General features: G+C 45.4%; 11 protein-coding genes across 12 annotated transcripts; 8 read left to right on the forward strand and 3 right to left on the reverse strand.

Moving 5' to 3' along the window:
* The first annotated feature begins 21,992 nt into the window (after nt 1–21,992).
* LOC117847413 (receptor-like cytoplasmic kinase 176) lies at nt 21,993–25,248 on the forward strand. The gene is made up of 6 exons (XM_034728617.2): nt 21,993–22,593; nt 23,369–23,694; nt 23,794–23,929; nt 24,016–24,158; nt 24,241–24,364; nt 24,646–25,248. The coding sequence occupies exons 1-6, from the start codon at nt 22,527–22,529 to the stop codon at nt 25,062–25,064; spliced, it is 1,215 nt and encodes a 404-aa protein (XP_034584508.1). The 5' UTR covers nt 21,993–22,526; the 3' UTR covers nt 25,065–25,248.
* Nucleotides 25,249–25,670: 422 nt separating this feature from the next.
* On the reverse strand, nt 25,671–27,798 carry LOC117847414 (uncharacterized). Its single transcript, XM_034728619.2, is given in 8 exon segments — nt 25,671–25,912; nt 25,915–25,983; nt 26,411–26,509; nt 26,612–26,685; nt 26,769–27,003; nt 27,111–27,197; nt 27,321–27,383; nt 27,574–27,798. Coding segments are annotated over 8 exon segments (879 nt in total). The 5' UTR covers nt 27,757–27,798; the 3' UTR covers nt 25,671–25,843.
* A 1,125-nt stretch (nt 27,799–28,923) lies between these two features.
* On the forward strand, nt 28,924–32,345 carry LOC117847415 (kinetochore protein SPC25 homolog). Of its 2 annotated transcripts, none has more exons than XM_034728620.2 (8): nt 28,924–29,248; nt 29,348–29,413; nt 29,734–29,880; nt 30,026–30,142; nt 30,218–30,307; nt 30,412–30,537; nt 31,537–31,754; nt 31,912–32,345. In XM_034728620.2, exons 1-7 carry the CDS (start codon nt 29,020–29,022, stop codon nt 31,716–31,718), a joined length of 957 nt encoding a protein of 318 aa, XP_034584511.1. In that variant the 5' UTR covers nt 28,924–29,019; the 3' UTR covers nt 31,719–31,754; nt 31,912–32,345. The 2 variants fall into 2 exon arrangements, with proteins under 2 accessions (XP_034584511.1, XP_034584512.1); XM_034728621.2 differs by having other exon boundaries at nt 28,925–29,248; nt 30,415–30,537; nt 31,912–32,258.
* A 353-nt stretch (nt 32,346–32,698) lies between these two features.
* Nucleotides 32,699–34,590, forward strand: LOC117847416 (uncharacterized). The gene is made up of 4 exons (XM_034728622.2): nt 32,699–32,971; nt 33,049–33,152; nt 34,032–34,161; nt 34,245–34,590. Exons 1-4 carry the CDS (start codon nt 32,846–32,848, stop codon nt 34,281–34,283), a joined length of 399 nt encoding a protein of 132 aa, XP_034584513.1. The 5' UTR covers nt 32,699–32,845; the 3' UTR covers nt 34,284–34,590.
* A 2,233-nt stretch (nt 34,591–36,823) lies between these two features.
* On the forward strand, nt 36,824–39,444 carry LOC117850971 (scarecrow-like protein 30). The gene has a single exon (XM_034732863.2). It carries the CDS (start codon nt 37,049–37,051, stop codon nt 39,251–39,253), a length of 2,205 nt encoding a protein of 734 aa, XP_034588754.1. The 5' UTR covers nt 36,824–37,048; the 3' UTR covers nt 39,254–39,444.
* Nucleotides 39,445–41,941: 2,497 nt separating this feature from the next.
* On the forward strand, nt 41,942–42,837 carry LOC140222094 (scarecrow-like protein 33). The gene is made up of 2 exons (XM_072292274.1): nt 41,942–42,708; nt 42,828–42,837. Exons 1-2 carry the CDS (start codon nt 41,942–41,944, stop codon nt 42,835–42,837), a joined length of 777 nt encoding a protein of 258 aa, XP_072148375.1.
* Nucleotides 42,762–43,890, forward strand: LOC117850973 (scarecrow-like protein 9). Its single transcript, XM_034732865.2, has one exon. It carries the CDS (start codon nt 42,866–42,868, stop codon nt 43,829–43,831), a length of 966 nt encoding a protein of 321 aa, XP_034588756.2. The 5' UTR covers nt 42,762–42,865; the 3' UTR covers nt 43,832–43,890.
* A 2,414-nt stretch (nt 43,891–46,304) lies between these two features.
* LOC117850972 (scarecrow-like protein 9) lies at nt 46,305–49,935 on the forward strand. Its single transcript, XM_034732864.2, has one exon. It carries the CDS (start codon nt 46,305–46,307, stop codon nt 48,231–48,233), a length of 1,929 nt encoding a protein of 642 aa, XP_034588755.1. The 3' UTR covers nt 48,234–49,935.
* Nucleotides 49,936–50,596: 661 nt separating this feature from the next.
* LOC117850974 (uncharacterized protein At5g02240) lies at nt 50,597–52,762 on the reverse strand. The gene is made up of 7 exons (XM_034732866.2): nt 52,486–52,762; nt 51,984–52,255; nt 51,853–51,889; nt 51,557–51,654; nt 51,357–51,418; nt 51,154–51,277; nt 50,597–50,968 (listed from the first exon to the last, which is right to left on the reverse strand). The coding sequence occupies exons 1-7, from the start codon at nt 52,679–52,681 to the stop codon at nt 50,849–50,851; spliced, it is 909 nt and encodes a 302-aa protein (XP_034588757.1). The 5' UTR covers nt 52,682–52,762; the 3' UTR covers nt 50,597–50,848.
* A 996-nt stretch (nt 52,763–53,758) lies between these two features.
* LOC117848188 (uncharacterized) lies at nt 53,759–54,211 on the forward strand. The gene has a single exon (XM_034729519.2). The coding sequence runs from the start codon at nt 53,759–53,761 to the stop codon at nt 54,161–54,163; it is 405 nt and encodes a 134-aa protein (XP_034585410.1). The 3' UTR covers nt 54,164–54,211.
* Nucleotides 54,212–58,970: 4,759 nt separating this feature from the next.
* Nucleotides 58,971–59,826, reverse strand: LOC117847259 (uncharacterized). Its single transcript, XM_034728433.2, has 2 exons — nt 59,408–59,826; nt 58,971–59,331 (listed from the first exon to the last, which is right to left on the reverse strand). Exons 1-2 carry the CDS (start codon nt 59,623–59,625, stop codon nt 59,193–59,195), a joined length of 357 nt encoding a protein of 118 aa, XP_034584324.1. The 5' UTR covers nt 59,626–59,826; the 3' UTR covers nt 58,971–59,192.
* Nucleotides 59,827–60,948: the final 1,122 nt, after the last annotated feature.

The raw sequence follows: 60,948 nt of genomic DNA on the forward strand, positions 1-60,948 counted from the left end.
AAAAAAAATGGCGAAGATGCATCAGACCTAAACATTCTAGAGGTATAATAAGGCTAGTACATACATAGTAATAAAAAGGAAAAATGACAATATATAGCACGGAAAGAAGTTTCTATGTTGCATAGCGAGTCAAAAATCATTCTGCGACTTGTTTGGTAAAGCCGACTCTGAAGAACAAACTTCCAATGCTTTTGACTAGAACAAAATCAGAGTATGACTCAAATCCACACTGAATGACTAACCACTCCATCAGACGGTTGAAGTGAATATCACCAACCCAAATCACCACATGAGCGAATGCCCATTGATCACACACAACCTTAAAGGGAAACTTGGTCCCGGAACACAATAGGCATTGCTGGAGGCTCCTATATGAAGTACAGTGGACGTGACCATCACCAAAACAATCGATGGGCACATGGGGAGAATCTCCATAACAATGCTTCCAAGAATAACACATCATCCATGATCCAAATATGCCGCCATCATATGTTATGAACATGACTAAGTCTTCATCTGAAGAATCATCAAAGGCGAATGGGAGGAGATATGGTGAATTGGTGATGGTACCTCTAAGGAGGAAAACGGTGTTCGAGAGCATCACCATCGCCTCTAGCAGAAGTTAGGCAGAACTTTTCAGCCATTGTCATTTCCTCACAATGATCACAACCATAGACGCGACCATGAGGATACAAACCACAACAAGCACGCCACGTGTCGCCGGACGACGATCCTGATCTTAGTCATTGTCACCACCGATGTACACACATATACTATTATATGAATACTCACACAGCCACTCCTATATTAATACTCACACCCCCTGCACCTACGCTATAAAAACTTCCAGTTGACTAGATTAGTATATCTTGATATTGATAAAAGTCAAACACTGGATATCGACATACACATCACCTACTAATGAATGAATAATTAGTTAGGAATGCTAGATTTTAGTTCACCTCTCTTCCTTTTTGGATCAAAAGAGGATGAGCCCCAACAAATCTTTGAAGAAGAATAGTCGCATTTGTAGGCCATGTAACCAGCTGAGCTAAAGCAACATGAGATTGGGACTAAAAAATAAGGGGTAAAAGAAGTACTATCCGGTCAAAAAAAAATCTATTCTAGTTAATAAGTTTGACTAAATCTATAGAGAAAAGTATCAAAATTTATGACACCTCATAGTATTTGAAAATATATTTCATGATAAATCGCATACACTTATTTGGCATAATAAATATTTGTATTCTTTTTATAAATTTGGTTAAACTTTAAAATATTTGAAGTAGGAGTTAGGACAAAACGGAAGTTCAATGGATATGTCTTTGGAAAACCTACTCTCTAAGAATCGAGCCAAACAAAAGGTTGAAGCAATACTCTTGTGAAATTGTTCAATCTACATTTATGAAAGAATTGCAAAACATGTTGAAGAAAATATTGAAAAAGTATTGGATAAAATATAGAGTTAAATGCGTTATTAGTACATAAACTTGATGAGAGGGTGTGTTTAGGTACACCATCTCTCAAATTGCTCATTTAAGAACAATAACTTGGCAAGTGGGTGCGGATGGGTCACTCGGACGACATGTGGGCAAAAGAATGCCACATCGGCAGCTTATGTGATTTGGCGTTTGCGTGTAGATAGCCCGTGGTGCAGCACTATTATACATTCACACTTAATTTATTTGCTCATTTTTTAATTGGACTTATGTTTAACCTCTCTCTCCTCACGCACGCTTTTCAGAAATAGAAGGGGATCAATTTCATCCCCTCTCCTGTTCTTTTCTGTTTATCCATGGCACACATCCTTCTCACTCTTATCACTACTAATGGTGGCCGATAGCCCCTAGTGCTATCCCAACCTCTGCTCCTTGCTGTCCCTAACCCTAGCTGGTAATGGCCCCTCCCTCTCTGCTGCTGCTGTTGCAACTCCTCTCTCATGGCTGCGAAAAGAAGGGGTTGTCAGTGTGCCATCCAATTCAAGTGAGGGAGCAGCATGAGAAGAGGAGAACAAACCTAATCTGTAGCACTAGATTTTGGTAGCTCTCGAGATGAGATGAGATTCTTCTTTTCCCTTGCAATTAGGGGTATGGTGATGGCTAGAAAAACAACTTCACAATTTACGACATTTTGGTTAGAGTCAAGGACGAAATTTTGATACTTTTCAGAATTCCAGGAAAATATGAAGGACAATTTAGTATGGCTTAAATAACACACATGGCAGCAAAATAATAAATTTATCCATTACATGATTAGTTAGCTAAATCTTGGCTAGCCTGTCAAACGTGCGTGAAAAGGAGGGGAGAGACAGAGAGGATAAACGCAAGTCCAATTATAAGAGCAAATAGACTAAGGGTCAATTTGCAATAGTGATGCGCCATTGGTCATGTACATGTAAGTGCTAACTGCACACATAAGCTGTTTACGTGGCATTTTTTTTCCATGTGTCATCCCATTTACTTATGTGCATCCACCCGCCAAGTTATTGTTTTTAAATGAGCAATTTAAGAGATGGTGTACCTAAATACACCATCTTTTCAAGTTCATATACTAATTGCGCATTTAACTCTAAAATATATTGAATCAACACTTGTAAAGTTGTTGGACTAAAAAAAGATTGCTCGAAAGGGGCCATGTGAAAAGGCAAAAGAAAAATATATTACAGTTTACATTTTACAATTAGACAGACGGAAGGAAGAGAAAACATTATTAGAAAGAACACAAGAAGAAGAAAGAGAAAAGAGAGAGAAAGGAACAAATATTTTTTCTAGGAACAAAGAAATTAGTAGAGGGGCAGGAACAAATATTACCAATGGGCTGACACAAGCAGACCGGGAACCCACCCAAAGGCCGGAAAAGGAAAATAAATTGGCCAGGTTGGGCCGAAGCGCGAAACCAAGCTGATACGTTATGGGCTAGTGATAACATACAATGGACCAACAGTCTCGCCGCAAATTCTCATCTCGACCGAGATGAATGAAGAAGAAAGTAAGAGTAACTGAAGACCTACGCTCGGTGGCTGCTCGCGAGGGTGTTCGTCCAGCCTGTCTGGGTTTGATCTCTGGGATCGAAGATCCCAGGTGCTTCACCGAGATTTTCCCAATAACATTTAGGATTAGTTCTATGTTTGGGTACACACGCGTGCGACAACGGTGCTGCTCGATCGTGTCGTATTTTTTTCTCCCGTGGTGCTGGTGCATGCATATGTATCCATTCCACAGCTTCATCCATAAATTTATTCACATCTTATTGTGATGTGGACTTTAATTTTCGACTTGTCACGAGAATAATATTTCCCCCCTCATGTTTTTTCTTTATTTTTACTTGTCTTCCATTCAAGGTTCTGTAAAATATATCTACCTCGCTCGTAATCCTGCAGCGCCAAAATATTTATTTTTATTAATGAGAGAATTATGTTTATGTCACCGTGGCATTGTGGCAATCGTTGTTTTTTGTAATACTTAGACTTAATTGCTTCGAAAAGAACTAATACTTACACTTGATGACTTATGCTGTTGCTGTGCAAAATATGTTCCATTTATGCTGATGTTGCACCATTTTTCAGTGGCATGACTCAAAAGCAAGTTTTGGTAATAAAGTTTTGATTGTTTTGAAACAATCAAACAAATTTTACACAGCCTAAATATTGAAAACAATAGCAAATGTCGAAACCGTAGTTGCCACGATGACATAGACCTAAAATTTTTCCATCTTTAGTTTGTCACGTGATTTCTTTGACCCAGCTACGCGCGCGCGTGATTCATCCCATCCCACTTGCTTATAGCTACAACGTACGTCAACCAACTAGCAGCTAGTGTTTGGAAAAGCTTATATATATGCCGTGCCGACATACCCCAACGTACGGGTGCTGACAGCAACGTATATCAAACAGAGATGCCAACAAAACATGCGTACGTGTCACCATGCATCCGCCAGATCGAAAATTAAAGATTAACCAAACACTCCTTTCATCAGTGAAACGGCCGGCCGGATTGAAAAGTGTCTTCTTTTTTGGAAATTAACATAGTGTATATGCTAAAGCTCGTATAAATGCACGTATACTCATATAAATGCGCACATCTTTGTTCCTATAAACACATATAAGACGTTGAGCCGGCACATTTTAAGACGAAACAAAGTCATCACAGTCCATATATCACTAAAAAAACTATTTTAATCTGTCATGGATAGTTGAAAAATCGTCATAAAGCAGTGTCTGTAACGATTTCAGATAATATCATGTATTGAGCGTCATAGATTAAATCGATCGATATTTCTTCATAATCGTCACATATTACAATCTACGATGTTTCTTAACCGTCATAAAATGCTCTTAGGTCCGCGCAGCTCAGCCCAAGTCCAGTATCAATGATGAAAATAAACGTCACATATAGTTGCCACGTAGACACCCATAAAGGACATAGACGTTGACGTGGCGGCTGACATGGCTAGTGATTTGGATAATGATGATAACGTGGCTGCTGACATGGCTGGTATTGATGACGTGGGCAATGATATGGTTACTGACGTGGTTGATGACGTGGCAGGCACTGATGACGTGGACAATGACATGGCTGCTGACGTGTTTGCTGACTGGACGATGACGTTGCATTCCCGACCCATTTTAGAAGTGGGCTAGTAAGTTGGGCCACATTTTTTCAGACCACTATATTTAAGCAAACCCACTACACACAGCCCAGAAAAGTTTCAGCCCACCAAAAATTGCCAAGTTTTTCAACCCATTTAGCATAATAGTCATTTCAGCACAAAAAACAACCCATTTATCATAATTACAACATCAAATCAAATCAGATACAATATCTCAGGTTTACGTTCAGAAGCGCATCAAAATAGCATATTACATACATGGAGCCAATCCAGCATCGGAAACAACAACAGTGCGACATGCATCCCCTAGACCTTGTCGTCAATGAACTGTAACAACCAAAATAGAATATGCATCAGCACCAATATATAAGTACTCTAGTTGCCGTAAAAAGAGAACTAAAAAAGGTAGCATAGAAGACAAGAACTAACTGGACACTGTTTTGGATTCCATTAGCATCTTATTTATAGCGCACACACAGTTCATCTAATTATCCCACATTGTCATCGTATTGCAGTTCCATTAAAAAGTGCATAGCAAACAGATGGACACAGCAGCACTAACTAGGCAGTACCAGTCCAAATTGACAGTGAAATCTCAAGGAATAAATAATAAGTCGTGACCGATCACAACAGGAACACTAGCTGCTGCTCTCCACCGAAAGAACTGCAGGAATGGAAATACAAGCAGCTACAGAGCTAGGCAATTATCGAGTCAAAGTTCCTATGGACCAACGAGCTATAGCAGGGGAATTATAAAGCTACTGCAACACTTATCCTCACCAGATGCTGCTGCTCATCGGGTCAATCGATTTCTGAACAAACCTGACGGGCTGAGACTTGCAAAGCTTAAGAGGTGCCTGCTATGACAGAACACAGAACACAAATAAAACTGATGCGAGATCGAGCAGCAAGCTGCTACTACCGCACGCCTGAAGTTTCAGAATATATTGACTACAGATTAAATATCACGGTGGCTGTTACTACTCAACTTGAGTCTTGCTTAAAGTTCTAGAAGAACAAAATAGAAAAGGACTGCTTGTGCAGCAGGTACCCACAATGGCAAACTAATCTAATATCTTATTTCTCCCACATTCTTGTTCCAAGAACATTCAGTCAAATTATATAGATTAGTAAATAAAATGTTGCCAATCCCCACTAACTGCCATCATCCTCTCATCAAAACCATGCATCAGTGATGACTGGAACAAACAGGAATAGCACAGCACAATCTCCGTGCACATCATACCTTGTCAATAGGTGCCAGAGTTGGAGAAGGGGCTGCCAACAATAGAGTGGCAGTAGTAGCCCGACGATGATTGGTAAGTGACACCAGCAATATTTCAACTGTTAAACAATTGAGTATCACCATGAGACTGTTGTGTGTAGTCAGTATTGGCAGGTAACATCTATCTTGAAAAAGCTTTGTCAGGTAGCTATAAATTTACTAATTCATTTGGTTGTACATAACAGATAGCAAATCCTACCGTATGAATGCTCATCCTGATCAGATAGCTAAGGCACAAATAACAGCATATTGCATACCAGGGATCACAAAATTTCTGAGTACATAAATGAATGTTAATTTTAGAAGTTCAGACTTTGTTAAAAGTAAAACTACCTTGCCGACAATCATGCTTAAAGCTTAATAGAGCAACATATGCAGAAAAGCAACAAAATGTAACACAGTAATAGTTACGGTAGAGAGGCATACTAGTTGTTGAGCATCAAGGCATTTAATCAAACAGGTTATGTGCATGCATATCATACTTCATAGGATATGCTCTGGTCAGAAAGCAAACGAAATTTCCTGTATAAGTAGAAATGACTGCAGGGTGCTTTGCTCCATCTGCTTTGTTCTGTTACTTAAGTGCTATCCTTATCGTAGTAGTACTGGTTGCAGGATGGTTGAAAGGGATTGGAGCTAAATTTGCACATGCAAGCACATATATGCAAGAAAAAGAGAGGAGAAACACTACTATGTGGCTTTAGTGTGTTACCGTGCAAGATTTAGCCTGCAGTGTTAGTTTTGATCTCATCCGACTTGGTCCAACGACCGAGTCGTACTCTCGATCGCGCCCTGATCGGGGGCACCCAACCAAACATGGTTAGCGGGTTCCTGTCGCGCAACGCTATAAAGACAAAGGTGGGGGTCAGGGGCATACACACCAAGGTTCGCCGTGCCCACCGAACCCATCTGACAAAACCCTAGACCCTGGTCCGATCAATCTAGCGCTGTAAGCGGCGGAAAGCATCGCCGCCGAATAGTGGTATTTGAAGTTTGATGAACAATAAGAAAATTTGGGTTTAATGAGAATAAGGAGGACAATTGCGCTTATGCAAAGTTCAAGAATGGAAAATTCATTTTCCTCATCCTATACGTAGATGACATCTTAATCGCTAGTAGTGATGTTAATCTGCTATTGGAGACGAAGAAGTTTTTATCCTCGAATTTTGATATGAAAGATCTTGGTGAAGCTTCGTTTGTTTTAGGAATTGAAATTCACCGAGATAAAAGAAAAATAGTTTTAGGATTACCATAAAAGTCATACTTGGAAAAGATTTTAGGGACATATATTATGCATGCGAGTAAACCTACGCCTGCTCCCATAGTCAAGGGCGATTGATTTGGGAAATTTCAGTGTCACAGGAAACAATACGAGATTGGTCAAATGAAAGCGGTTCCATATGCTTCAGCTGTTGGAAGCTTAATGTTTGCTGAAGCATGTACATACCCTGACTTAACTTTTGTGACCGGGATACTTAGCATAATCTAGGAATAGATCACTGAAGAATGGTAAAGAAGGCATTGCGTTATACGCAAGTGAAGCGTCCCCACATAAGTAGAGACTAAATGTGATACAAATATCAGTCCCAGGAGGCTGATAACACATTTATTCGACAGGTAATTCAGTTACCGTACAACTCCCGAGGGAGTGGGCGTGAAAGTCACGCAGCGATAAGAAGTAAATAAACAACAACGGCTAACCAAGCGACTGCCAAAAGACAGCACTCGGGACTACACGGCAGCAGCAGCATCTTGGTAAGGCCAACACCACAGGCAGCGTTGGGTGCGGACACAACCTCTACTCAAGTTCTTCGGCGATGAAGTCAGGGTCTTCCTCTGTAGCAACGAAGCAAGGGTGAGTACTAACGTACTCAACAAGTCCAACCCCATCCACGGAGGGGGATACAAGCAAATATATGCATAGGATGAAACAAGGGTAGGCTAGAGTTTATTTGTAGTAAAGCTAGATTTTCAACACATGCATAGGCTTGTTTTCAAAACAAATTTTTGTAAAGCTTTTCTTTGGCAACCGAACAAGAAGTGGGGTTGATCCTACACAAAGGATCCAAGTTTTTATCGCTATCGGACTCCCCGTCCGCCATAGCGCACGGCACGACTGCCGGACTCTTCCAAAATCCAACACACACGCACGCACACACACCATCCATGCCCAAGTGCTAGTTATGTGACCAAGCCGTAACTCATCCAATGCCGTGGACACGGCTACCCGGATAGGTTTTAACTCTGCAGAGGTTGTACACTTTTCCCACAAGTAGGGTACCGCAGCACAATCACCTTAGTGTCGGTGCGGATCCTAACAAAGCCATTACCCACCTTAGCTAAGACTGGCTAGCCCTCACGGAAGCACCCAAGGGGTTCACGGCTCGCTCACGAGACCGTAACCGGGACCTAAGTCACCAAGATCTTATTCCTTTTCCATGGGCTCCCGTTGCTTACCAGCACCCCTGAAGACTAACAGTTCAGCTAGTGGGATTTATGCTAAGCCGTTGCCCATACAACGGTCGAGTGGTTGCACGATGGTTGAATTAGGCAAGATGACACATCAACTCGGTCCTTAACCATGACAAGATGGATATCTCCCGACATTGCTCAACCACCAAGGTACGAGCACAACACCCTGGCATCCCACACAAGGAATACCCATCCATCCTGTCTACACATCCTTTTCCCTTGAACCCAGAAAGTCATTTTCCTTATTTGCACACACACACATGTTTATTTTCCGAAAACATAATTGTAGTGGTGATTGTACTTGAGTAGTAATTTCCTAAGCATTCTAGCGGTGGCTATCGACCAAATAGAGCGAATCATATTTAGAGACAACTATAGGATAACAAGGAATGTTCATAACAATCAAGGGGTGGCTATCCAACCATGTCTTGCAATGAAATAATATGCATTTTGTAAAACAGGCCAATAGGTTGTGTTTGAAAAACTAGGTATTAAATATGCATCAAAAGGGTGAGATTGGACTTGCCGTCTTCAAAGCCTTTCGGGAGCTCCGGCTTGTGCTGCTGGTCCTCGGGCTCGGGCTCGCGGTCAAACTCCTCCTCGGGCAATCCGTGATCTACGGCACACACAAACGGACACACAAATAAATAAAAGAAAGATCGATTTTTAACCATGAGCTCCGAACAGAAAACGTGAGCGGAAAATAGGTAGAAAGATTATTTTTGGGGAATTTGGGTATGGATCGGCGAAAGTATTCTGGAGGATGAAGTGGTGAAATTTGGGATCATTCGGAGGGAGTTTGGCGCATGAAATGACGGATTAGACATGAATTAGGGGCTTAAACGGAGGTTTAGGATTGATTTATAATAAACCAGGGACCTATTTGTAAATACTTTTGGAGGTGGAGGGGCTTATCCGCGAATAAGTTTATGAGAGTGGTGGAAGGACTGTTTCGTGAATAATAGATTCCTTGGGGTTAGATCGGAAAGGAGGGGTTTCTTCTTCCCTTCTCTCTGTACCGGAACAGAGGAGATGGGAGGGAGGGGCGGCCGGCTTGGGGCGGCGGCCCAGGCTCGCCGGCGGCAAGGGGAGGCGGCGGGAGAGGCTAGAGCAGGCCGTGGGGGCTCCATTTTGCCCGATACCTTGGAGCTTCGGATAGGGAAGGGGTGGCTGGCGGTGCTTCGGTGGAGGCGGCGGCGGTTGGCGCTCGGGCGGCGGAGGTACTGGTGGCGGCGGCGCTTAGCGAGTGGTGTAGGTTGGGGTGGCGAGCTGGGCGGTGGTGGAGTGGCAACGGAGGCCAGGCGAGCGGCTCTTTTTATAGGCCGGCGAGGGGCGGCCGGCGGTGGGGGACCGGGCGGTCGGCGGTGTGCGGCGTGGGGGTGGGGGCCGGGCAGGCCGGGCCGGCGGTAGGGGCTCGGGCGCCGGAGGAGGGCGTCGTGGGGAGGGCGGCACGGCAACGGTGGCGTGCGATGGGCGGCACCGGAAGAGAGGTAGGGGCCGGCGGCGGGCGGCGTGGAGCGGGGCCAGAGGCGGGGTCGTCGGGGTCGGTCGGCGCGGAGCGCGGCCGGAGGCGGGGTCGGTCGGTGCGGAGCGGGGCCGGAGGCGGGGTCGGCGGGGTCGGCCGAGCGGCGGGTCCCGGCCCGAGGCGGCCGGGCGGCGTGGCGCTAGGGAGACGTGGGTGCTGGGAGGAGTAAATGCGCTGGTGGGAGGGCGTCCAAAGGAAATGGCGCTAGGAACCGGGAGGAGTGGCGCCAGGAAGAAGAAGAGAGGAGGAGAGAGAAGGAGGAGGAGGAAGAAGAAAATGAAAGGAGAAGGAAGAGGAAAAAGAAAGAAAGAGGGAGGAAATAGAGAAAGACAGAGGGGGAACCGGCGGCGATTGCGGCACGCGGTCGGAGCACGCGCGCGGCGGTCCGACGACGGCACGCGGCGAGATTTACGGGCACGGGTAAAGATGGTGGCTGTCGGCTTAGGTGCCGGGACGGTGAAATCGCCGGGGAAAGTTTTCGATATCCGGGAGCTCAGCGGTAAAAAGATTTTGAAAGCGATTTTTAACGGGTGATTTTAGTTGGTGATTTCCGTGGATGTTACAGCAAGGCACGAAAGGCCTAATGTTAACATACAGAAGAACTGATTCCCTAGAAATAGAAGGGTACTCAAATTCAGATTTTGCAGAAGATGTAGACGATAGAAAGTCCACGTCAGGTTATGTATTCACTCTCGCAGGCGGAGCCATATCGTGGAAAAGCTCCAAGAAAATCGTCATTGCATTGTCCATGATGTATGCCGAATTTGTAGCATGTTATGATGCTACGAGACAGGCAAAATGGCTAAAGAAATTTGTACCTGGGTTGAAAGTGGTAGACAACATTCAAAAGCCACTCAAGATGTACTGCGACAATGAGCGAGTAGTGTTTTATGCTCACAACAATAAGTCAAGTGGTGCTGCCAAATACATTGATATCAAATTTTATGTTGTGAAAGAGAAAATCCAGGATCATACCATTAGTCTAGAGCATATAAGAACAAAGGAAATGTTCGCGGATCCGTTCATGAAAGGCTTACTGCCCAATGTGTTAAGAGAACACTTAGCCGGCATGGGTTTATGGGAAAGCCTATGATCCGTGGATACTAAGGGTCCAAAATAAGAATCTGTTTCAAAATAGAAAGGTGTATTATACCAGTTGAATCTGATAGTACGTAACAAACTATTATGACGAGGCATGCCCTATACACTGATCTGTGATGAAATGGGTGCTAAGTTATGTAACATCCATAAAATTCACCAACCAAAATCACTCGCTAAAAATCGTTTTCAAAAATCTTTCACCGTGTTGAGCTTCCAAATCCCGTCTTCTCGGCGATTTCGCCATCTCGCCACTGAAGCCGACCACCGTCCATCTATTTTCCCCTTTTCCCTCTCCACGAGTCACACCGCGTGCCGGACAGAAGCCCGTCGCGCGTGCCCGCGACCGTTTTCTACAATCACCGCCATCTATCTCTTTTTCCCTTTCCTTTTCTCCCTTTTCCTTCTCTTCCTTTTCCCTTCATTTTTCTCCCTTCCTGTTTCGTTTTCCTTCCTTCTTTCCTGGCCGCACGCGTGCTCCTCCACCGCTCCCTAGCTCGCGCAAAAGCGCCCCTGGCACTACGCTGGGCTCCTACCGCATGCCACCGCGCCTGCCGCGCTCCCTCCCTAGCGCGCTCCCCACCAGCGCCCCTGTTTGGGCCCCACCTCGCGCCTACCCCCTTCTCTGTGCCACCGCACCAGCACTCGTCCCCGGCCCTGCACCAGCTCCCCAGCACGCCCCCGTGCGCCCGTGCGCACCGCGCCCTGATCCCGCCCACATGCCGCGCCAGAGCGCGCCGCGCGACCCCGCACCCGGTCCTGCCAAGCGCGCGTAGCGCCCGCCGCTTGCCCTAGCGCCGCGCGGCCCACGCCGCGCACCGCCGTGCACCTGCTCGCCAGCGCGCGTCCCGGCGCTGTGCCCTGCACGTCGCTACCTCCAGCGTCCCGCGCCTTGGCCGCGCCGCTGCATCCCAGCGCCCGCACCCGCGCTCGCGCCCAATGCCACGCCTCAGCCTCCCCGGCACGAGCGCGCTCGCCGCGGTCACCGCGCCCGGTGCGCCTCGACGCCACCGCGCCGCGCCAACACCTCACCACTCCGCGCCCCGACCATACCATCTATGCGCACTGCCGCTCGAGCACGCCACCGCGCCCTGTTCGCGTCGCCACGTGTGCCCAGCCCCGCCACGCCGCACACGCGGAGCTCCACCCCGCCACGCCACCGGCCTGTGCACCTCTTGTGCCCGAGCATACTAGCCACCATTAACTCCACCCGTTCCTGTGCCCCGCCCGTTGGCAGCCCCCTCCCCCTCACCTCCAGCCTATAAAAAGAGCCTTCGCTCCGCTCTCCACTCCACCATTGAGCTTCCTGGCCAACTCCCCCTCGCTTCCATGCTTCCAGTGCCGCTCCCGCCATCTCCCGCCCGCCGCCGCATAGCGGCCTCCATGAGCTGCCTCAGCCTGAGCTAAGGAGAGGAATGGAACCCCCTCGGCCTCCTCTCCATTTTCCCCCTCTTCCCGGCCGTCGTCATGCCCCCAATGTTGCCTCTTCGTAACCATGCCGTCCCCTCCTGTTTTTCCCGTGCTTGGTTCTGTCTCGAGGAAGAAGAAAGGGCAGCTTTGCCTTTTTGCCCCTCCGTTTAATCCTTGTTGCATCTAGACCCTCCCACCTCCAAAAATAATTACAGAAAAGTCCCTGAATCCTTACAAATAAGCCCCTGATCCTCTGTTTAGCCCCTAAAACAACCTCATCATTTTCAGCGCCAAATCCTCTCCAATGAACCCCAAATTTGAGCACATCATTCTCAAATATATTTCCACCAAGTCATCTACAAAATTCCTAAAAAATACTCCTTATTTACTATTTTTAATTCACTCCCGCCCTGCGAGCTCGACGGGTAAAACTTTATTTTCTTTTATTTATTGTGTGCTTGCTTGTGTGCGTCGTAGATCGCGCAGTGACCGTGAAGGAGCCCGAAGAGGAGCTTGAAGCCCAGTACCGCGAGCCGGAGGTCGAAGACCCGTACCGCGAGCAGGAACTCCCGGAAGGCTTTGAGGACGGCAAGTTCAATCTCACCCTTTGATGCATACTTATCCTAATTTTTCAAACACAACCTATTGGCCTGTTTTATAAAATTGCATATTGTTTTATTGTGGAAACACGGTTGGATAGCCACCCCTTGATTGTTTTGATTATTCCTTGATGTCCTAGAATTATCTCTAAATATGATTTGCTCTGTTTGGATGATAATTGCTGCTAGAATGCTTAGGATCTTGTTACTTATCACAATTCAATCATGACTACAATGTGTTTTATCAAAGAACAAAGGTGTGAGTGTTTTCAAATGAGAAAAATGGGTTTTCGGGAAATAAAGGAAAGAAAATGCTTAGATGAGATGGATGAGTGTTTCTTGTGTGAAATGCCAAGTTGGACTCGTACCTTTGTGGTTGAGCAGGTTGGGAGATATCCATTTTGTCACACATAAGGACCGAGTTGATGTGCCATCTTGCCTAACCCAATTTATCGTGCAACCACTCGACCATTGTATGCGACAACGGCTTAGCATAAATCCCACTAGCTAGTCTGTTAGCCATCAGGAGAGCTGGTGAGCAACGGGAGACCATGGAGAAGGAGTGAGATCTTTGTGACTTAGGTCCCGGTTAAGACCTCGTTGGTAGGTCGTTAACCCCTTGGTTGCTTCCGTGTTGGCTAGTCAGGTTTAGCTAAGGTGGGTAATGGCTTTGATATGATCTGCACCGACACTAAGGTGATCATGCTGCGGTACTCTACTTGTGGATAATGTGTACACCTCTGCAGAGTTAAAACCTATCCGGGTAGTTTTGTCCACGGCATTGGACGAGTTACGGCTTGGACACATAACTAGTGTTGGGAGATGGACGATTTTCATGGTGTGTGTTGGATTTTGGAAGCGTCCGGCAGTGATGCCGTGAGCTACTGCGGACAAGGAGTCCGGTAGTATTAAAACTTGTATCCTTCATGTAGGATCAACCCTACTTATTGATTCGGTTACTAAAACAAATGCTTTACGGAAATCCTTTTGAAAAAGGAACCTTGCATGTGTTAAAATCTAGCATTATTGCAAATACCTTAGCTTTATCCTTGTTATATCCTGTGCATACTCTTGTTTGTATCCCCCTTCGTGGATGGGGTTGGACTTGTTGAATACTTTTGTACTCATCCTTGTTTTGTTGCTTCAGAGGAAGACCTGGACTTCATCGCCGAGGATTTCGAGTAGGAGGTCGCTTCCGCACCTAACGCTGCTTGTGGTGTTGGCCTTTGCAGAATGCTTCCGCTACCGTGTAGTCCCGAGTGTTGTCTCTTGACAGTAGCTTGGCTCGTTGCTATTGTTTATTTGCTTATCATTTCGATGTGGCTTTCACGCCCACTCCTTCGGGAGTTGTACGGTTTATGAACCATATGTTGAATAAATGTGCTATCAGTCTCCTGGGACTGATATTTGTATCACATTTAGTCTCTACTTATGTGGGGACGCTTCAAGTTAAGTATTCCAAGTTTAAGACCAAGCTTAAGTATAAGATAAGATCAAGGGGGAGAATGTTAGTTTTGATCTCATCCGACTCGGTCCAACAACCGAGTCGGACTCCTCAATCGCGCCTTGATCGGGAGCGCCCAACCGAACATGGTTGGTGGGCCCCCATCGCGCAGCGCTATAAAGACAAAGGTGGGGGCTGGGAGTACACACGCCAAGGTTCGTCGTGCTCACCGAACCCACCTGATAAAACCCTAGATTGATCAATCTAGCACTGTAAGCGGTGGAAGCACCGCCGCCACCTCACCACGCCGCCATCACCGCCATGGCGAGCTCATCCTCCAAGCCCGATGGTCGGTGACCGTACTCTCTCTGTCTCTCTCACTCTCTCGGTTAGCCACATAACACATTGTTGTTTTTATGCTAAGACCAAGTTAATCACCCACTAGATTCACACCTAGAGATCCTAGAATTCTATCATGCAGCTCACCACCAAGATATCGATGGCGCCAGGGCTGATGCCCATCTTGGTGAGCAGGTTGTCTATGGCTGAGAAGATGTCCACCTCAACCTCCGCGTGCGACGCCTCATGTTCTGGTACTGAGGGTAGGCAGGGACGCAGGCACAAAGATGTAGGGGTAGGGCTCGCCGTGCTACGCACCACATCTGATCTGAAAAGGAAAAATGAGCAAATCCACGCAGTAGGGAAGGTGAGGGTTCAAGGAAGGGCTCGGGACGCGCATTTACCTTAGTGTACGACAGCGGCAGATAGAGGAAACGATGGCCGGATTGTTGACCCGCCGCCTTGCCCGCAAGGTATGGAGGCCATGCCAGTGCACCGGCCACGCTGGTGAGCCCCAAGGCCCGAGGAGGGAGCGGGCATGTGGCTGATCTGCGGGGAGGCACTGGGCAGGAGGCGGATCTGCAGGAAGGGAGCGAGCAGGTGTCGGATCTGAGGAGGGAGCGGCGAGGAGGAGGCATGGAGGTCGCCCTTTGCTCCAGAGGCCCAGACCCCAGGTTCCGCCCCTGCCGGATCTGCCATGGCACCTGAGGAAAGAGGAGGGTCGAGGCTGTGGGCTTGTGGCGAAGTGCATCGGGGCAGCAGGGTCTCGCCAAGTCAGGGAGGAGGAGCCTGTGGGGGCTCTGGGCGCGGGGAGGTGACGAACTCATGGGCGACGTAGAGAGGGAGGGAGATGGGGACGGCGATGTGGGCGGGGCCGGGTTGGCGAGAAGTGAGCTGCTCGTGAAAGAGAGAGGAGATTGAGATGGGATCTGGGTGTGCTGTGAGTGGCGGCTTGAGGCTGAGGACGACGAGGGAGACAGGGCGAGCTAGGGTTGCAGCTGATTTTATACTATGGGAGCATGATCAGAGCCATCGGATCGGGAATGAACGGCCAGAGATAATTGGGCCATTTGGGTTGAAACGGGCCTTGTTTGTTTAAAATTTTTCTTTTTCTTTTTCATTTTATTGCACCATTGTGAAGTAAAACACAAAAATAATTATCTTATATATACTAATATATTTTTTTATATAAAATAGACTACATATAAGTTGTCCTTTAGAAGTTTCATTAACTTTTGAACTCATTTACTATTTTCAATAGTTTAAATGAATTTCTTTGTGTCTAATGAAAATAATTACAATTTGAACTACATGTACCTCAAATAATATTTAAAAAATTATAAAAAATATATTTTAAGGATGCCTGTTCCATTATAGTTCATATCCTGAAAATAGGTAAAAAAATTCAAATGTTCGTTAGGAACAATTCAAACTTATATCTCAAATTTACACTGTAATAATTCTAATAATATCTTTTTTTGTTCCGAACATTCTATCAGTTGACATGGCAACATATTTTGGGTCCCTAAACTTGTCATACAAATTTCAAATGGTTTTAGTAAAGTAGGGATATACATTGTTTACAAATAGATACATCTCTCACATAGTTTCATATAATGTTGGTTGAACATTGAAGTTTTTCATACTTTACAACATTTTCGAACTCATATACACCTCAAATTTGGATATAACCTTTTGTTACCTTAATGTTACAAAATACAAAGTTACATTAGTAATGGTTGTGCAAAAGAAATATTTTTCTATTTTTACATAGAAGGAATAACACAAGGCATATAAATAAGATCCATGAAATAGAAATCTATATACAATAACGTCATTAAAGAAAAGATGGTGATTTTAGAAAAATTCAGAAAAAAGAACCATAAAATTTGGATTACGTATGACGGAGAAATACCAATTACAAATTTTGATTCTAGATTAAAAATAGAAATACTAACTATTCATGTGTTCTTCATTCAAAATCAGTTGTGCCAATCGGGTGCTGCCATCTCAGCAGAGGCGGCAATGGACCGAATTCTATCAAGTAAAAACAGTGCAACAGCTTGGCACAAACAGTGAAGTGGTGTGGTGGTGATGCTTGTCCCGCTTACGCCCCTGGTCTCACGCTCGGTTCCCCTCTAAGTCACTACTTTGTTGGTGTGGTGCCATGATTTTTTACGATATAATTCCAAATGACTGGACACAAATATTATTTAAAGTAAAATGCCAGAATTTGTCACAAACAACAATGTGGTGCGGTGGTGTGGATTAATTTTTTCGGCGAATTACTGACAGGTGGGCTTCTTGCTGACTGGACTGATGAGGTGGCCCTGGTGACTGGACTAATGCCAAGCTAACTGGAAGGAAGCAGTACTTGGAAGAAAATTCCCACACCCTAGCACAAACAAAGAAGTGCCGCATTGGTATTCCCAGTGAGAAAATGCGCGAGGCTTCACGTTCGATTCCCATGAGCCATAATATTTGAGTTAATACTTTTGGTGCCTTAGCTGACAGATGGGCCACGCAACAAAAACAAGAGCATTTATTAAAATAAAGGAATACCAGCAATAATCACAAGTCCAGCAGAGTAGCTTAATGGTACAAACTCTACCATCTCTTTCTAGAGGTTTGTGAGTTCGATCCCCTTGTTGTTGTGTTTTTTCTTCTTATTTTCTGTTTTTTTCTTTTTTCTTATTTTTGGTTTAAAACATTATATTTGTCCCCTTCTTATTTTTTGTTTTTTTCTTATTTTTCTTCTTATTTTCGGTTTAAAACTTTATATTTGTCCTCTTATGCTATGACGATTTTGAATTTGGCAATCGCGACGAAGTTGCTAAAATGTCACTGGGTTATGAGCCGGTTTGGGCTTGGTTAATCCACAGCTACAGATCCATGACGAAAATTGGTTAATCCACCACTACAGATCCATGACGAAAAAACAGATAATCGTCATAGATGGAGTACGGTTCGTGACGTTCTTTGAAAACGTCACGAAAAATCCGTTGCGAATTAAATAGTTTTTTGTAGTGGGTGCCTCATTGTTCCTATCTAAGTTTATTCACAGCCGGTTATTAGGAATCCACAACTAATTAAATCACCTACATAGCTCAAGAAATGTAGTATAGTAGTTTTTCTCTGTTCCAATTTTCTACATATTGTTCTATCCTTTTCTCGGAGTTTGCATAGTCTTTTTTAATGTCGTGTCTGTATTTATTGATATAGTAGAAAAATACAAACGGATCATAATAGAACGATGAGAAGGGATGCTAACTACAACTAAGCTCCGCGGCCAGCTAGGAATAATGTACGGTACATATTATGCTGGTCTAAGTTGGTTGGACCGTACGCGAGCCGCAACGCTACTGCCTGATCAGTAAGAAAATGCGTCGTCACTTTTTACCCAATTAGTCTGGTCGATTGCATCTGCAAACTTAAAAAAAATACTAGCAGTAAAAAAAACAGAGAGAGAAGAAAATATTGACGAGTGACAGCATGCAGCAGAAGTTTGTTTTGGTCGAGACGGCTGGTTTGACCGTGTGTATCGCATGAGACCATTTCTAAAATATTTTTGGATTGCTACCTAGATATTGATAGCTTCAAAAAAATCTCGGAAATGAACTTGTAGTTACATAAGGAGCATTCAGATGAATCGTTTTATTCAAAGCTGATATATTTAAATTACTTTATGTTAGTATTCAAATTAGATATCCAATCTTGATTTCGTGTACCAGTATGCATTTGGCGGAAAAACGAATAAAATAAAGACAGCGTACATTTTAGATGGACAATTATTAGATTACTTTACAGTTGCACAGCCAAAGTACTCACACAATCGAGATTGAGAAATGAAAACTGGTAGGAATCCTACTACTGCTAGAGATGGAGACGTTACGTTCACTAACCTCAGCTCACTCACGACTCCAGAGCCTAGAGGGACAATCAGCTTGGGTTTTTGAAAAAGAAAAGGAAATATTTGCATGGTAGCATGTACTAGGTGTCCCCTGGAGCCCAGACAGTCCATCTCCAGTTGTCGAGCACGTTCGCGCACGCAGCTGGGAATCACACTGGTTGGTTGATCTGACCCTGACCGTGGTGGTCTCTGGCCGTAGCATCTAGCATGCATGCAATTCCACCTATCAACCTACCGATAGGACTAGGCATCTTTTCCTGCGGACGATATCCAGCAGTCATTGGCCACGTCTCCCAGAATTTCCAGCCGTCGGATCTTGCATCTAAGGTGAAAACTGAAAAGGCCATCTTTCCATGCTTCGGGCCGCGCGGCGGCGTCGTCCTCGTCGCGACTTCTTACCTCGTGGCGCGGCCGTTCCAGTTTCTCCTCGACGAAGATAGCTGCTGGTGTTGTGGTTGCTTGGCGTCGAGGAAGCCTGCTGACGTGATGCGTGCGCATGGCTATGGTTTGATGCTGTGGCTTTGACGGAGAAGGAAGGAGCGCTGCTGATCATGTACGTTAACGCTGGCGCCGCCGCCATAGCACCTTATGCTGCCGGCAGCCGTGCGCCCATTGAGAAATGAGAAGTCACGCATAAAAAGGACACATGGTGAACATCCAGTTCCAGAAGAAGGTGCAGCACTGCAGCTGCAGGTGCTTCCTTCACTACATATGCTGTTCACATTGGCTTGTTTGATTAGCTGGGTTCGAGATAAATTCACTCTGTTTTGCGCGGCAAGCCTTCAAACCAAAGCCCATAAAGAACAAATGGGATTCTCTCTATATTTATAAGGGCCACAAAAATGTTTCCAACTCCAGCAATAGTCCACATGGATATAGGGTTCCCTAGAGACCTCCCAGGAATGGAATGTGGAGGGAGAAATTTGGAGGCCTCCCCAAAATAGGGAGTCAAGTAGAGGGTTTGCTGGAGTACGTTTTTTTGACTTGACCCTCTAAACTTAGAGTAGGGGACTGTTTAGAGGGTCTGCTGGAGTTGCGAGAGCTAACCCCTTTTGTTGACCGTGCAAAGCATGGCATCCCCTCTGCACCTCCGAAAGCTCTGATTGGGAATTCTCGGTTAAGCAGTGTTGTTAGTTGTTACACTTTGAATTGGTATGGTTATTTTCCTGACGTGCAAAATTCAGTTCTTTTCCCCAAATTGATTAAATATACATGAAAATACAAAAGTAATATCAGATGATATGCAACAGGGAAAGTTATTTTCAAGTGGATATAAAAACTGCGATCTTTAGTTATTTTAGCAAAACTTAATCCACATTATCCACATCTGACTTCAGATATTGCCCTAGGCATGACAATGACATAAGTTTGATTAATCTATTTTTCATTTCTTTTAGCTTATTCCGTACAAATGACAGTGTATCTACTTATACTGAGGATAAGCCACTCGTTCTTGCATACACCGGGATGGCCAAAATCTCTGAAGCAATCAGCCCTCTAGGAGCATATGGATGGGACATAGTTTCATAGTATAAACATAGGAGTCATCTGTTGGGAAATCAGTTCAATGCATGTAGCAGCATACTCTAATTGCATATATCCTTTAAACGGCACAATGGAGCTCATCAACTTGGACGTGCTACTAGGCCGTGTTTGGCGCGGCAACGCCGCGCCCCCTATTTCTAGTACCATTCCATTTCCATGCGTGTATAGAGTACTCCAGTAAACGATCAAGGGAGAGGCCGGAACTGATGAGGAGGTGACAACCTACTACCATTTTTTTTTCAAACGACGGATGAGATTCGAGTCTTTAATTTACCAATTTCCTGGAGTAGTTAACGCCACACAATTATATATTACCTAGGAATAATAAGAATAATCTAATAGGAGCATTACTAATCTTTATTTCTTCCGAGGCTCTTCTTCCTCGTCATGCATGTCGACCGGAGGAGGGAGCAGTTGATGATCTGATTGGTGAAATAGCTAGATATAATCTTGATTGAGCGCAATTAACATAGATTATAGATAATCTCCCCATCTCGATGTCTCAAATTCAAGTGGTTGCCCCGTCGCTATCGCAATTTGGCGCAGTTGCATCATCACATGGGGCGATTTTGCGGCCGTGCCAAAAAAGCTCTGTTTTGTCCATAGTACACACCACGCACATCTCGCTCTCTTCTTTCTCGGACGCTAATGACCCTAGGCCATGTTTAGTTCACCCCAAATTTCAACTTTGACACTATGCAAAAAGAAGATTCCACATCACATCAAACTTGCGGTACATGCATGGAGTACTGAATATAGACGAAATCAAAAACTAATTGCACAATTTTGTTGTACTTTGCGAGACGAATCTTTTGAGCCTAATTAGTCAATATTTGGACAATAATTCACAAATACAAACGAAACGCTACAGTTGCGCTATAGTAATTTTGGTTGTCCAAAGTTAGGCAAGCTTTACTCCAATTCAAACATCAGCAATGGCTAGCGCGAGGTTATCATCAGCAACGTCCAGCTATTATTATAGGTAAAATAATTCTACCATCACCTACTCCTGGTTTGATTTCGTACTCGCTCGAAACTTTGCCCACGGGAACACGGGCCGTATGGTTGTGTGTGAACATGTGCGTGGCCTTTGGGATTTGAGACGACCTTGTCCCTGCTGGCGGTTGAGAACAAACAAAACGAAACAAATTTAAATAGCACTACTACTAGTATACGGTGATAAAGACGGCGGCTGATCCCCTGATCCCTCCGATTATTCAAAAAGGCGAGATGGACGCCGGGGGGGAACCCGATTCACACGACGTCGTACGGACGTCTCTCCTCGGCGTCGCAGGCCATAAACGTCAGACCCGGTGACCCAAAAACAAATTTGAATTCAACTCGTTTTCGAATAAACAAACGCTTCGTTGAAAAACCAGCAAGTTGCGCCCCTCTGGACTCCGTAGAGCCGTACGGTGGTGCGTGCGGCCGGGGGGATTTTTAAAAGGAGACGGATCGCGTGCCCACCTTGGACAACGTCGCGTCCGTCCGATGCCGCATCGGATGGCCACGCGGCACCTGAGACCGGGCCCCGCATGCCGAGGTAGGGACCCCACCTGTCATGGGGCGTGCACGCGGAGGTGGGCGCGAATAAAAGCCGGCTCGGTTGGCTGGGCTGCAACGAGGCCAAACCGGCAACGGGTCCCGCCTGGCTGACCCAACCACTGCCCGCCCCCCCCTCGCTGCCTTTCCCCGCCCCGGCATTAATGGCTGCCTCTCTCTCTCCCTCCTCCCCTATCTCCCCTTCTAGAAGCGGAGCGGCGGCGGCGGCGGCAGGCAGTATCTGATCCCCACCCCACCCCACCCCCATCTCTACTACCTTTCTCGCCGCCTGCCTGTCTGTATCTCTCTCGCGCTCTCTCTCTCTGGAAACCGGCCGGGCGGGTGAGAAAGTTGAGCCCCCTTGGTTCGAGGCCAACGCGGGGGGCGTGAGCCGGAAAGGGATAGCCAGCTGCTGTCCATCCCCTTGCTTCGGTTGGTTGCTTCATCCATCCGCGCAAAGCCGTCGCCTTTTCTGCCGGACACCCACCTCTCTCCTCTATCCCCTCCCTCTTTCTCTCTCTTCTCCCCCTCCCTCCTCTTGCGAGCTCAGTTAGGAGAGAGGGGACTGCGACTGCGAGCTCTGATTTGGTGCCGCCGATTCTTGGAGCCCGCCTGCAGTTTCCCGTTCCTCGGAGCGGCGCTTCCTCCGGCTCCGCGGCAGCTCCATCCATTTCCGAACTCCGGGATCCGATCCGATTCCAGCCGGAAGCCGGCGCCTTCTCCACCGAGGCGATTGATTCCGCGTCGCCATGGGGAACTGCTGGGGCGCCAAGATCAGCTCCGACAGCCCTTCGCGCAGCGCCTTCTCCCCATCAGGTCAGCTCCCTCTCGACTACCTTCTCTAATCCTCCTCCTCTTCTTCTTCTTCTTCGGATCACTTATTTTTCTTCTTCAATCAATCATGGCTTCGTGTCGATCTTTTGCTCTTTCTTTTGTCCTCCACTGTTCTGTTCAATTGGAAACTAGCTAGCTACTGTCCCTGCTAGCTGATGCCGATCCCCTTCCACTAATTTTTTTTATTGTCTTAAGGCAGGAAGCAGGCTACATCGTTGTGTAGGATCGATCGATCGTGATCGCGTAGTTTGGCACCTAGCGCTGCCCCCCGCGTGCTCAAAAGAAAACCGCCAGTTTATTTTCAGCTTGGATCTTCCTCCTGGATCCTTCCACCTACAAAGGCCAAACCTTTCGTTTTCCATTTTAGGAGATGATTTTGTATCCAGTGTAAATGCTATTGCTAGTACAACCAACTTTATATGACTTGTCAAATGGTGAGCGCCAACTTCAATTTTGATGCAACTTTTTAGCTAAATCCCAGCGCCTTTTCAATGTTCTTGACTGCCGCGCTGAAAGTTCAGTTGTTCCTACGCCAAACTTAAAGGAAGTAAAGAGGAAAGCTCCCTTTTTGTGCGACCTTTGAACTGCAATTTCGCCCATGAACTTTTCTTTGCACCCTAAAACGTGGAAAGAAAACCAAATACTCCTAAATACTTAGTAATAAGATGCTTGGAACTTAATTACACACGGAAGTCTGAAACTCTTCTTCTTTTTTTTGAAAGAGGCTGAAACTCTATTCTTTCTTGATGATGAGCAGGGGCAACTTCCAAGTTTGCTAGTAGGAATGGGGTAGCCCTGAGCAGCTCCAGCAGCCATGCGTCGTCAGCATCAATGCTTCCAACCCCACGTAGCGAGGATGAAATCCTGGAGTCGGCAAACGTCAAGGCCTTCACCTTCAACGAGCTCAGGACTGCCACCAGAAACTTCAGACCGGACAGTGTGCTCGGCGAGGGTGGGTTTGGGTCGGTCTTCAAGGGATGGATCGATGAGAAGACACTCGCCCCAACTAGGCCAGGCACAGGGATGGTCATTGCTGTCAAGAGGCTGAACCAGGAAGGTTACCAGGGTCACAAGGAATGGCTGGTTAGTATCTACATTGAATTATTGTTTGGTGGGCAAAAGCCTCCTGTTGTTCCTTGCCGTTTTTGCATCCTGTATGACATGCTGTTCCTTGATGTTCAGGCTGAAGTGAATTACCTTGGAACGTTATCGGACCCGTATCTAGTAAAGCTCGTTGGCTACTGTCTAGAAGATGAACAGCGTCTCCTTGTCTATGAGTTCATGCCGCGTGGGAGTTTAGAAAATCATCTGTTCAGAAGTAAGCATGTGGCCTTTTCTTCTCCTAGCTTCAAAATGCTATTTTCCAATTCTGAAGGAATCATGCTGTAATGTCGCAATATGCAGGGAGCTCCCATTTCCAGCCGCTGTCATGGAACCTACGAATGAAAATTGCCCTTGGAGCAGCTAAAGGTCTTGCCTTTCTCCACAGTGATAAGGCTAAAGTGATCTATCGTGATTTCAAGACCTCAAATATTCTTCTAGATGCGGTATGCAATATTCAATAGTCTTATCCTTTTGGACCAACATAATAGTTTACTTGTTGAGCTCATAGTGATAAATTTTCTGCAGAACTTCAATGCAAAGCTCTCTGATTTCGGGCTGGCGAAGGATGGTCCAACTGGTGACAAGAGTCATGTCTCCACCAGAGTGATGGGGACTCATGGGTATGCAGCTCCGGAATACCTTGCGACAGGTACTGCGGTTGTTCCAGTTTCCAAATCATCATATGCAACTTGTATCATGAGTTATCAATCACACTCAAATGGTTGAAATTGTATTGCCAAAATTTAAGCACACCTATCTGAAATATAATTGAATTGTGAGGATTGTAGAACGAATTTTACGGTCTCATTTCACACTTTGTCCACCGTTATACTGCTGCCATTCCCTATGGAGTATTCTAAAGCCAATCTTAGAGTAATTTGGAATCTAATTATAGAACCTTACTAACCAATTTCGTTTAACCTTGTGAAGGTCATCTGACAACCAAGAGTGACGTCTACAGCTTTGGAGTAGTACTCCTAGAAATGCTGTCAGGACGCCGCGCACTGGACAAGAATCGCCCAAACGGGGAGCACAACTTGGTGGAGTGGGCTAGGCCATACCTGAGAAGCAAGCGGCGCATATTTCGCATCCTGGACCCCCGTCTGGGCGGCCAGTATTCCCTTGCTAGGGCCCAGAAGGCTGCAGCACTGGCACTGCAATGCCTCTCAGTGGAGTCCAGGCAAAGGCCCAGCATGGATGAGGTGGTAACAGCGTTGGAACAGCTCCAGGACACCAAGGAGGGAGGGCACCATCACCTACAGAAGAGGCCAAGCAGTCGGAGCTTGGACAGCAATGGCGTGAAAGCGGCCATGAAGGGGAAGCCTGCCCCTTCTCCAAAACCAGTTTGAGTGGCTAGAGTATTTTATTTTTCTTTTGCAGGTGTAGGTGACATAATAGGCTCATAGAGGGATTTGTAAAGAGGCAAGAGTTCTGAATGTTTTGTGTTTATCATATAGTTTTTACATCTTTTCAAGTCTTTGTAAAGTACACTATGTAAATACATAATTACATCCAGTTCGGAGTTTTATGAAATTTTGTTCAAGCCAAAAGCTCAGTCACCGTTAAAACTCTGCGAGCTGCTTTGGTTCATCTTATTAATGTCAAATTCCAGCGTAAAACAGATGCTGTTGATCAAGTAAAGTGCTATCAGGCATCAACACAGGTTCCAGATTTGTCCTGTACAAATTAAGCTGAGAGCCCAATGACTAACCCTGAAAACTTCATATATGTACTTTTATAACGCTGATTGCATCTGAACAAGTATGCGTACATGTTGCGCTATCCAGAACAGATTAATTAACACACATCTTTGGTCAAATGATTAAACATGTTTGGTGCAGAGTTTCAGCCTTTCAGTGACCCTTCGTCCTGATAGCAAGGACAACTTCGTAGCCTCCTGAGTGGTGTTTATCATTGCAAAATGGGTTCATCTAAAACAGAAAAAAAGAAAAGAATACAATGCAACATGGGTTCATCTGCAGCATTTGGAAATCTCAGAAAGGAATGTATATGCTTTACAAAAATATTTGGCTTGATCAATCTTTCAATGGATTCGTACACAATAAGCCCTTCTGATCAAGAAGAGTGGCATCTGAAAAATGATTCAATTGATCAGAAGAGTGCTATCTCACAAGTTGATCTTAACTTTCTTCAGCAGCTGCCATTGGAACTTTAGTCGTTTATCCACTTCCGTTTCCTAGGATGCCCTTGCTTCACTAGATAAACTCGGCCGTAGACCCAGGTTCTTCTAGGCCCTGACAACGATTTCTGCACAGCAACACCGCAAGGAAAACATATATATATTTGTTCTGTGATGCCAAAAAAATATAGGTCCACTAAATAGTTCAACTCCCAAACCTTAAGGAAATCTGGAACCAAAGCTCCTACACTAAGTTAAAGTTTTTCTTGTATCTTCATTAGTGATTTAGTGTACCCATTTATCCATGTTAAATGTGCCAGAGAATTAAGGACCTGAAACCTCAGTACAGGAAGTATAAAAAGGAACAACATAATTTTGTGATGCTGCAAGAACTTGGTGCAGATTTCACAGTATTGTACCCTGACAAAGAATACTGTATTGTTTTGCATGCCATTGCACCCACATAACATAAATTCGTTCCCAAAGTTTCAAATGTACACGACCATACATTTCAACACTGCAAAACGGTATGGAAATGACCAGTCTTTGACATACCTCAATTTTGGTGCGGTACTCCAATGGGCATTCACAGACATGACATTCTGCTCTATGAGGTGCTCGAATGGATTTATCTGTCTTAACAAATGCAAATACCTGACAGCAACATGCTCAAGTTTCTCAGATTGCCAGACGATTATAGATAGATGATAAGCAGAATGATAATTGATTACTATCATTACTAGAACTAAAGCTGACCTGCTCACCACAATTCGGGCAGGAGCCTTTCAGTGCAACCAAATTGTTAGACAGTAAGCCTCGCAGTGCACCAACTGAAAAAACCAATCAGATGGTTCACCCATGTGTGGAAATTAAGATATCACATATGAAAGATGCCATATATCAGCATTCTCACCGGACGCAGATGCAATGGGATAACCAACCAGATAGCCCAATCCAACTAAAGCCAAGTCGTTAACTCTTGTTATCGCATCAAGGGACTCTGCACCGTACAAGAGGTGCCTTGCTCCGAATGCATCTCCAAACGCAAGGTTCAGGGTGTAGAGACTGGGAACAAGGAAGGCTGAGGTGCCAAACAGGAGTAGCAACATCCAGATGCTTGATAATGCCATAAACATTGATTGGTCCTCCTGCCCTATACCCAAAGGCCGAGCGAAACATCAAAGTGTAAGCCAATAGCCTTAGTTCTGACGTAACGGGAACACATTTTAAGCGTCAAAAAAATGTGAAAGTTTACCTCAGCATCGGCATACGTTGACTGCCTTATGAGGCTGCAACGGGGGTACTTTACAACGGATTTGGAGCCATAAAGCCGGAGCTTCAGCTGCAGGGTTCATTGGTTTGTCAGAACATAAGCTGAAGGCTTATTCGTGGAGAGGTAGCTATCACTTTAGCACAGGTGATTCGGACGGCTAAATTGATTTAGTGAGCTGAAGGTCTGAATTACCTCAACTTTGTCAAACATGTCATCGACGATCAATGGCTGACCGCTGTAGTAGGAATCCCTGGCCTGCACAGTGTTGAAGATCTCGACATGTTAATGGAGACGGCTAATCCAATCCAATTGCGGAAGAACAATTGACATGTTGGGCTGGATGTTGTGATAATGAATGGGAAAAAAAAAATCTTCCTTTTCCTCTAGAATCCGACAGGCGAAATGACTAATCAAACGGAACAATAATAACGAAGTAGTAACGCACCTGGTGGTAGAGCGCCTCGAGCTTCTCCTGGCTGGCGGTCTCGATTGGCCCCACGTAGAGGCAGGACGGCCCCTCCGCCGCCGCCACCACCGCCCCCGCGCCGCGCAGCCCCACCCGGGTCGGGCGCGGGCGCAGGCGGCTGACGCGGCCGCTCCCGGGTGCCACCGGGGCGGCGGCGGCCATAGATCGAAGCTGAACGGCAGCGCCCGCTCTCGTCGTGGGCCTCTCCTGCTGGTGCTGGGGTGGGACGACGGGGGGAATGCGTGGGAAGGGAGCGCGGCGCAGAGTGAGCAGGAAGGCAAGCAAATCAGGCATCAACTGGCGGTCGTGTTCCGAGCAAGAAACCGAGGGAGTGGCGGTTGCGTGGAGGGCACATACCGGCCGCGCGCCGCGACGGAGAACTGGGGAAGGAACGTGTGGCTCCGCTCAACGGGGCGACAGCGTCACACGGGCCTGATCTTTTGTGCAGCAGCAGGCGGTGGATGGCTGTCACCGCACAAGCCCGGGGTAGTAGCGGCCGATACGAGATTACGGGCGGGGGAGGGATCCTGGTGTGGCGAGTAGAGTGGCTTTCGTGTCCGTTTCTACGTGAAGTGATGACTAGTTGCCTACACTGGTGGCCATCAGTGGCTATGGCTGGTGTTGCTGCTCCTTGCAAACAACTGTTCTGCTCGTCTTGCTGTGTGTTTCCACTTTCCGTCTTTCCGCTATGGAAGATCAGTCATTCGATCTTATCTCATCCAAGTTCCAGGCTTTACCATCTGTTTAGCGACGGATGTGGAAACTAGTGGTAGAAGTTGGCAGAGAAATTTCACTCGAATTTTGATTTGTAGTATCATTTTCTTGTTTGACTTAAGGAGAGAATTTTTTTTTCGAATCACAAAGTACAGAGACGCGGACGCTCCTATATACGCACACACACTTATCCCTACGAATACACGTATGCAACCTTACCTCTACGAGCACCTCCGAAAGAACGAGCCAGCAAATCCATGAGATTGACGAAATCACCACTGGCACCTCACTGTTGACGAACACATCCGCCTATTAAATTATAAAATAAATAAAAAATATAAGCATCAGTGTCAAGTTCAGCACTCGAATCCTGATAGATACATCCACTGCGAGCACTTCACCAGCCGAGATACGTTCGGCTCGCGACCTTAAGAGAGAACTCTGTGTGGTCAGTGCGGTGGCCTGGTGTATCCGGAGTTATGGACCTTAAACATGGGCCATCAGCCCATAAGTATAGGCCAACCATTGAGCCCAGCTCAATCAACTTCGGATCTCCTTGCCCCGGCCCGGCCCGACTCGCAAACCCCCAACTCCAAAACTAAACCAAGAATTCCCTCTCTCTTCGCTCGCCGCCGCAAAGGCGCAAACCCGGAGGCACCGACCGGCCGCTGTCGTCGTCGGAGTGCGGGGCCCGCTTGAGTCGAGCAGCGGATGGCGTCGTCGGCCGAGCAGCAGCTGGCAGCCTCCCGCGAGCGGGTGGCCCCCATCGCCGCCGGGCCTGGAGGAGGCGAGGCGGGAGCGCTGGATCCGCGGTGGAAGAAGATGGCGGCGGCGCTGCGGGGGCGGATGGCGGCGAACCGCGAGTGGAAGGCGGAGTCCGCTGCCGTATCGTCGGCCCTCTCGCTCGCCCTCAAGACCTTCCCGCGCCAAGGCACCCGAGGTAACTGCCGCGTCGCCCTTCCTTCCCTCCCCGCTGCCCCTCATCCCCACCTCAGGCCCGCGAAAACCCCATTTCGAGTGATTCCTTTGTATGGTGCAGAGCAGCTAAAAGGACTCAAGGATCAGTTGCGCGACCTCCAATCTCAGCTCAGCGAAACTCTCTCCAGTACGTGAAGGCTTCTAGCTCCTTTCTCCGACACATTTTGGGCAGTTGATGCCCAAATGTAGTGTATTTCAGGACTGTACAGTTCAGTTCCTTCCCCTTCGGTTGCAATACTTAATTTCACGGCTGGGGGCCTGAAAATGCATACACACAACCCCCTATGTTATTCTGATGATGCGCACTATTTATGTCTTGTGTTGACCCCAAAACTGCTCCCATTGCATCATTAATCTTCATAGATGATTGTGCAATTGGTTGGTTCATGAGACCATGCTATGAAGACTGAAATCTGGTGTTTGTAAACTCCAACTGGCCCTTTGCAGTTAAATCGTGCAAGGAATCAAAGGGCAAACTCACCACCGAGTCGATTTCAGATGCCACTGCTATGGTCGAGGGGCTCGGTAACTTGGTTGCAGATCTGAGGGACAAGAGGGATAAACGCACCGCAGTCATATCTGAGCAACTTCAAGGTACACCTTCTCTAGTCTTCCCATGCTACGTTCATCTTTTTGGTGGGGTTGTTGTGGCTGATCCTTCACAGAAGTCAACACAACTCACAAATACGTCAAGTAATATGCCAGTCCAGTGATATTCTTTATTTATGGCCTATGGCAGCACTTGAACCACTTGAAGCAAAGAGTAATGAAGATGCGGCACTGCGGGAGAAGATAGAAGAAGCTGTTCTATGGTACGGGAAGTTTCTTGGCTTCCAGATTGTTGGACGAGACGAAGGTAAGCAATAGACAAATTTCATGCTGCACTTGGCTTCCAGGATTGTATAACAAGCATCTTGTTTTCTTCCTCAAGGTGTGAAGTTTGTTTTCAACAAGATTGACCCGCAAAGTCCAGAGAAGGAATACTCATTTTGCATAAATTTTGACAAAGATAGATATAACTGTGAGTTGAAGCTCCTTATGAGATTTGGTCAAGTGCCTTTGTTGATACCCGATTCTCCATTTTTCACATTTACAGTTTTCTTAAAGTTATTTTTTCTGTCACAGCAGTGCTTGAATGTGATCCACACATCAAGGATGTTGAGGAACTGGTGAAGGATTTGAATTTGAGTGATCATGTAGTCAAGTTTCTAAGGATCATCAGAGAGAAATTCCAGTCTTCTGCCATGAATGGTAACCAATAATTTATAGGAAAAAGTCCATTTTACTCCCCTCACCTATCCACTTTGTCCGCTTAACCCCCTGAACAAAGTTTTGGCTCACTTTACTCCCCTAAACTATTTCATTTGGCCCAATCTACCCCCTAATTAGATTTCTCTTTTTTGTTTCTTCGTGTATGAGTTGAATTTTGAGTTCAAATTTGGTGAGCATATACAAAACATGATGCCTTATGTTAGAAAATTATACTAAGAATTTTCATGGTTATTTTCATAGGTTGGGAATATTTAATGCAAAATTGATCTTAGATATACAAAACTGTACGAAAAGTAATCATGAAAAAATTCTAATATATTTTTTTAACATGGAGCATCATGTTATAAGTCAACTGACAAAATCTGAAATTAAAATTCAATTTGTACGCGAAGAAACAAAAAAGAGAAATCTAATTAGGGGGTAGATTGGACCAAATGAAATAGTTTGGGGGAGTAAAATGTGCCTAAATTTTGCTTAGGGGGTTAAGTGGACAAAGTAAATAGGTGAGGGTAGTAAAATAGACTTTTTCCTAATTTATATCCTTGGTACAATAATGTGAACAAGTGTCAGATTCATAAACATCTTCTACAAGTACAATAAGTAGCATGAATTTCTGCCTTTTTTTTTTAACCAAATGCTAGTAAGGGGCAATGGGGTTAAGCAGAGCAGACCTGTTTTCTTCCCAAGTAAACATGTGACTTTGTCTCAAATACACCATTTATATGTACATAAATGGAACACTGCACTGTTAATTGCAGATATTCTATGGGTTGCTTTTTATGTAGTTTTGGTTCTGGTGGAATTTCCAAGGTATACTTTAATGTTACAAATAATACAGTGCATGATTTCCAATTTAAAAACCAGGTCTCACTTTTCTTTCCCATTATGGAATGAACTTCTGTACACCCCCAGATTAAAGTGCACGATTCTGTACTTTTTTCAAATTTATCTTTTAATTTCTGTCACTGCATTCCTCAGGGACTCTTCCTACATCTCCCATGGTGACTTCAGTTGATGGCAGAAGTGAGGATGTTCCCAATCAAAGCCATTCCCGAAGCAAGAACAAGAGGCAGTCTCTTCCCGCTAAGAGAGAAGCCACAGCCCTATCAGCAGCATCTCCTGGCAGTTTGCGCCGTTCCCTACGTTCCAGGGCAAATTGACTGTCTATCTCTAGACCGGCTAGTGAATATCCAGAGGTAAGCCAAAGCAGTATTGAGGCTTATGTTATGCGTTTGACATAAATTTCCCCAAAGGAAAAGGCATTTTGCCATTCTATTCTTGATCATTGATACTAGAGGGTAAAGGAAACCGCAGCTGTGTAGCCATGTCACGGTTTTTGCATTGTTTGTGCAGGGAGTGTGGTGAGCTGGCAAACGAAGCAGATTCTGACCTGGACAAGCTGATGAATCCTCCTCATCTTCTGCCTGTGATTTGGTACAAGCCTAGAAGGAACCAAGTGATTAGCTGATACCTGATATAGTGTGGTGATTCTGCCGTAGTGGATGAGTGGCTTGGTTGGCTGGGCAGAGTGGCTAACTCGGCCTGTAAATGTTTTCTTATACTCTGCTCTAGTGGATGAGTTCATGAGTTGTGTTCTGGTTAATGCTGTTTGTATATGGTAAATGTCATTGAGATTTACACAACCATGAGTAGAAAGCTACTCCTTGGTTTTCTGAATTTGCATGTGGGCGTTTCTTGCATCTTGGTGCGGACATTGATTGTTTGATGATACTATAATAGTGTGTCCCCAAGTACAACAGAGGGGCCTACTACTCATGCATGCCTAATTGCCCTAGTATGTGTTTGGGTGAGTATACACTTTGGCCACTCTATGTATAAGTGTGTTGCTCTAATCTACTATATTGAATGCACCAATGTGCTCTTCTTGTGCAAGGTTTATCTTGTATAAGTAAAAGGTTGGTACATTTTTTTAAAGTTAAAAAGGTTGGTACATAACATGTTCTTTTTTATGCTTTGATGATGACGTCAAACAAGCATCACCCAATGAAAAGTAAACCCAATCAGTGTCTCCACCTCCAGCTAACTGTAGTACTGATTTTCGTTTTCACTCCCTCCAGGGGCATAAATGTAAATACAAAACGTTGCGGGGGGCGCAGCCGTAGAGAAAAAGAGGGAAAGGAAGGGAGCGCCGCCGCCCACCTCCAGCTTAACTGCCCAGCCTCGATTTGGAAGGGACTGCCCCGTGCACGTGCGCCGCCGCGATCCCATCTCCCACCTCGCCTCGGGCATCCCGCCGCCGCTCCATCTGCTTCCAGCGGAGAGAGCGATGGCCAAGGCCAGGTCGTCGGCGAAGCAGTCGCGCGCGCAGGCGCAGGCGCAGCAGCAGAACGGCGGCCACGCGCTCTCCTCTAAGCTCGCCAGGTACCTCGACCCGGAGGCATCCTGGGACAAGGTACGCCCCGCCGCCCTGGCTCCCGATCTTGGCTCCTGCGTAGCTGCCCGCTGATGCTCTCGGCTCGGCTTTGCCAGGACCAACTGCTGGACGCGGTGCACTGGATCCGCCAGGCGGTGGGGCTCATCTGCGGCCTGCTCTGGGGAGCCGTCCCCCTCGTCGGCGCCGTCTGGATCGCGCTGTGAGTACCCCCCAACCTCTCCCTTATCTTCCCAAAGCTCCAGTCTTACACTGTAGATCTGTTAGCTTTCCCTCGGTTAATCTTAGATGCAATTCATGTACAATGGAGCGAACACGCGTGGATATGTGAAGTTAAGGTCTTTTACGGTAGAATTAGATATCAGGGGATGACTACCCTTGCTGGGGATTAAAATCAGATCAGTTTTAGATGTGTCAAGGACATTGCGACCGAGCACAATTAATGTTAAGCTGGCAGTGCTAAGACAATTGGAGTTTAGGAGAGTAATAATCCTCGGTTCCTCATGTTATTACTTCAGGGAGGGATGATTTCACCACCATCAGCAGTCATATGTGGGGTCAGATCTGTTGTTACCTCTTGTGTTTACTTGCCAATTGGGTTCTGATTGTCTGTACACTAGCAGAATTTGCCATTTACCTCTGTAGGATGCAGGGCCTTGGCTATTTTTCGCTTCTAATTCCTAAACGGCACTGACAAACAACCGTGTCTTTTCAGTCTGACCTTTTTTTGTACTTGGATACATATTCTTTGGCTCTTGACTATTTTCGGGTTGTAAATGCATGAGTTTTGATCAAGGGAGTCGTATGATACTTTTAATATGGCTTTAGCAACGGGAAAAGACACGCAGGACAGAGCAATGGTTGATTACCTGCTTTTAGTGTCGGATGCATGCTAAGCAATCAGAGTTGCTGATTGCCATAGCAAATGACTTTATTTCCATTACCTAAATGCAGTTATCTGTTGCTACTGTTTTTCACGCCTCTGTAAAAGTACGATGACTTTAGGGCTGATCTTTATTTGACACCAGCACGTGAGCTTTTACTATGGTTTTATCATAACATATTATGTGGCCTTTTACAGATTTATGGCTATTTCTACGGGCATTATTTATTGGTACTATGCATACGTGTTGAAGATTGATGAGGAAGAATATGGAGGCCATGGGGCACTACTTCAGGAGGGACTTTTTGCTTCTTTCACCCTTTTCCTGGTAACTATTCTACTTCATCAAAAGAAAAGGAACTAATCTCAATTTAGTCATTGACACCTCATTTTCCTTTTTGTTGCTTGCAGCTTTCATGGACTCTAGTATACAGTTTGGCTCACTTTTGAGAAGCTCCTTTGCTGCACATAGCATTCGACCTTTGCTCACCGTGCCAGCCAGAAGAGACTCACCAGAACAGTGTAGATTAAGGAGCATTTTAGAACAAGCATTGTATCAGTTCAGAGTTGTAATGTTATTTCCCAAACCCTAATTTTGGTACTATGGGTTTAGCTCAGTGCGAGGTAGAACACTGCCTATGGAATCTTTGATCGGAGGGGAAAATGAATTGATCTCTGAGTTTGCAGTAAAAAATATTCAATTGCATCAAGCTGTGAATTCGATGTACAACTTTTAATACATCACTTGTTCTGTGAACTGTCAGGCAGCTTATTTTGTCAAATGAATCATACTGTATTGCAGAAATCTAAAGACACTGTATCGATTGGTGACATGCAGAATCTATACTGACGTACGTTTGAAACAACTGTGGAGGAAGCTTGAAATCATTAACTGCATGTTTCGACTGCATCAATATGCTTTTCCACTGGAGTTGGTGATAAGAGGGCATTTTGCCTTTGCATAGGTTCCAATCTGTTTGGTCAGAAGCATCATTCCTCAAACCCAATGCAAGAGCTCTGGTCTAATACATCCTGGGCTTCTTTTCCAAAGCGATGTTGAAGACTGCTGCATGATGAATATCTCCAATAAGGTAAGAATTGTAAAAGGAAAAATCTTCCGTGGAAAAGATTGCACCAGATGATGGAGGTATGCCTGGCTATCAGAGTGGCCAGCACCAAATGAAAATGTCTTTACAAAAGCCCCGATGGAGCACCAGGTTTGAACAACCTTGCAACATGATGAACAATTGAGAAGTGAATTTGCGTAGACAATTATGTAGATAGCATATACATCTGCATCTGTTTCATCGATGCCATTTCCAGTTTTTTTTTAAACTCTTTTGCTTTAGTAAAATCGATTGATTCTTCTTTCTTTGGAAGAAAAGGATGAGATATGATTTTTTATTGGTTCAACCGTCCCAACCTGGATGCATTTGTTTCTACTCTGCTTTTGGCACCATTAGCTGTACTTGCATCTTGTACCTATTGTCGCCGACAGTCGCTGCCAGTCCATCGCTCTAGTTTTCATCATCATCGTAAGGAAAAGTTCATTTCTTCATGGTTTATGGACGCTGTTACGTAATATGTTGCGACTTCGTCTACTTTATCAAATATATATTTGTCTAGATGCCGAGTGCCTTGTAGTTTGCTACAGGTTGGTTGAAATCTGGAGGTCGCACAAAAGGTATATGCATCCGCTGTCCATCTACTGCACAGGGGAAAGTAGGCTGGTATCGTTAATCTTGGGCCATTATCTGATATTTCCTATATCCCACGAGTTGCAACTTAATTTCTACTTCTTTTTTTTTTTGGAACGGAGGGAGTACATAGTATCATTCTCAAGTATTGGGGCATTCTCAAGTCCTTCACATTTCTAAGTTCGATCTGCAAAGTTAGGAGCCATTTTTGTCATAATGCATGACTTCACCTATAGGGATAACAAGTTTTATAAGAACTAGCACGCCTATTGTCAGGATATAAACCCACGCTAGTTTGCTGGGCGGATGGTCTTGTCAAACTCCTGCAAGAGCACTGAATCCTAACCAGCTGGTCAATCGCTCTTGCTCTTTCCTCCCAATCTTCGCCTCTTGTCGATCATTCAAACTGCAGCGGCTGAATTATAAAGAGGATGAGAAGACAATTTCTGCCTAATTTTTTACGCAAAGTGGTGACAACAATCTGGAGCATTCTCTGTCTCCATCCTGAATGTCTCCATCGAGAAGAAATTAAAGCTACAAGGAAACGCCAGAGAGGAGAGGACATGACAATTTTATTTAGTTTACATCGACACCACGGACTCTGTGATCAGTGTCGCAATACCATGGGACATCTCAAGTCTCAACCATGATCTCTATAAAGCCTGACTGCCTACACAGAACAAACATATGCCCTCTTCTCCCCGCCACCTTCTACGCAAGGACTTGGACATCGGTGCTGTTGCTGATTCGCGAAGGTATGTGCTTGACTGCAGAGTACTTTCAATGCTTGTTGTTCATGTCCAAAAGTTGGCATAAATGGATTCTGCAGTTCAAATAAAATTAGAAAAATCAAGATTCATCCTTTTGATGCAAGAAGTGCTATAAGTTGAGTTCTTACATTTGCAATTCAGTAACTGATGCTAACCACAAGATCTTTAACAGGTAGAGTTACACATGTTGCCCCACCATGGCATACTAAACAATTATCCATACTAATAATTAAAAAAACACCAGTTCCTTTCCTTTCCATATTAACCAATCATAGTGTAACGGATCAGTTACATCCATTCGATCAACTGCATCCAATGGCTCCTATTCCTTTTGCATAAATCTATCCCTCCAACATATAAGAATATCAATGCTACCAATGTGGCCCATCATTACCAACACTTCAGTTAACTAATAACATCGGTACCACTAAGTGACCCCTAAGCACTATCACCTCAATTAACTAGAAGCATGCATTGGACTTACTGGTTGTGATTTAGTATAAGCAGCTGACCTAAATGACCTTTCTTGTAAAACCTTTTCTTCCCAAACCATTTAAACTACTTAGTGTTAGGTGCATGCAGTCTTCTGAGTTCTAGAAATTAGAGAAAATTCAAGTCTCATGCAAACTAGTTTTTTTTCTCTTCCCTGTTGCAGAGAAGAAGCTGGACATTAGTTGTGGGGTTCTGAACAATCATCTTTGTATAAAGGTTTGAAGGGAAAATCCTCCCTGTGTGGTGAATAAACTCTATGGTGATTGAACCTCTCTCTGATGACCTGCACACCATTACAACAACCGAACAACCATATGATGGCTCTTGCTCTTCTTCCCAACAGCAACTCATCACAACGCATAACTACAGACGGTCTGATCCCCAGTTCTTTCCCCAGCCAACCAATAATGAATCAAACACACAACTCTCCAACCTGGTCACCATCCCTGGAATGTATAATGTCAGTAGCAACCTCAGACAAAGCCAACTTCAGACTTCTGCAGGGTTTAACCCCGACTACCAAAGGATCAGATCAAACGATAACGCTCTTCACCACATAAGCCGGATGCTGATGGAGGATATCGATGAGAGGGTTGGCTTGCATGAAGGGGAGGCCGCCCTTCATGCTGCTGAGAAGACCTTCTATGATATTCTAGGGCAGGTATACCCGCCTTCATGGCCACCACTCTGTAGCAACAATGAAGTGGATGACCCAGATGAGAGTAGTAGTAGTAATTATCAAAAACGGCCTCGCAGAACTAGCTTCACTAGTGACATTTGCAGTCCTAGCATGCTACATGCATTGGCAGCCCCTTTGAGTCCATATAACTATGGCAGGAGTCTTTTTCGGCCATATCAGCCTTTGACAAGCACTGGTAGGGCCACTAGATTTGGTTTCCCTGCCTTGCAAATCATAAGAGGTCCTGAGGATGCAAAGGGGTTTGATAAATTGGTCATCTATTTGGACAGTGACAAGCTCTCCATCTGCAGACTGACTACAAAGGCAAAAGAAGTCGAGAAGAGCAAATGTGCAGTATTTCAGATCACAGACCACACGAACAATCCATGTACCCAATACTTGGGCACCAGGGAAGGGAGAAGCAGTAAACAACATGCAAATACGATTACTTGCGAAATAAGCCAAAACAGAAAGTTTGACAGACATCTGCTTTGGTATCGTCTCGATTGTTTTGACGAAACAAGAAGCCTACGAGAATTGATGGCAAAGCAAGCAAGTATGAATTCAACAAAAGGTCAAAGCAAAGGACCAACTCAACAGAAGTCGCGGGGTAAGAGGCAGATCAACAAAGAAGTGGTTGATCTCAGAACTCTCCTCATCCACTGTGCGCAGGCTGTAGCAGCTGACGACCGTCCGTTGGCCACTGAGCTAATCAAGAAGATAAGACAGCACTCCTCACCAGATGGAGATTGCATTCAGAGGCTGGCCTTTTACTTAGTGGATGGCCTTGAGGCACGCCTGGCTGGGATTGGGAGACAGGTGTACCTCAAGCTCTTGACGAAGCGAGTAACTGATGAAGAATTGTTTAAGATCTACAACCTTTCTCTTGCGGCTTTCCCTTTGCTCAGGGTATCATACACCTTCGCCAACCGAACTATTCTTGAAGCCTCCAGGGGGCAACCGAAGGTGCACATCGTCGATTTTGGCATGTGCTTTGGCTTACAATGGCCGTCACTGATCCAGAAGTTTTCTGAGCAAGGAGTGCCTCCAAAGCTTCGGATTACAGGTATAGATGTGTCTCGACCAGGTTTCGGCACCTTGGAGATCACCGAGCAGGCAGGGAAGCGGTTGGCTGATTATGCAAACATGTTTAAGGTACCTTTTCAATATCAGGGCATTTCCTCACGATATGAAAACATTCAGATTGAAGATCTCAACATTGAGGAGGGTGAAGTGCTCATAGTCAACAGTTTGTACCAGATGAAAACTCTGGGTGATGAGACAGTAGCCATGAATAGTGCAAGGGATAGGGTACTAAAAATCATGAGGAGGATGAACCCAAAGGTCTTTATTCTCGGCGTTGTGAATGGATCATACAGTTCTCCCTTCTTTATAACACGCTTCAAAGAGCTTCTGTTCCATTACTCCTCATTGTTCGACATGTTTGATACAAATATTCCACGGGATAATGAAGCAAGAAAGTTGATAGAGGGGAGATTGTTTAGGCGGGAAGCGTTAAACATCATATCATGTGAGGGCGCAGAGAGGACTGAGAGGCCAGAAACTTACAAACAGTGGCAAGCAAGGTGCCTCAAGGCCGGGTTCGAGCAGCTTCCTGTCGATCCAGCTATCTTGAATTCAATACTAGATATGACGAAAGAGATTTATCATGAGGACTTTGTTGCTGATGAAGACAGCGGCTGGCTTCTACAAGGATGGAAAGGGAGAGTGATGCACGCAATATCCAAATGGAAGCCCAATGAATCATGTACTGATCAGTAAAAGATTCAAACAGTTCCCTTGTGCATTAGCATTATCTTGTTATTCACTCCTGAACACAATGTGTCCAGAGATGTAATTCTGATTTTGATACTCTGCATGTTTTATAACAAAGGAAATCCTGGAAAATAAATGAAAGAAGGTGGCTGTGATGCTTTGTTTTTGTCATTCTTTATATGTTCTTAACGGATTGTTCTTTTAAGTTCTATGAGCCTGTTTTCCTTTTGTTGAATACATACTTCAGCTTCACAGATAAATAAGTCCAGAAGCCACAGCGAAGAACCAAAACGGTCATCTTAAAATACTCGCGTCTTATAATATGTATGCATTAGTTTTAGCTGCTAAACCTTGGAGCTTGACATTTTTACATGAAAAGTAGATCATGGCCCACTAGATGTAATTCTTCATCTATGGGAGACCCTGACTGTGAGATGTAATTTTCCATTGTGTATGCAGCAGATAAATCGTGCATAGCTGCTCACAGTGAAAGTAAACAAAGTATTAAAAACAAAATGCCATATCTGCCCTGCAAAAGTAAATATTGTGTAGAAAGAACATCCGAATTTTATTATAAATAAACAATTATCTAAATACCAAGGAAGAAAGGTGACACAATCAATCAATAGATGGAGCCAGGAGTTATATAGTTCCCATGATGTCCTTGATCTACAATTGTTCCACCTCCAACCGTCTACTACTCCCTCAGTTTCATTTTTAGTAGTTATATTAAGATTTTTGAAAGTCTGGCGGTATATTTTAACCATCAATTCTCTTACAATATATCATCAATTGCTATAAAATCAATGCCGTATTGAAACATCTTTGAAATACAAATCTTATTCAACTAAGTTTAATACACTAAGCATACATATAATTTAACTTTTTAAAATCCTAACACGCCCACTCATTTCAAATGTAGGTAGTAGTAAATTATACTGTTGATGGTAATTTCTGTATTATCGATCACTTCGTCTGCATTCCCATAAGCTTCTGGTGGAAAAGGTACACTAAGTATATTTTCTGAGGTCTTTCATGAAGGGTTACTGTTGACCACACAAATGTGACACATAATTATACAATAATTTGTTGCTTTTGATTTCTAATCATCATTCCCCAAGCTGTAAGGAATATCTTTCTGTAATCTACGACCACATTCTGAGGCATCCAGGCACAATCCCTCCCCCCCCCAGTCTGGCTGAATAATAATGCTGCCTAGGTTGTGACAGAAAGCGTTACCAGAAAACCATTTTTCTTGGATGCATATGAGAGAACAATCTTGTTACCTTCATGTCACAATCATGCTTTCTATGATCAGAAATAAGCCATGAAGAAGGTATACAAGAAATAAAAACCCTTCCATAAAACAGAAAGATGTTGAGAAAAAGGCAACAAGAAGCAAAGTCCAAGAACAGCACCACACAGTTTCCCAAATGCATCGACAAGAAAAGCTCACCCTATGCACAATGAGAAACCCAAGCCCCTTTCTTAAAGACCAGAAGACAGCCAATACTCTCCATGCCCGCAAAACATGTTTATGGTTTTTGGCCTTCCTCCATCATCGCCTTGGGGACATTGAAGAAAGCTACAGGTCCGTACTTGTGTAATTTTGCTTGTTGTTCACAGCAACCGACTAAGCAGCAGCATTTACTGTAAATGCACTTCTTTCTGATTATAGTTTGTTTGAATTTTATGTTTCTATGCGGCTTAAACATTCCATATGCTAAATTGTTGATACATCTACATTTTCCTTAACTAAGGTGCCATTCCAGAGTTCCAAGTATGTTTGCCAAAGGTATGACTTTGCATGGCAAGGAACTATAGAAGAAGATAGCCTTATTTTTGCTGGTCAGTTGATCTTGTGAAAACTATGTACACCTAGCTCCCCCACGTCCTGAGGACAGAAATTCTCGCTTAGCGCCCTGGGGAAGACTTCTAGACTGCTGTGAGAGCTCGAAGGAAGCAGAAGCAAAACCTGCTTTCTTTCTGTCCCAACCTCCATGGGTTCCTCCCTGTATGACATAGTCCATTGGATTGGGGCAATGGTACGCACCTATGTTTGGTGTCCCCTCTCTCACTTCCTCGTCAGATCCTGGTCCCAAAGGGCAATACATTGAGTTGGAAAGACGGGCTTTCGTAAATTCCATTCTGTAGCTGAACTAGCCCCTGAATCAGCTCTCATAGTGGGGGAATCAGAGTCAAGTTAGGCGCAAAAGAGGGGGTTGACATCATTCGTCGTGATTGGAATCAGCTGCCTCCAAACTTTTGGATTAGTTCTGGGATTGTTGCTCAAACATTTTTATCCTTTTTAGCAATTCATAAGGAATGCAAATTACTTTGGAACTAGCCAATTAGTGAGCATATTACGGCACCGCCTAGATCAAGGGTCCGAAAAGTAGGAGAATAAGGGCGATAGAGCAGGGCTTTCAGTTTTGTTCTGTTGACAGAAGAACTAACAGCATGGTTACACATTTATCAATTCTCAATTGCAGGTTCTACACAGGACTTCAGAAGGTACAAGTTTTGGGAAGGCAAATTTTATTTTGCTTGGTCAAGAAACATTTACAAAACATTGGGTCCATCTTTGTAAAGCACAAACTGTTAGATTCTTTTGCTTGGTCAAGAAACATTTACAAAACATTGGGTCCATCTTTGTAAAGCACAAACTGTTAGATTCAGCAAAGCTCTAGCCCAATGGACAGCTCTGAATACTGCGAGATCAACTCAAATATGACTCTCGAATATATAAATAGAATACTACTGGAGGAGGATATTGATGAGAAGCCCAGCATATACCAAGAACGTGATGCACTTCAGGCCACGGAGAAGCCCTTCTACGACATTCTTGGACAGGTATATCCATCTCCAGCAAAGGAGATAGTGCTGAATAGCGATAGTCAAGGTCCCGATGATATTAGCAACAATTATCATGAAGGGGCATGCAGTGGCAGCTTGGACAATGATTTTCTAGGGGCACAGGGTATGCACCTGATACCCAATGATTATGGTTCTGAAACTGACCATCTGTCTTTGCAATTTACAAAAGGTGCAGAGGAAGCAAATAAGTTTGTCCCCATTGTTGAGAAGTTGGTGGTTGATCTGGGTAGCAGTGAGCTCGCTGTCTCCAAACAAATGACACAGGCAACAGTTGGACAAAAGGGCAATCATGTAAACAAAATAAGGAGTCATCCACATGTGAACTTGGAGTTGCTGAACACGAAGAACAGTAAGCATTTGGCAATTTCAGGTAGTGAAACAATCCGGGATGAAACTTTTGATAGTGTTCTACTCTGCACTGGGCAACTATCACGTGATGCTGCCCACCTTAGAGAAATGAAAGCAAAAGAAGCACGTGATAGTTCACAGATTGCTCAAAGCAAAGAATATGGCAAAGGGAAAGTGAAATCACGTGCTAGGAAGCAACAGGAGGAGGCAATTGATCTCAGAGCTCTTCTCATCCAGTGTGCAGAAGCGATAGCATCAAATAACCAACCATTCGACAGAGAGCTACTGACAAAGATAAGGGATCACTCTTCACCATATGGAGATGATTCTCATAGGCTGGCAATTTATTTTGTAGATGCTCTTGAGGCACGCATAGCTGGGACTGGAAGTCAAATGTATCAGAAGCTGATGGCGAGACGAACAAGCACCACAGATATGCTCAAGGCCTACCGCCTTTTTACTGCAGCATGCCCTTTCACTAAGGTAGCATACTACTACTCCAATCAAACCATTGTTGATGTATCGGTGGAGCGACCAAGGGTGCATATCATTGATTTCGGCATCGTATTCGGCTTTCAGTGGCCATCACTAATCCAGCGCTTTGCAAATCGACAAGGTGGCCCCCCAAACCTTCGTATCACAGGCATAGATGTACCCGAGCCAGGTTTTCGCCCCTGTAAAAAGATTGAGGAGACAGGAAAGCGGTTGGCTGAGTACGCAGAAATGTTCAATGTACCTTTTCAGTATCAATGTGTTGCCTCACGATGGGAAAATATATGCATCAAGGATCTCAACATTGACAAGGACGAGGTGCTCATAATCAACTGCTTGCACCAATTGAACAATCTCAGTGATGAGACAGAAGACATAGATAGTGCAAGGGATAGGGTATTGCGTATCATGATGAGGATGAACCCAGAGGTTCTCATAATTGGTGTCACGAATGGCTTGTACAATTCCCCATTCTTCCTACCACGATTCAGAGAGGCTTTGTTTTATTACTCTTCACAGTTTGACATGCTAAATTCAACTGTCATACGGAGTCATGAGGCAAGGATACTGATAGAGAGGGATCTCCTTGGAGCAGATCTGTTCAATGTTGTAGCGTGTGAAGGTGCAGAGAGGATCGAGAAGCCAGAGACTTATAAACAGTGGCAAGTGAGAATCCTCAAAGCTGGGTTCAAGCAACTTCCTGTTAATCAAACCATTCTGAAGAGTTCAGTAGCGAGAAAGAAGGATCTTTATCATGAAGACTTCGTCGTTGACGAAGATAGTGGCTGGTTGCTGCAGGGGTGGAAAGGAAGGATACTGCATGCACTGTCTTCATGGAAACCTAAAGAATCATATACTAACCAGTAGGATCGAAGTAGATCTTTGTTTGGAAGTCAATTACACTTGTAATAATGTCGTGAGGAATTTTAGTTAATTTCAAAGCTCCAAGCTAGCTATGCAATCTTCAGCAGAAAGTCTCAAAGGAGCTCAAATTGCTTCTCCTGTTGGCTGAATTGATATGAAATGATGATATAAGACGCTGGTTTTTGCTTAAGTAGTGGCAAGTAAAATGCCTAAAATCTTTGAGCAGCTTCCTATACAATCATCTTCCATTTTTTAGTGAGTGGGTTCTCAGTTGTTGTAGGTCCTATCGGATATGAAATTGGCAGACATAACATTTCTGAAAGCAGAATTTTCTGAAAAGGTAATTCGTTGGCTACCTCTCAATATTGATGGCATGGAAGTTCAGAGCAAATGTCACCTCTGGGCTCTGGTTAGAAGATGGAGTTGGTATTAACCAAAACAACATTCCTATGCATGTAAAGTGTTAGAAATGCACTTATTTTCATCATATTCCTTTTTAAAGAACAACGGCAGGAGCTATTTTTCTTCAATTAAAAATTGTCAAAAGGCAGCGTTGCACTGCAGTTGTTGTGACGACTTCTTGGTCACTGCTTGATGTCTTCTCAGATTTGGAATAGCCCAAATGGATACCCATCTATATTCCAGTGGAAATGGCAAGGGCCTATTTTTCTTTCTTTTTTTCTTATTTATGCTCCAGCCTCTTGCTTCACAGATGAGAAGGGTCCCGAAAACATATTAAGAATCATTAAAATCCTCTTAAAATCTTTATGACTCATAAGCCATGTTTACTTGTGCATCTCTAGATGCTAGACTTTGTAATTGGGCTTTTTTACATAATTGAAAAGCAGAAGGAAAATAGATCATGGCCCACTAGATTTAATTCTTATTTATGCAGGATAGTTTCTTACAGTACAAGCCAACAAAGTCCTAACAATCAATGCCGTAGCTGAATCGCATAGATATATAATGTGTAAACATGAACATGTGAATGTAGAAGTAAAAGGAAAAAATGTAAATAACAGGGAAGGACACAACAAAACCAAAAATGCAAGCAATCAAGAGCCGGAATTTCACATTAAAAAAAGAATCAATAGCTGGAATCGTATAGTTTAATTTGATAACGCAAATGTGACACACACTTATACAGTGTTTATCCTAATTTAATTTCTAATTATCATTTCCCAAGCTATAAAGAAAATATTTCTATGACATATTTCTATATCTTCAAATTCTGAGGCATCTGGGCAAGATTTTAAAAAACAAATAGCCAGTCTGGTTCAATAACAATGTTGCCTTGTTTGTGACAGAGAACATGTACCCAGAAGACATTTGGAAAACTGTCTGTTAGCTTCATGTCACAATCATATTTTTAATACACCAGAAAGCCAAGAATATGCTTACAAGAAATGAAACCCTTCCATAACAGAAACATGTTCAGAGAAAGATGACAAGGAGCACAGTCCAAGAGCAGCACTAAACAATGTTCTCAATTGCATCAACAAGAAAAGCTCATCCTCAGTAGAAGAAACCACAGCTCCCTTCATAAGGACCGGAGGACAGACCACAGCCAATACTCTCTATGCCTGTAAAGTAGTCATGGCTTTGGACCTTTCTTCATCATCTCCTAGGGCTAAGAGACACTGAAAAGATAATCAGATGCTTTCTGAGGTAATTTTGTGCTATTCACAGCAATCAACTAAGAAGAAGTGTTCTTTATAATTACATCTTTTTCAGGCATCTTCTGTTTGAACTTTATTTTCCTATTTAACCTAAAATTTCATCCCCTAATTATAGATGTATCGACATTTTCTTCAGCAGAAGGTGCTCTTCCACAGTTCCCAGCTTATCTTTGCCAAAGTTATGACTTTACAAGCCAAGTAAGCAGGACATATTATCCTCAACATTATGTGGATCCAGATAACTACAATTTTTAGAAGAATTATTCTCCACTTCATGCAAAAGATAAAGCTCCTTTTTTGCTCGTTATTTGTCTACCTGTGAAAATTTGGGATTACATCTGGGATTGTTGCTCAAGAGCTCAAGAGGAATTTCATGGTAGCCAAATTTATATATTTTTTCAATCAAATTTCTATGGGGTACAAATAGAAAACCTTGACCAAGTTAGGAGATTGGATGGTATTGTAAATGAATAAGAAGAAATAGGGACCCAAATTTGAGTCAAAGAGGGCGCAAACTATGGGGCGCAAAGTTTCAAGCTTGCTAATGAGTGAGCAGGACTTTCCTGTTCTGTTAACAGAAGAATTAGCCACATGCTGATCACTTTTTATCCTTTTTCCACTGCAGCTACTACACAGGACACCTTAGTTATGAACTTCAGAAGGTACATTTTGGCAATTAGGTTTTGGAAGGCAAATCCCTCTTCGCTTGGCCAAGAAACACTTGTGAAAGGGTGGAGTCTATCTTTACTAAATCATAAACTTTAAAGAAAAGCTAGATCTAGTGGAGCTCTAGCGCAATGGAAAGTCCTGAGTACTGCGAGATAAACTCAAATATGACTCTCGACTACATAGACCAACTATTAATGGAGGACTCTGATGAGAAGGCCAGCATATATCAACGACATGATGCACTTCAGGCCACAGAGAAGCCTTTTTATGACATTCTTGGACAGGCATATCCATCTTCACCTAAGGATACAATGATCAGTACAGATAGTCAAATAGATTGTCTCCAAGATAGTAGCAGCAGTTATACTAAAGGGGCATGCAGTGGTAGATTTGTCAGTGATATTCTTGGGCCTCAGGGTATGCACCTGGTAGCCAATGATTGGGCTTCTGAATGTGATCATTTTTCTTCGCAATTTCAGAGAGCAGCGGAGGAAGCAAATAAGCTTGTTCCCAGTATTGAGAGGTTGATGGTTGATCTGGATAGTAATGGCCTTTCTGATTCCAATCAAATGATTGGGGAAGCAATTGGACAAAAGAGCAAGCATGTAGGCAAAATACGGAGTCATCCTCATGTGGACTTAGAGTTGTTGGAAGCGAGGAACAGTAAGCATTTGGCCATCTCGGCTAGTGAAACAACGCGGGATGAAATGTTCGATAGTGTTCTGCTCTGTGATTGGCAGCTTCATTGTGATGCTGCCCACCTTAGAGAAATGAAGGCAAAAGAAGAAAGCAACAGTCAACAGAATGTTCAAAGCAAAAGATATGGCCATGGGAAAGTGAAATCACGAAGTAAGAAGAAAGAGGAGGGGATTGACCTCAGGGCTCTTCTCATCCAGTGTGCACAAGCAATAGCAGTTAACAACCTTCCGTTTGCTGGTGAGCTACTGAAGAAGATAAGGCATCACGCTTCACCATATGGAGATGGTTCTCAGAGGCTGGCGATTTACCTTGCAGATGGTCTTGAGGCACGGTTGGCCGGGACAGGGAGTAAAATGTATCAGAAACTGATGGAGAAACGAACAAGGGCCACAGACATGTTAAAAGCCTACCGCCTTTTCATTGCAGTGTGCCCTTTCACCAGAGTAGCATACTACTTCTCCAACCAAACAATTGTTGATGTATTGAATGGACGACCAAAGGTGCATATCATTGATTTTGGCATCACACTTGGCTTTCAGTGGCCATCACTAATTCAGCGCTTTGCAAAGCAAGAAGGTGGCCCCCCTAAGCTTCGTATCACAGGCATAGATGTACCCCAGTCAGGTTTTCGCCCATGTGCAACGCTTGAATCAACAGGAAAGCGGTTGGCTGAATATGCAGAAATGTTCAATGTACCTTTTCAGTATCAAGGTATCACCTCACAATGGGAAAATATCTGCATTGACAATCTCAATATTGACAATGATGAGGTTCTTATAATCAACTGCATGTACCGAACGAAATATCTTGGTGATGAGTTAGAAGACATAGATTGCCCAAGGGATAGGGTACTGCGTATCATGAAGAGGATCAACCCAGAGGTTCTCATTCTTGGCATTTCGAATGGGTTGTACAGCTCCCCCTTCTTTCTGCCACGGTTCAGAGAGGTTTTGTTTCATTACTCTTCGCTGTTTGACATGCTCAATACAACTGTTCTCCAGAGTCACGAAGAAAGGATACGGATAGAGAGGGATCTGCTTGGGGCAGGCGCACTAAATGTTGTCGCATGTGAGGGTGAAGAAAGGATTGAGAGGCCAGAGACTTACAAACAGTGGCAAGTGAGAAGTCTAAAGGCTGGGTTCAAGCAACTTCCTATTAATCAAGCAATCCTGAAGAGATCAATAGATGAAAAAAACAAGCATTATCACAACGACTTTGTAATTGATGAAGATAGTGGCTGGCTGCTACAGGGATGGAAGGGGAGGGTAATGCATGCAGTGTCCTCATGGAAACCGAAAGAATCATATACTAATCAGAAAGATCGAAGTAGATCTTCGTGCACAAATCAGCTATACTAGTAATGTAATGATGTATGAGCAACTTTGGACAATCTTCAGCAGAAAATACCACAAAGTACTTCCTATTTTGATTGGATATTTGAGACAATCTTGGACAAAGATATTTTACATTTTTGGCCTTTGTTTATCCTGTAGATTCTCATTTGAACAACTGTAAGTGTCACACTACACAAAGTGTAAATGAGATTTAAGGAGATGATGGGTATATCTGTTGAACTACTGTAGCGAGTATGAGCACCCCGATCTATATTAGGTATATCCGAATGAACTACTATAGCAAGTATGAGCACCCTGATCTATATTGCTCCAGGTTGTCCTCACCAGCATCCCTATCTTCGTTCTGATTGCAATGCCAATGGATATCCCTAAGTGGGCAGTCTGGGCTATTGACAAGATTTCTTGAGCTTTTCATTGGAAAGGAAGGAAGGAGATCAATTAAGGTATTTGTCTTAATGCCTAGGAATTTGGAAAAAGTTGTATGTGCCACGAGAGCTCGGAGGCTTGGGTATTCATAACCATGAAAAACTTGGACGGGTTCCATGGATGCTCTGGTTGTGGCTCCAAAAAACACAACTTGATGAACCTTGGTGAGCTGCAGTTAACTATTCCTGCCTTCACTTTAGCCTTGTTTGCTTCCCAATTACCACTCAAGTGGGCAATGATCATAACGTACTGTTTTGGACTGATCATGGTCATTGCCTTGTAGAGCTGGCGCCTACCTTGGTTGCTAGATTCCGAGGAGGGCTCTCAATCAGACTGTTGTCCAAGCCCTAGAAGACTGAAGTTGGATCAGGGATATACAAGTTTGTTTATATATTGAAGTCCTGATTGAGTACCTACAAGGCTACAACTGTGGATGCCTTGGGAAAAGACATTGATTTACAACCATGTTCACAAGACCTTCACATTTGGAAACACTCAGCTTCTGGACAGTTCTCCACAAAGCCCTCTTACAAAACTTCATCAGTTCAGTTGGCTTTGAGCCATGGAAACGACTATGGAGATCATGGGATCCTTTTTTATGCTAGTTTTTCCTATGGCTTGACATCCGCAGTCCTTTCTGGACCTCGGAACGGTTAGCAACACGTGATCTTCCTCACAAAGATCGCAGTCCATTATGTGATCAAGACAACGAGATGGCCCAGTACATCCTTTCCATTTGTGTTTTCGTAAGGGAGGTATGGTCAGAGCCTCTATCACATCTTGACCTTTCTGCACTAGCTCCAAACCACGATGACGTGGTGTGTTTGCAGACTGGTGGCGCCAAGCGCATTGTAGAGTTGAGAAGAGGCACAAGGAAGGCTAATTCCCTTATAATTCTGTACACATGGTGGATCTGGAAACAATGGAATGTTTATTTCTTCAATGGAGTGCCTCAAAATGGTCAACGTGGTGGTATGGGAAATCACCGATGAGGCCAAGCTTTGGTGTCTGTTGAGAGCAAAAGGACTAAGCGCCTTATGGCTTGCTTAGTTCCTGATCATTTGGTCGTTCCTACTGTACTGTGTGGTGCGTGGTGTGTCTGAAGTAGTGTTTCTGATCATGTCTGAAGTAGGTATTTGGTCGTTCCTACTGTACTGTGTGGTGCGTGGTGCGTCTAAAGTAGTGTTTCTGATCATGTCTGAAGTAGGTCTGGACTTGGACCATCTTTTCTCTATTTGATACAAAGATACACAGCTCTCCTACGCGTTCAGGAAAAAAAGTATGGGCACGGATTTATCTTTTGAACATTTTGGATGACTCAGCAATCTGTAGTTGCTTCGCTTCTGTCTGCCATGAAATTAGCTTTAGCAGATCATTTTTTTCCTCAATGCAGTATTTGTAACAGCACTTCGTAGGTTGTGAAACTGCAGTACTTTTTCTAGCATAATTGGTGACATAAAAGTTAGGCAGATTTTACAGTAGAAACAATAATAAACAACAAGGCTTATATGGTGGAATGACCAATAATCTTATTTTATCTTGTTCTTTGTGATGGACTCTTTGTGAATGTGACCATTGAGTCACGGTCATGAATAGCTATACAAAAGGGCCTTGCGTTGCATAGCATATACCTCAGTTTATCTGAAATAACCTACTCAGTCTAAGTCAGAGAAGTAAATAAAAGCTCTCTTTGCAGCTTCAAATCAAAAGGATGCTATATTTTGGAACAAGTAAACTGGCTGACTTAGGTTATGCAGAAACCCATAAACCTGGTGGGCCCTCCTGAGAAAAAACATCCAATCTACCCACAAAAAGTAGGGCCGTACTAGAAACGTTTTAAAAGGGCAATGCTCCTAAAATCCATGGAGCAAAGTATACTACCCAAACATAATCCAGGAGCCTAATAAGTTGGCCTATAAATTTATAAATTGGCATATGGATTAACTCAAAACTAGGCCAAGTAACTTAAGAACTTCATCGCAATTTGTCCTCTAGAGCACAAAAGCCCTAAATGATAATGCCATACATTCGTATAACCCTCAATCAACTAGGTAACAGAAAGCTCTTCAGCACTATGTGCAGGATCCACTGTCTATGACAGGAAATGAAGCCAAGAATGGCTAACGGGGGGGGGGGGGGGGGGGGGGGGGGGGGGGCGGGGGGATGCTCTTGGCCAGAACAATCTTATCTTCTTAGAAGCGACTATTAACTTGTGCAAAAAGTGCCCTGAAATCTGTAGTCGGTGTTCCTTCACCTTCAGGTTTTGATGCCAGATCAAATGCCTTAAACTTTGCCTCATCAAATAGCAAGGCCTGCATAGGAAAGTCGCATGCTATTCAGCCAATAGAATTAGCACTTACCAGTTACCACAAAAGCTTCTCTACAGATAGATGCAATCATGCAAACACATGCAATGCATTATAAAGGTCAAAACTTGGCAAGATGCAAGCTTTACATTTGGAATTGGCAAAAAAACATTGAGAAATAGCTTATGTACCTGTATGCAAACTTCTGCAACATCTTCCCTGGCAATAGTTTTAGTTTCTGTTTTCAAGATCTCGTCATCCTTCCCAACAATCAACTCTCTCAAGCCACCATCTTTATCTTGTAAACCTCCAGCCCTGCAAGGAAAAGGAAAGAGTATATAATCAACACAGACATTCACAGTTGCAGCTTTAACATCTCTCTCCATGTTACAACCTTATGATTGTATAAGGCAGACCAGAGTCCGCTAGGTACTGTTCCGCCTTACGCTTCCATACCTGCGAGTTTAGATGAAAATTAATTGGGAGTTCCCAGGCAATGCAGTAATGCAGATGATATTCTTGTTCTGTTGTTCATAGGACACACAAACGTAAAGCAGAACAGAAGGGAAGAAAAGCATTGAATATGCTATGTACCAGTATATTCCCATTTCCTAATTTGTTTAATGGGTGATTGATGTCTGTTCCACCCATGGATCCCACCAAAACTATGTGCTTAACACCAATGCTCTTGGCTGCACAAAGATGGAAAAAAAAAGTTGAGAGACACAAAAGAGTAACTATGTTCACACACACAAAAACACATGCCACGGTACCAGCTTCACCGAACATTCATTTGAAATCAGTTGCCAAATGCATTAGCATAAAAACACAGGCTACATACTAACTGAACCTTTAAAGAACATATATGCAAGACGAGGGGTAACATTTACCAGCATCTATTTGATTCTTTTGGCCAATCCAATCCACCTTGAAATATTGACAAACAACACGGCACATTATTTCAAAGAGATACACAAGTTGGCAAGGCTAATGCGGTCGAGATATAAATGGTTTCAGTCACCTGCTCAGGATAACTCCCTTCTTCAAAGTAAAACTCTGGGCGCCCTCCCTTGCTAGGATCAAACCCCGGCTTCATCTTCGGCACCGCGCTGGTGAGGATGATGAGCGCGTCGATGCCCTCAATCGCAGAAGCAATGCTCTCAGGATCTCTTATATCGCCGATGAACACGTCGTCAGCGCCTCCGATTTTGCCTTTGCTCTCTTCGGTCCTGACCAGCCCTCGTCCCACAAACTGGCCTGCCCTCTCCTTCAACTTCTTGTACACAATTTGGCCTGAATTATCAAAGGGAGGCAATTTGAGGTGTGCAATCGGGAAGATCCATCAGGGTACGGTTACATAAACACAAGAATGGGTTGGATTCCAAGAAACCGCTCCGAAGGCGCGCCGCATTACAAATGCAACAAGCAAACGTGCACTGTGCGATTCTATTTACATTGAACTATTACAAGGGTTTTTACTTTTGAGAAACGCCAGATGAGTGGGGAATTGAAGGAACACCTACCTGTTCGGCCGCCGGCGCCGGTGACGAGCACGGTGGGCGGCAACCCGCCGCCGGCCGCAGCCGCAGCCGCCGCCGAGACGGCCAGCCCAGCCCTCCTGGGCCCCCGCCTCGCAGCAATGACGTGGCAAGGAGGTCGGATAGGTGCGCCCGTGAACGGAGAAGCCACCCTCACACACGCCGCCGCCGCCGTGGCCATGGTTCTCCGGCGAGAGCGGGCAGCAAGCAGCCAGTCAGTTTTACTCCTGAGTCCTTATCGCTTTTGTGCCGCGCTTGTTGTGACGAATGATGGATGATGGCCGTGTAGGCTTCTTGGGCCGCATGTGTGCGCGGGCCCCGCGCGTGAGCTTTGGACCGTTCTGAAATTGGGCCCGCTTCGTTGTAGATGCCTTCTAAAATTCACTTTTCTTTTCAAGGTGTGTGCACCATGGGGGCGTTTGGATCGATGCCAACACCAGCCCCACCAATATTTTGGTCATTGGTTGGAGACTCGAGTATGTTTGGATCGACTGGCACGCCCACACCACGCGCCTGCGCCCCAGTTATTTTTTCGCCAACGCGCGGGCGAAATACGGGTTGGCGAATCGGTCGTCAATTCTTTGGCTCACCGACGGATTGGCGATCGGCAAAATCCAAATGAACCCCATGTCCTCTTGCGCCTAAAGCAGCGCGTGCCCCTCGATATCAAATCCCGCCTAGACGGCTCAGCTCCCGTCATCATAGCCTTTTCAAGAGCAGCACGCATGGAGTTGATCGAATGACGGCGATCGATCGTACATGGTATCATCCTTTCTTGTTTGGTTCGAGGGACCACCTGCTTCTTCGATCGACAGGATGGCTTGGCTTCACAACACGCGATGGATCAGTCGATGACAGTGCATTCAAATTTCTTTTCGAATCTTGCAGCAGACAGCCAGGCACGAAGCCCTCACACTCCGGAACGGAAAGGGCGCCGGCGGTGTGTTGCCCTGCGCGGGCTTTTGTCTGCGCCCGGGCTGTTGAGTTCAGTTACTAGTCTCGCAGCATACGTCACGCAGTGCTAAGCTTTTTATACTCTCTCTAGTCTCTATAAAACCCCACACCGCCTCTCAGTCTCAGTGTCAGTCTCAGGTGTAGCCGTGTAGCTAGTGACGCGCGCGTCCCCGTGCCACTGCCAGGTGGGTCCCACCGGCCCCTCTCCGCTCCATCGTCGGTCGATCAGTCGAGATGGTCTCGTTCGTCACTCGCGACACTGAATTCGATCTCCGTCTATCTACGCAGGTGCAGCTGTACGGAGATGGAAGGAAGGGTGGAAGCATGCGAGGGGAGCGAGAAGGCGGCGGCGAAGCAGCAGCTGCTGGCGAGGAGCGGCAGCAGGAGCAGCCGGACGCCGGGCCGGAGGAGGTGGCGGTCCTCGTCGATGGACCTGGATAGCGAGGCGTCGAAGGTGGCCACGGGCGGCGGCGGCGGCGGCACCAGCGCCGCCGCTTCCGCGATGATGCTCACCCGGAGCTACTCCACCACCGCGGCCGTGGACGGCGGCGGCGGCGGCGGCGTGGGGCAGCAGCAAGCAGCGGAGGGGGAGCAGAGAAGGCTCGGGGCGGGCGCGCGGCTGGCCCGGAAGATCAAGGAGCAGCGGGCGCGCTTCTACATCGTGCGCCGCTGCGTCTCCATGCTCGTCTGCTGGCACGACGACGCCTAGCCGTCGTTCTTCATGCCTGCCTGCATGCAAGCTTCCCGACCTCCTCCGCCGGCGGCCATGGCATCTGCTTTGATTGCCCGGCCGGGACAGTAGTGTTGTTCGATCCCTTTGTTCATTCTCTCTTGTTCTTCTACTTAGTGTTCGATGAGACTGGAGTTCGATCGCGTCTTTCAATTGATCTCGCAGTTTTCGTGTTTAATTCTCGATCGAACAAGAAAGGTGGTGTTGATGAATGCAACAGCATAGTTATTGCTACTATATTGTCACTCGCATCAGAATTCAGCCACAAACAGGCCTGGCCTCGGATCCGCTCGAAAGGAATTGAAACTGATGCAGTGCCTTTCTCCTCGGATTCATGCTTTTTAATTTGGATGCATGCATTGTTGAACTGTGGGTGAATGGAAAGCAGCTGGCTTTGGCTAGCGTACGTCCATGTCCAACGGGCAGCGAGTTAGCAACTGATCGATCGATCGGCTGTATATGTGAGCACAAGTAAGTAACTGCATGCAGCTGTCTGCTGTGTGCAGTGAGTGATGTATCAGCTGGCTGCACTCAAAGTTGTGAGCACACTAGCTACAAGGTGCAGGCGGAAGAAAATTGGGTGCAAACCGGATGCAAAACGCATCCGGTGCACACCCGTCCGTACGGCCGACGCGTGGACACCGATTCGAATCCGACGGACTGGGGAAGGCAGGCGTCCAGCGGCTCATCGCGCTCGGCTCAGCTCCAGGAACTGCGTAATCGCTCGCTCGGATTAACGGCTCTACCCAACAGCCCACCTGCTTCCGCCCGTCGACGATCCACGCCATCCGGCAGCTGGGGTCGGCGTCGCCGACGGCGCGCGCGAGGAGCTTCCACACGTGCACGCACAGCGCCACGAACCGCGAGGCGTAGCGCCCGCCACTGGGCGGGACGTCGCGGCCTGGAGCGTGGCGAGTGAAAGAGATAGGGATTGTGCAGGATATATTACTTGAGCTCCTTGGACTGATTATATAGGAGTACATGGTTTTGAGTTTGGAGGGTAAGTAGCCTCTCCTAGAGATAGAGATAAGGAAGGTTATCTTGGAATTACAATCAATCCTAAACTAACCATATCCGGAGTTGCCTAATATACTCTAACATCCCCCCACAGTCACAACGGAAGCGCGTAGACGATGAGACTGGAGAATAAGCCGAAGAGATGACTCCCCCCCCCCCCTCCGCAGTCGCAACCGTTGATGCGTCGCAGATGTTGTGGCTGGAATGGGAGCCGAAAAGGCTTGTCAAGCAAATGGTAGCCCCTTAGTGCGGTCGGCCGCCACGATGTGGTACAGGCGCCGCCGGATAGCCGCGGTCAGGATAGGGTTGACCATGGTCTCCGGGGTGAAACGTGCGAACTCGACGTCCAGCGATGCGCTGTACCACGGCGGCGACCGCGGCTTGAAGAGTGAGCGGTCGAACAGGGGCTCGCGGGAGAGGTTGCCGTCGGGGACCATCTCGGCGAGTGCTCTCAGCAGGACGGTGAACGCCCTGCCGTCGGCGAGGAGGTGAGTCGTGCCAACCGTCAGTGCGAACCCCCCACAGGCGAACCGGACCAGCTGCAACGACATGGGGATGCTCACATCGAAGGGAATCTGGATCAGTCCCAGCGAGCTATCGACCTCCGTGAAGTCAACATCTGCGAGCGGCACGGAGGCGTCGACGACGATGAGCTCGGCACCGGCGTTATTGCACTGGACCTCAAGGATCTTTGTCTCCGGGTCCTGCACGATGCGACCAGCGAAGGGGAAGAAGCAAGCGATTACGCGGTTCCCAGAGCTGAGCTGAGCGCGATGAGTCGCTGGACGCCTGCCTTCCGAGTCCGTCAGATTCAAATCGATGTCCACACATCGACCATGCGGACGGGTGTGCACCGGATGCGCATTGCATCCAGGCCACACCGAATTTGCTTCCGTGCAGGCGGCTAGCTATCACGATTTTCGAAGAGGCGACACGGGCACGACGAGAGGGTGAGAAGATATGATCGATCTAGGGTTGGGAGTTGTGCAAGGATCGGTGGTCCAAGAAGGAGGGTTGAATTGAAATTTTTTTAAAAAATTTCTAGAATGAGAAAAACAAACTTTAACCTAGATAACTAGTGATGCCCAAACTAAGAGACTTATGAACTAAGCACATTATCAAGGATAAAATCTAGCAATGAACACACTAAGATATATATTGCAACCTAGGCAAGACATGAGCAAAACAAACACAACAAGAACAAGAGCAAAACAACAAGTAAATTCTAGGAAATAATGCTCAAAGGAAGTGCTGAAATATAAAGAGAGAGGACACGAGACAATCGGATTTTTTCTCGTGGTATCGAGGAGTTGACGCTCCCCCTAATCCACGTTGGAGCACCCACTAAGGGTTTTGTTCCCCTACCAAGACTTTAATGTTCACTAAGAGTGTCCCTTCTCAATCTCCAAAACGGCGAACTTCAAACCGTATACAAGATCTTCCTCTGAGGCTCCCACAATCTCCAAGAGCTCACCAAGAACCTCCAAATCATCAAGACCGTCTAGTTGACATCAACCACCAAGAGTAATAAGCCTCAATGCTTCACTTGACCAGCACTAAGCTCAGCCACGAACTAGATGCACACTTATCACTCTCAAGCACTAAGAGAAGTCCTTAATCTTGCAAATCACAAATCACTTTTGGCTCTAGCACACTCTCACTTGCTCATGGGCTGCTTGAAGTCTTCAGGGTATTAAGAGCAACTCAAATGACCCGGGGAAGGGGTATAAATAGGCTAGGCAACACTATCTAGCTGTTGGAAAAGTGTACACAGAAAAGCACACCATCGGATGATCCGATGGTTTCCATCCCCAGGGCGTCGGAACATCCGGTCACACGCAAGTCCAAATTGTGACCGTTAGAAAAGTAACAGTAAAAAGTATATCCAATAATTGCTCCTACAGTCTTGAGCTGAGAATCGGATCATCCGGTGCTGAAGAGGGTTTGGTCAAAAACCTCTCTGGAAGTTTCAATTGAAAATATGCTTGCTTCGACACATTCATTCGATGGTCATACGCAGGGCGTCGGATCAACTGGTGCTGAAGGCCCAAAACCCAAAACCTCTCTGGAAGTTGGAATTGTAAATATGCTTTGTCCGATGGTACGTACCAATTTGTTCGATGGTAGCATCGGAACAAGTGATACCTCCCTTCAGAGAGTCCAGCCTTGGAAAATTCATTCGATGCAACTAAAAAATAGGGCGTCGGAACATCCAACGGTTCCCTCATCTTTATAACTCATCCAATTCAAATTCCTTTGATTTTTTGTTGATTTCTTCGCTTCTTAAGTACTTCCATGAGTTATTTGAGCTACTAAGTGCTAGAGTATACTAAGTGTGCACCATTTTCATGGCTAGCCTTGTATAATCAAGATACTATCATTGAAACCCCTCTTAATAGTACGGTTCAAGAGCTAGAAAAATAGCAAACCCTATACTACACCAAGAAACCTTCATCTCCTTGTGACACTTGGCACTATAAAAGTCCTTAGCCTTTGTCGTATTAGCCTTTTAGTCCGCTTGATAATTCAATTAAGGGTCCGCTCCAAAACACATGGGTCAGTCACAAACATAAAGTTATCATTTATCAACAAAACACACACAAGTGCGTGTGGTGGGGCCTAGGTGCTTCAACTTGGGAGAAGATCGGCCGTTCCTTACTTGATCTTTCTTACCTAGTGGCTGTTAGGAACGGTCAGCCCATTCTATCGAGCGGCCCAAGTCACCAAAGCCCAGCTCAAGTATCTTCGTTACAAAAGGAGCAGCATAGCAGAAGGGGAGGCATCGAGGAAATTACCAAAACAAGTCTATCTCATGTTCTTCCTCATCTATACTACTCTTTCCTTCCCTGCAATCTGATCTTCTTCCTCCGGATCTCCCTGATGAATTTCTAGTCCTCTTCGATCCCCTTGCTTTTCTACCTATCCCAAACTCTATTTTCCTCATACTTGTATCAGCTACTATTGTATCAGATTGCCTGTGTTGTTTGTATTGTATTAAGGAAGGGGGTTGCTAACAGTGACCTGGCTCGGATGGGGGAGAGGATGATCGGAAAGTATTTCTACATGGCACCGGTCGGATTAGATCATCAGATCTTGATGACGGACAGCCAAAAAACGATCATTTTTTCACTAGGACATAAGCAACTGAATAGTAATTGAAGCTTTGAAATTAAAAAAATGCCAGCTTATGCATGCTTCATGCTTGATCTACTCCAGCTCTTAACAATTTATTATCAAGTGCAAGCTTATTACGTAAGTCCTGCACAACTTTTCTGAAATAAAATGCTTTGTGTGAAACCAATAAACCCATAGCATATATAGTTAGCAAAGACGGAGCTTAAATTCCATTTTGCAAGGCGGAAATAAAGGGTAATGCACGATGTTAAATTTAATCATTCCTTCCCTACAAATACATGTCACCTCATAATCGTCGGTGGCTTCACCGGGTCGGAGATCGCGCGTGATCTATGGTGATCCTGATCTGGGTTAGCACTAGACGACGCTAGGTTACGAGTAGGGAGATGTTAGCTCATAGTGGCTACCATCGTAACATTTATTGTCATCGTCATCGAGCTATACTAATGCTACTACTGCAATCAACGGTCACTATCGTCACGGGAGGAGAGTATCAACGGTGGATGATGACTCACCACATGCAACTACACACTTGCAGCGAGAGATTGATCATTAGAACAGAGGAACAGGTACTATAGCACATACAACACCGGGAGCAATAATTGTATACGCTAACGTCTCCTGACAGAAAACATTACATACCAAAGCAATACTCATTCAACATATATATATGTTCAGAACCTGTCAGAAAAGACTGATGGATGAGCACGTACACGGTACACATACATGAGTTGAAGAAAAACGAAAGGAGCAATAATCCGGCGGGGCATTCATCACATACATTGTCTAGTAGGGATTGAGGGAGGATGGGGATCAGGTGCATTCATTCACAGTAACATAGTGGCGGATCAGCAAGCTACTTGTCGATCTGGCCGAGCTTGCCGAGGCCGTTGCAGTTGGGGCAGACGATCTGGGCCTGGTCCTTCCTCGCCGCGTTCGCCCGCAGCGTCGAGCCCGCCTTGCGGATGAACCCGGCGCCGTCGCACTCCGGGCACCTGATGATGAATTGAAGGATCGAAAACATTGGCCATGGATCGACGACAGAAGAACATATGGGATCGATTTACTCACGTGTCCTTGCGCGAGAAGAGGATGGGGAAGGCCGTGCCGACGAGCGCGACGGCCACCGCGCCGGCGATGAGGTACGTGTTGCCCTCCGCCGCCACGTCGCCCACAGCGTTCGCCGCCACCAGCCGCCCGCCCGCTCTTGACCTCGCCCTCATCATCATCGACGGCCGCGCCGCCACCGTGCAACAACCAGCTGGTGGCGCGTTCACAACGGCAGCCATTGTTGGTGGATGTGGATCGGATGCCTACTGATCAGTGTTCACTGAAGAGCAAGATGGAGCAAAGAATTAATGGATGATCCAGCGAGCGAGCGAGCGAGAGGAAGCTGGTGTGAAGCTCGTGACGACGAGGGCTTAAAGTTGTGGAGGTAGTTGCGACGAGGATGAAGTGCGACCTCACAAACTGGATCGCGGATAGCGAGGGAGGGGGCGGGCACGTGCCACGTACTAGTAGTACGTCGCTGCTATGTCCCATGCTGACTGCTGTGACCTCGCCATCGTAGCAGATAACGTGGGCCAGCCTCTGAGTCAGCGAGCCTCGTCAGCACGACATCCAGGAGTAAGGTTTGGGAACTGGGATGTTGCCGATAGCAAGCCAATGGGTGGGCCATGGTTTGCTGGGCCTATGGGGGCCGACGGCCTACTACCTTTTTTCGAAACATTGACGGCCTACTACCTACCACCAAATCCCCCAAACAAGAAAGCTGCTGGACTGAAGGCGAATGACCTTCCTTTTCGGCCCACGGGACCGCGCTCGGCTGTTCTCGTCGTTATTACCATCTGAGCAGGAAGAACTGCAACCAAAAAAAGTACGTATGGCAATTTCTCTTTATTCAATTTATTTTTATGCGATTGTATATAGCTATACATTGTATGCCGTGAATCATGACGAGTAGTAGTAGTAGTAGTTTCGTCGTCATGGAGCAACACACGGCCTAATTTAATCACATTAGCTAGGACGGTACAATACGAGAGATCGTTTTAGCATCTTTAAGTATAACTTTTGCTATGTACCTAGATAGTTTTATGAATTTAGAAATGCAAAATGACTTGCAACGGAGCCGGTACAAGCGACAGAGACTGCAGGCACGCATGAAACTGGTCCTGCCCGTGTAATGTGCTCCTCGCGGTCGCAGTCGCAGGCAGTCCACTCTGAGCGCAATGGTGAGTGCGCGCATACGCATCGCCATGTACGCGTACGTGGACGCCAGCAATTCGTCCTGTTAGCTTGCAATTGCGTAAACCAGCTAGCAGCGAGACATGGGAGCCATCAAGGACGTACCATGCTGTCTTTATTTCGCAGGTTGCATATATGCAGCCCAACCACCACGCCAGGCACATATAAATATATATATATATACATATAAATATATATATATATACATATAAATATATATATATTTTTTAAACGAGCTGGCAGGAGAGCTGCCACTTTATTAATAAAGGAGAATGCCCAAAGGGCGAAATAAACTAGAAAACTTTACATGCTGCATACTGCAAGCTTAGCTCGCGGGCTGAAGAAATAAATAAATAAATAAATATATA

Source organism: Setaria viridis, chromosome 3, assembly GCF_005286985.2.
Source record: "Setaria viridis chromosome 3, Setaria_viridis_v4.0, whole genome shotgun sequence".
Lineage (NCBI taxonomy): Eukaryota > Viridiplantae > Streptophyta > Magnoliopsida > Poales > Poaceae > Setaria > Setaria viridis.

Coding starts and splice junctions, on each gene's coding strand:
- LOC117847413 (XM_034728617.2), top strand. CDS start 22,527: ATGGGGAACTGCTGGGGCGCCAAGATCAGCTCCGACAGCCCTTCGCGC. Junction 23,695..23,793: donor AGGGTCACAAGGAATGGCTG/GTTAGTATCTAC, acceptor CTTGATGTTCAG/GCTGAAGTGAATTACCTTGG. Junction 24,159..24,240: donor CAAATATTCTTCTAGATGCG/GTATGCAATATT, acceptor AATTTTCTGCAG/AACTTCAATGCAAAGCTCTC.
- LOC117847415 (XM_034728620.2), top strand. CDS start 29,020: ATGGCGTCGTCGGCCGAGCAGCAGCTGGCAGCCTCCCGCGAGCGGGTG. Junction 29,881..30,025: donor CATATCTGAGCAACTTCAAG/GTACACCTTCTC, acceptor GGCCTATGGCAG/CACTTGAACCACTTGAAGCA. Junction 30,143..30,217: donor GATTGTTGGACGAGACGAAG/GTAAGCAATAGA, acceptor TTCTTCCTCAAG/GTGTGAAGTTTGTTTTCAAC.
- LOC117847416 (XM_034728622.2), top strand. CDS start 32,846: ATGGCCAAGGCCAGGTCGTCGGCGAAGCAGTCGCGCGCGCAGGCGCAG. Junction 32,972..33,048: donor CGGAGGCATCCTGGGACAAG/GTACGCCCCGCC, acceptor CGGCTTTGCCAG/GACCAACTGCTGGACGCGGT. Junction 33,153..34,031: donor GGCGCCGTCTGGATCGCGCT/GTGAGTACCCCC, acceptor GGCCTTTTACAG/ATTTATGGCTATTTCTACGG.
- LOC117850971 (XM_034732863.2), top strand. CDS start 37,049: ATGGTGATTGAACCTCTCTCTGATGACCTGCACACCATTACAACAACC.
- LOC140222094 (XM_072292274.1), top strand. CDS start 41,942: ATGGACAGCTCTGAATACTGCGAGATCAACTCAAATATGACTCTCGAA.
- LOC117850973 (XM_034732865.2), top strand. CDS start 42,866: ATGTATCAGAAGCTGATGGCGAGACGAACAAGCACCACAGATATGCTC.
- LOC117850972 (XM_034732864.2), top strand. CDS start 46,305: ATGGAAAGTCCTGAGTACTGCGAGATAAACTCAAATATGACTCTCGAC.
- LOC117850974 (XM_034732866.2), bottom strand. CDS start 52,681: ATGGCCACGGCGGCGGCGGCGTGTGTGAGGGTGGCTTCTCCGTTCACG. Junction 52,256..52,485: donor CGGCGCCGGCGGCCGAACAG/GTAGGTGTTCCT, acceptor TTGATAATTCAG/GCCAAATTGTGTACAAGAAG. Junction 51,278..51,356: donor CTGCCTTATACAATCATAAG/GTTGTAACATGG, acceptor TTTTCCTTGCAG/GGCTGGAGGTTTACAAGATA.
- LOC117848188 (XM_034729519.2), top strand. CDS start 53,759: ATGGAAGGAAGGGTGGAAGCATGCGAGGGGAGCGAGAAGGCGGCGGCG.
- LOC117847259 (XM_034728433.2), bottom strand. CDS start 59,625: ATGGCTGCCGTTGTGAACGCGCCACCAGCTGGTTGTTGCACGGTGGCG. Junction 59,332..59,407: donor CTCTTCTCGCGCAAGGACAC/GTGAGTAAATCG, acceptor ATTCATCATCAG/GTGCCCGGAGTGCGACGGCG.